We start from the raw sequence: 72,089 nt of genomic DNA on the forward strand, positions 1-72,089 counted from the left end.
AGAGGCTAGACCCCAATAACCATTATGTATGGAATGAAATAAAGAACCTTTGGACCTCAGCTGGCGAGCACTGGTGTTTGGCTTTTTAATTAGTCATTTAGCAGATGTTTGTATCGTTTGGTACCACGCCCAGAAGCATCCTGTGACAGTATCTAGACGCATGCAGCTGCTAGTGCCAACATTGATACACGCTGGTATGGGGCTTGTGACTTCTCACTATAATAAAAGGTGAGAGCACAATGTGCATGTCTGTGTCAATCCATGGTTGACATTACTCTATGTTCCACCTGGTGCAGTTCTTTTTGTGTTACTTATAGCACTATTCCATAAAGGAAGACTGCTTCCCACTTCTGGGATCTTGGCAGATTCAACTTGGACCCAATGTAAAAGGCTGATGAGGTTTTATCACCAGCCTTCGAAGTTCCTCCCTCTCCTGTTCCCAGCAGATACATAGCTGTAAAAGCAGCCTACTAAGCAAATCTGTTGCCACTTGCCTGGGAGCCGGATTCTGCAATCATCTTGTTTAGGTGCTGAGTGGTGAGTCTTTAACTAGTCTTATCTTGTCCGAGCTCATTGCGGCAGTAAATACAGCCAGGCTATATTGCTGAAAAATTAGAATTATTGCATTGTTTAATATATTTTGTTGTATTGAATATATTTGTTCACGTTCCTTAACATAGAATCAACATACCGTGCAGTCCAGTGCAGACAGTATTATTTCACCAAAATCACTTGTTGGTCCACACCTGGAATACTGTGAATAGTTATAGGTATGACAGGGGTTGCATTATCAAAAATGACCAGTTGTCCATAAGCGGTAAAATTTGAGACAATATGAAGCATCAAAATGATCACTGAGTTTATTCCCAAACTATTTAAATCTTTTAAAAGGTTTCATAAAATGTATAAAAGGGTTTTCAGATACCTATACAGTATCTTATTGATGGGGGTCCGACACCCGGGACCCTGCCGATCAGCTGTTTGAGAAGGCACTGGGGTTCGCAGTAGTGCCGGGGCCTTCTCACAACTTATCCTAGGCCATGTGACGTCAAGTTAATCTGTCACATGGCCTATGCACAGCTCAGCCCTATTGAAGTGAATGGGACAGAGCTGCGATACCAAGCACAGCCGCTATACAATGCACAGTGCTGTACTTGGTAAGCTGAGAGAAGGCCACAGCGCTGCTGCAAGTGCCAGTGCCTTTTCAAACAGCTGTTAGGCGGGAGTCCTGGGTGTCACCCACCGATCAGATACTGATGACCTATCCAGAGGATAGAAAAAACAACTTGAAAGCAGCACAAACGTACCACCTAGACTTCCTAAGGAATGCCTCAGCCAGTCAGCAACCATGGATCCTTTACGGTCACTCCTTAGATAATCCAATGCAATCGACAGCAGCATGTCCTTCAAAGATTTTAAAATCCTTGAAGGACATGCTGCCGTTGATTGCATTTGGACTATCCAGAGGATAGGTCATCAGTATAAAACTACCAGGAAAACCCCTTAGATTTTAATGAAAGAATGGTACCATCTACAGCAAAAAACATAAGAGGAACAGCCAGAAACTCATCAATGATACCTGCAATCCGTCGCTCGGCTATTTTCAGTAGTCCCATAGAAATTCATGGAGGGTGGCTGCGCATGCACGGTGCACCCTCCACCACTTTGCAGGCTCCGTTGTAAGGATAAGTGTGGGTCCCCCAATGTCCAAGATGGGATAATCCCTTTAAGTAACTGACTGGACCTCTATATAGTGTCTGGAGACAGAATACAAATGACCTGACTAAGAACAAATAGATGTAATAGGAGTACATTTCCAAAGCTTCACTATGTTCATTCAGGTTGTGGGTGGACCCTAGCATCAAACCCAATATCAGATTGTTTGTCCAACTGTCTCTTGTTTCTGCCCCAGAATTTCCAATGTAAGGGTCCATTCACACGTCTGCAAAATGGGTCCGCATCCGTTCCGCATTTTCGCGGAACAGATGCAGACCTATTTATTTTAAATGGGGCAGCAAAAGATGTAGACAGCACACTGTGTGCTGTCCGCATCTGCACTTCCGTTCTGCAGCCCCGCAAAAAAGAGAACATGTCCTATTCTTGTCCGCAGACACAGACAAGAAAAGGCATTTCTATTATAGTGCCGGTGTCCGTGTTTTGCGGATCCACAACAAAACAGTTGCGGACGTGTGAATGGACCCTTACTGTAGCTAGATGTGCTGAATTAAGAACATCTCATAGGCGATAGATATGTACAGTTGCAAGAAAAAGTATGTGAACCCTTTGGAATGATATGGATTTCTGCACAAATTGGTCATAAAATGTGATCTGATCTTCATCTAAGTCACAACAATAGACAATCACAGTCTGCTTAAACTAATAACACACAAAGAATTAAATGTTACCATGTTTTTATTGAACACACCATGTAAACATTCACAGCGCAGATGAAAAAAGTATGTGAAACCTTGGATTTAATAACTGGTTGAACCTCCTTTAACAGCAATAACTTCAACCAAAAGTTTCCTGTAGTTGCAGATCAGACGTGCACAACGGTCAGGAGTAATTCTTGACCATTCCTCTTTACAGAACTGTTTCAGTTCAGCAATATTCTTGGGATGTCTGGTGTGAATCGCTTTCTTGAGGTCATGCCACAGCATCTCAATCGGGTTGAGGTCAGGACTCTGACTGGGCCACTCCAGAAGGTGTATTTTCTTCTGTTTAAGCCATTCTGTTGTTGATTTACTTCTATGCTTTGGGTCGTTGTCCTGTTGCAACACCCATCTTCTGTTGAGCTTCAGCTGGTGGACAGATGGCCTTAAGTTCTCCTTCGATGATAGCAATCCGTCCAGGCCCTGACGCAGCAAATCAGCCCCAAACCATGATGCCCCCACCACCATACTTCACAGTTGGGATGAGGTTTTGATGTTGGTGTGCTGTGCCTCTTTTTCTCCACACATAATGTTGTGTGTTTCTTCCAAACAACTCAACTTTGGTTTCATCTTTCCACAGAATATTTTGTCATTACTGCTGTGGAACATCTGGGTGCTCTTGTGCAAACTGTAAACGTGCAGCAATGGGGGTTTTTTGGACAGAAGTGGCTTCCTCTGTGGTATCCTCCCATGAAATCCATTCTTGTTTAGTGTTTTACGTATCGTAGATTCGCTAACAGGGATGTTAGCATATGCCAGAGACTTTTGTAAGTCTTTAGCTGACACTCTAGGATTCTTCTTCACCTCATTGAGCAGTCTGCGCTGTGCTCTTGCAGTCATCTTTACAGGACGGCTACTCCTAGGGAGAGTAGCAGCAGTGCTGAACTTTCTCCATTTATAGACAATTTGTCTTACTATGGACTGATGAACAGCAAGGCTTTGGAGATACCTTTATAACCCTTTCCAGCTTTATGCAAGTCAACAATTCTTAATCGTAGGTCTTTTGAGAGCTCTTTTGTGCGAGGCATCATTCACATCAGGCAATGCTTCTTGTGAAAAGCAAACCCAGAACTGGCGTGTGTTTTTTATAGGGCAGGGCAGCTGTAACCAACACCTCCAATCTCTTCTCATTGATTGGACTCCAGTTGGCTGACACCTCACTCCAATTAGCTCTTGGAGGTGTTATTAGTCTAGGGGTTCACATACTTTTTCCACCTGCACTGTGAATGTTTACATGGTGTGTTCAATAAAAACATGGTAACATTTAATTATTTGTGTGTTATTAGTTTAAGCAGACTGTGATTATCTAGTGTTGTGACTTAGATGAAGATTAGATCACATTTTATGACCAATTTGTGCAGAAATCCATATCATTCCAAAGGGTTCACATACTTTTTCTTGCAACTGTATGTACCAATTGTTATACCTTCTTAATAACGAAGCAAGGGGCAGCGTTCTAACTGTGATTGTCCGATGCACCTATGAACCTGCCTCTATTTAGGCATTTCATAGATGCACTTAGTGACTACATCAGCCATTTCAACAAATGAACCTGTAGAAATATTCCATTGCAGCAGTGGTTGTGATAAACTTAAAGGGGTTGTCCAGGAAAAATTTACGTAGGACAAAACGCCCATTTGCCATTGGGCTTAATTTTTCTTGTACCTGTCTGCACATCATGGATTTAATTCAATATGCACTAGCTTACCATAGCTTTTTCTCTTTTTAATGGATATAATAAATTGTTGAAGTTTGAACAGAATTAGAGCTGGATTCTGGTTTTGTTGTATGGATACGTATCTAGGAAGACACTGAGGAACACGTGCGCTACTGCACTAAGCAGGATGCCAGTCCGGTATCTCAAGGACCGTTTTCCACAGATGTGTGAATTTAGCCTAATAGAGTGCCATTCATGTATATCCAAGAAAATCAACACACCCTTAAAGCCCCCAAACTTCCCCCTATATCAGCCTTTAGGCACCATTCCGTATATTTAAACCGTGTCACAATAAGGTTAATGGCCTCCCTAGACGCTATTATAAACTTATTCAGTTTTTTGAAAAAAGGGGCCATTTGGTAACCTTATGTTGCAGGGCATAAGTGCTATCATGATGCATATATAAAGACAATTTGTTGGTCACCACATGTACCGTGGGAAGTTCAGGCCTTAACCAGAACTGGAGCAACGTTCGCTTTAAACTTTAACTTTTATTGATCCATCCAGTTACAATAGAAACGGCAAGGCCAACTTTTCAGTCCCTCCCGGACCTTGATCACGGCCTCAATGCCTTTAGAATAAGACAACGTGGGAGAGGAGTTTTAACATTTTAGGCACGTGTCTGGGACATAGCGTGGGATCCTATATCATCGGCGCGCCTCTAGAATAAGGGCTGGCTGAATGTTGGTGTATGTACACAAATATGCAATGGGGTCTGTATTTATATGAATAAAATGTGACTCATACAATACAATTTATACAATATAACTTATATCATGATTTACACACAGCTACAGTATATAGGACAATTCATAGCAGTGACCTATCCTAGAACCACTGCAGATCAGCTGTTTGCGGGAGCTGCTGTGGCCATAACCAGGCACAGGAACATCATAGCTCTGTACACTATGTGGTGGCAGTGCCTGGCAATGACGGATCATGATAGGAATGTTTGAGTCGGCAGTCCCAGGCCCGAAATCTCTAGGGGCCCAACACAGCCCCAAACGCCCACATAACAAAATGCATTTATCTACATTCCTACATACAGTATCTCACAAAAGTGAGTACACCCCTCACATTTTGTAAATATTTTATTATATCCTTTCATGGGACAATACTGAAGATATGACACTTTGATACAATGTAGTCAGTGTACAGCTTGTATAAGGGTACTTTCACACTTGCGGCAGAGGATTCCGGCAGGCAGTTCCGTCGCGGATGACATATGTCAGACGGATCCGGATGCGAATCCGTCTGACAAATGCATTGAAATAACGGATCTGTCTCTCCGGTGTCATCCAGAAAAACTGATCTGGCACTAATCAGGGAACACTTAATGCGGGATCCGGCACTAATACATTTCAATGGAAATGAATGCCGGATCGGGCATTCCGGCATGTGTTCTGGATTTTTGGCTGGAGAGAAAACATGCTGCGGTATTTTCACTGGCCAAAAAACGTAAGAGGGACTGAACTGATGCATACTGAACGGAATGCTCTCCATTCAGAATGCATTAGGATACTCTGACGGAACTCAACACCGAAAAAGAAAAACGCTAGTGTGAAAGTACCCTAAGGCCCCTTGCAGACGAGCGTTCCTCCCGCAGTGAATCCGCATCGTAGCACCCGGCCTGACCTCCCATAGCATTATATTGATTTATAATGCTATATAAACCTTACAGTTCTGGAATGTACTGGATAACACTGGCAACATTATGCCAGTGTTATCCAGTACATTCCAGAACTGTAAGGCTGCGTTCACACGGGCGAGATTTCCGCGCGGGTGCAATGCGGTAGGTGAACGCATTGCACCCGCACTGAATCTGGACCCATTCATTTCAATGGGGCTGTTCAGATGAGCGATGATTTTCACGCATCACTTATGCGTTGCGTGAAAATCGCAGCATGCTCTATATTCTGCGTTTTTCACGCAACGCAGGCCCCATAGAAGTGAATGGGGTTGCGTGAAAATCGCATGCATCCGCAAGCAAGTGCGGATGCGGTGCGATTTTCACGCACGGTTGCTAGGTGACTGTCTATACACTGTATTATTTTCCCTTATAACATGGTTATAAGGGAAAATAATAGCATTCTGAATACAGAATGCTTAGTAGAAGGTCAATTGAGGGTTAAAAAATAAAAAAAATTAACTCACCTTGTCCTCTTGTTCGCGTAGTTCTCCCGGTCTTTAGTTCTTTAAAAAGATGAACTATGGGCTAAAGGACCTTTGATGACGTAAGATCACATGCTCCAATCACATGGTCCATCACCGCGGTGATGGACCATGTGATTGGAGCATGTGATCTTACGTCATCAAAGGTCCTTTAGCCCATAGTTCATCTTTTGAGAAGTAAAGAAGAGACCGGGACTTACGCGAACAAACGGAGAAGGTGAGTTAATTTTTTTTATTTTTTTTAACCCTCAACTGATCACCTACTATGCATTCTGTTTTCAGAATGCTATTATTTTCCCTTATAACCATGTTATAAGGGAAAATAATAACATCTACACAACACCTAACCCAAACCTGAACTTCTGTGAAGAAGTTCGGGTCTGGGTACCACAGTCGGTTTTTTATCACGCGCGTGCAAAACACATTGCACACGCACGATAAAAACTGAACAACGGAACGCAATCGCAGTCAAAACTGACTGCAATTGCATTCCTACTCGCGCGGGTTTGCCGCAACACAACAGGACGCATCCGGAACTAATCCGGACACGCTCGTGTGAACCCAGCCTAAGGCCTCTTTCAAGCGGGCGGCGCGTGTGAGCACCGGATAGGATGCAAGTGCGTTGCGGGAAAATCGTGCGATTTTGCCTGCGTGTGGGGTGAGTATTGTATGCGATTGCGTTGCGTTCTTCCGTTTTTTCCGCACGAGTGCAATGCATTTTGCACGCGCGTGAGAAAAAATTGAATGTGGTACCCAGACCCAAACCCGGACTTCTTCACTGAATGATGGACCATGTGATAAGCGCAGTGACGTCACCAAAGGTACTTTTCTCCCAGGTCCTCAAGGAAGAAGAAAGAAGACAAGCCGGGCTAAGTGAACAAGTGGATGAGGTGAGTTAAATATTTTTTTTTAACCCCTCCATCCCTAATTTACTTGGCATGCTATTATTTTACCTTATAACCATGTTATAAGGGAAAATAATAAAGATCAGGTCCCCATCCCAATCGTCACCTAGCAACCATGCATGAAAATTGCACCGCATCCGCACTTGCTTGCGGATGCTTGCGATTTTCACGCAGCCCTATTCACTTCTATGGGGCCTGCGTTGCGTACAACGCACGCACAATATAGAGCTTGCTGCGATTTTCACGCAACACACAAGTGATGAGTAAAAATCACCGCTCATGTGCACAGCCCCATTGAAGTGAATGGGTCCGGATTCAGTGCGGGTGCAATGCGTTCACCTCACGCATTGCACCTGCGCATAATTCTCACCCATGTGAAAGGGGCCTAAGGGTTACATAGCATCATAAATCAATATAATACTATGTGACCCCCTGCAGCGCTGGGAGTTCAGGCCGGTTGCTGTGATGCGGACTCGCTGCAAGAGGAACGCTCATCTGCAAGGAGCCTAACAGTGTAAACTTGGCGTGCCCTCAAAATAACTCAACACACAGCCAATGTCTAAACCACTGGCAACAAAAGTGAGTACACCCCCCCCAGTGAAAATTGCCAAATTGTTCCCAAAATGTCAATATTTTGTGTGCCCATCATTATTTTCCAGCACTGCCTTAACTTTCTAGGGCATGGAGTTCACTAGAGCTTCACAGGTTGCCACTGTAATCCTCTTCCACTCCTCCATGACGACATCACAGAGCTGGTGGATGTTAGAGACCTTGCGCTCCTCTACCTTCCATTTAAGGATACCCCACAGATGCTCAATAGGGTTTAGGTCTGGAGATATGCTTGGCCAGTCCAGCACTCTTTAGCAAGGCTGTGGTATTCCAGGAGGTGTGTTTGGGGAGACCATCTGAACCAAATAAGTTTATCTTGGTCTCATCAGACCACAGAACATGGTTCCAGTAATCCATGTCCTTAGTCTGCTTGTCTTCAGCAAACTGTTTGTGGGCTTTCTTGTGGATCATCTTTAGAAGAGGCTTCCTTCTGGGACTACAGCTACGCAAACCAATTAGATCTAGTGTATGGTCTAAGCACTGACAGGCTGTACCCCCCCCCCCCCCCACCACCACCTTTAACATCTGCAGTAATGCTGGCAGCAGGTGCACTCAACTTCTTTGGTCAACCATGGCCTGTTCTGAGTAGAATCGGTCTTGTTAAACCGCTGTATGGTCTTGGCCACCGTGCTGCAGCTCAGTTTCAGGGTGTTAGCAATCTTCTTATAGTCTAGGCCATCTTTATGTAACATAGTACATAAGGCCGAAAAAAGACATTTGTCCATCCAGTTCGGCCTGTTATCCTGCAAGTTGTAGAGCAGCAATTCTTTTTTTTTCAGATCCTCAGAGAGTTAAGGTGCCATGTTGAACTTCCAGTGACCAGCATGAGAGTGTGTGAGAGCGATAACACCAAATTTAACACACCTGCTCCCCATTCACTAAAGAGTCACATGACAACGGGGAGAGAAAATGGCTAATTGGGCACAATTTGGCCATTTGCACTTAGGGGTGTATTCACTTTTGTTGCCAGCGATTTAGACATTAATCGCTGTGTGATTAATTATTTTTAGAGCACACCAAATTTACACTGTTATACAAGCTATACACTGGCTACTTTACATTGTATCAAAGTGTCAGATCTTTAGATAAACAGATTTCCAGCACGAAGGAGATAAAATCTTGCACGTTCTTTATTGAATATTTCAAACGTACACACGGTGCAGTGAAAGAGGTCCCTCCATGTCCCTGAATATATGCTGATATCTCAAGAATGCTGCTACATACAAAGATAACTAAGGTATTGTTTTAATCAGCATGATCAACCCTACCAGACACTATGCCTGGTTTAATAGGGTTGTGTAAGCTGACAGAGGCTCTTTAAAAATGGTCACAGTCAGTTTAAAATGGCATCCATTTTCTGGTCGTTTATCAGTTTTTAATGGCTGTTTTGCATCAGTTTTTAACAGTCATTAAAAACTGATTAATTTCAGTGTTTTTTTTAGATAATGACTCCCATAGTGCCCCTGTCAGGATAAGGAGACTACTGCCACACACAAACAGGGATAGTGCAGCACTAAAGCTTCCCGGATCCACGATCCCTAACTTCTTGCACAGTTACCCTAAGCAGTGACCCCTACAACTGGGCGGCAGTCCCTATACCAGTGATGGCGAACCTTTTGGAGACCAAGTGCCCAAACTGCAACACAAAACCCACTTATTTATCGCAAAGTGCCAACACAGCAATTTAACCTGAATACTACAGTCCAATATGGTATATCATCCATGTACTTTATTATTTAACCTCTTGGGGACATAGAGCATACAGGTACGCCCTGATGTCCCGGTACTTAAGGACACAGGGCGTATCTATACGCCCTGTGTATTTCCGATCACCGCCGCGCGGCGGGGGGTGATGCTGAAAATGCTGAAATCATTCATTCAGCAGGCACTCTGTCACAATGCCAAGGGGGGTCCTGTGACCCCCCCCGTATCGGCGATCGCTGCAAACCGCAGGTCAATTCAGACCTGTGGTTTGCAGTGCTTTCGGAAGTTTCTGATCCGCGTGGTCCGTGACTGCGGGAATCAGAAACTTCAAAATGACAGATCTTTTAATTTTTACCAGCCCCCCTGCAGCTCTCATTGATATGTGCCGGTGGGCTGTGCGGGGGAAGGTTGGTGCGAGCGGTGCTGGCGGTGTCGGTGGGCGGGCGGCCATCACCCCCCCGCCGCGCAGCGGTGATCGGTTAAATTGTCGTGTTGGCACATAGCTGACACTCTGCTTGAAACGGCAAACATCTGTGCTGTGATGTCAGCCGTTTAACCCCTTCCATGCCATGGTCCGTAGGGACCGCTGTATGGAAGGGGTTAACAGGGAGGGAGCTCCCTCCCTCTCCCATAGGGGGCTGCTATGCCGTTTCAGCCCCCGATTCTTGACGGGATCACAGAGGGAGGGGGCCGCCCTCCCTGCCCATCACCCGCTGCTCTGTTGTGGCAGCGGGTAATAGTTACCATGGCAACCGGACGCCTTCACAGGCCATGGTAAGGCTAGGTCTGATCAGACTTCTACTAAAGGCAGAAGTCTGATCAGGCTAAGTGTAAAGTGAAAATACAGTACAGTACACTATATAGTGTACTGTATTGTATTATACAGACATCAGACCCACTGGATCTTCAAGAACCAAGTGGGTCTGGGTAAAAAAAAAAAAAGTGAAAAATAAATAACAAAACACATTTATCACTCTTAAAAAATAAAAAAATTTTATATAATAAAAAAAATATTGTTAATGCACTACACATGTTTGATATCACTTGATATTTGATATCACTGCGTCCATAATGACCTGATCTATGAAATGGTCATGTTACTTTCCCCGCACGGTGAACGCCATAAAAAAAAAACTATGATCAAATTGAAATTTTGCCCACCTTACTTCCCAAAAAAGGTAATAAAAGTGATCAAAAAAGTCGTATATACGCCAAAATGGTACCAATCAAATCGGCACCTCATCCCACAAAAATTTAGCCCCTACATGAGACAATCGCCCAAAAAGTAAAAATAAATATGGCTCTCAGACTATGGAGACACTAAAACATGATTTTAAAGTAAAATAAATAAAAAAAACTATACATATTAGGTATCGCCGGGTCCGTAAGAACCTGCTCTATAAAAATATCTCATGACCTAACCCCTCAGGTAAATACCGTAATTTTTTTTAAATAAAAACAGTATCAAAAAAGCAATTTGTGTCACCTCACATCACAAAAAGTGTAACAGCAAGCGATCAAAAAGTTATATGCCTCCCAAAATAGTACCAATAAAACCGCCATCTCATCCTGCAAAAAATGAGCCCCTACATAGAACAATCGCCCAAAAAAATAAAAAAAATATGTCTCTCAGACTATGGAGACATTAAATCATGATAATTTTTTTTTTTTTAAATGATATTATTGTGTAAAACTTAAATAAATACATAAAAGTATACATATTAGGTATCGACGCGTCCGTAAAAACCTGCCCTATAAAAATAACATGACATAACCCCTCAGGTGAACACAGAAAAAAAATTATATAAATACGGTGTCAAAAGCCATTTTTGTCACCTTACATCACAAAAAGTGTAATAGCAAGCGACCAAAATGTCATATGCACCCCAAGATAGTGCCAATCAAACCGACATCTCACCCCGCAAAAAATGAGACCCTACATAAGATAGTCGCCCAAAAAAAAATAAATAAAAATATGGCTTTCAGAATGTAGAGACACTAAAAAAGAATTTTTTTCAAAAATGCTTTATTATGTAAAACTCAAACAAAAAATCCAAAATCATATTTCATATATCAATCATATTTGGTATTGTCACATCCATAACAACCTTCTCTATAGAAATAGCACACGATCTAACCTGTCAGATCAACGATGAAAATAACAAAAAATAAAAGCAAGGGTTAACAGCCAAACAAAACTCAATATTTATTGCCCCGATTGTGTAGTTTGCAGAAACACCCCATATGTGGTCGTAAACTGCTGTATGGCCAAACGGCAGGGCACAGAAGGAAGGGAACGCCATATGGTTTTTGGAAGGCAGACTTTGCTGGACTGTTTTTTTGACACCATGTCCCATTTGAAGCCCCCCGATGTACCCCTAGAGTAGAAACTTAAAAAAGTGACTCCATCTAAGAAACTACATCCCTCAAGGTATTCAAAACTGATTTTACAAACTTTGTTAACCTTTTAGGTGTTCCATAAGAGTTATTGGCAAATGGAGATGAAATTTCTGAATTTCTATTTTTTGTTACCTTGCCTCAAAAAAAGTGTAATATAGAGCAACCAGAAATCATATTTACCCTAAAATAGTACCTACAAAACTGCCACCTTATCCCGTAGTTTCCAAAATGGGTCACTTTTTTGGAGTTTTTACTGTAGGAGTGCATAAGGGGGGCTTCAAATGGGACATGGTGTAAATAAACCAGTCCAGCAAAATCTGCCTTCCAAAAACTTAATGGCGTTCCCTTCCTTCTGTGCCCTGCCGTGTGCCCGTACAGCAGTTTACAACCACATATGGGGTGTTTCTGCAAACTTCTGAACCAGGGCAATAAATTTTGAGTTTTGTTTGGCTGTTAACCCTTGCTTTGTTACTGGAAAAAATGGATTAAAATGGAAAATTTGCCAAACAATTGAAATTCTGAAATGTTATCTCCATTTGCCATTAACTCCTGCGGAACTCCTAAAGGGTTAACAAAGTTTGTAAAATCTGTTTTGCATACCTTGAGGGGTGTAGTTTCTAGAATGGGATAATTTTTGGGTGGTTTCTGTGGCGAAACCAACCTTGCCACTGGGTTTCGGAGGGGCCTGGCTACCAGCCTCTTGCCTCAGGATTATGGCCCATACTAACTTTAAAGGAGAAGACAGACCGGCCGCACAGCTTAAATCTGTCTTTGGAATTGTATTTTATGTTATGTGAGGGTACCCAGATAGCAAATTTTATTGTATTCGTGTAGTCTGAGTGCCATTCACCCAATAATATGCACTCAGACTTGAGCTATCTGGGGATATGTTAAATGTCTGTGTTTACTGTAAGGGTTGTGACATTGCATGTTTAAATGGTGATTTCTGTCCTGTTGTCCCCACATGTGTATTGGCGATTTCCCTTTGTCTTGAGAGATAATTGAATTACTCCTCGGGTGTTTCCAGGGCAGGAGAGGAGGAAACCATGATGCATTGTGGGGATGTATTGTGTCTGTGTATCCTGAATTGCTGCATATCTGTCCTGTGTCACAGTCTTCCTTCTGGTCCCCTAGGGGCGTGTCGACCAGATGGGGACCTGCATAAATACGGGCGGGTAGCCCTCAATAAAGAGTGCCTGTTTTATCCTTCATCATGTTGAGGCTGGTGTTTGGGTAACTGATCGACACTGGGGGATTGCTATACGCTGAAGATTTGCTATACTCCCCTGGCTTTACTACTAGCTCTTGTAAGAGCTGTTCCTGCTCTCTGGTTTTAGGAGAAGTTCACCCACTGGAGCCTGGAGCCTTGTCGTAGGTCCAGGGTGGGTAGGAGACGGTGAGACCTCAACCAATGTTCGGCGGTTCGTGGGGTCTGCAGTGCGTACGGTGTCAAGTGGACTGCTTGGAATCCTCGGAAAGCACTAGGAGCAACTATCAACGGAGGTACCCGGTCGAGGTGCCAGGAGATCCGTTACATTTGGTGGCAGCGGTGGGATGGCGTCCTAGTGAGAGGAGAAGCAGCTCGGAGACACCGTTCGTGGATTTACTAAATTGGGGGCAATGCTAGTATCCGTACAGCGCCCCTGGCTACAGCAGGATGGAATCGGCTAGTCTTCGGACAGCGTTCTATGACGAGGAGGAGGAGGCAGCCGCAGACTACAGGGATGCAGACAGAAAGGAAGTCTGGTATGATGGCCTGGAAAATGCCCAGCGGCGGAGAGGTGAGAGTCTCTGTCATGGTCTTACCTTCTTGCTGTTCTCCTTCGTTTGACATGTGCTGGCGGCCATCTTGGTTTCTGGGTTCCTTGTAGCCTCCCACCCTGCGGCTCCTCCTTCCCACTGGGAGGAGCTGGATGCCTAGCTCATATATATAGGAGGTCTGTGGCTTCAGTTCCTTGCTTGGTCCTCTTGTGTTCACATGCTTCTAGACTGCTGCTGCTTCTGGTTCCTGATCCTGGTTTCGTCCGACTACCCTGCTGGTTCCTGATCCTGGTTTCGTCCGACTACCCTGCTGGTTCCTGATCCTGGCTTCGTCTGACTACCCTGCTGGTTCCTGATCCTGGCTTCGTCTGACTACCCTTCTGGTTCCTGATCTCTGGCTTCGCAAAGACTCTGCTTCGGTTTCGCCATCCGTTTGGACTTTTGCTTTACAGCTTTATTTTCAATAAAGCCTTCTTATTTTCACTTATCTCTTGTTGTACGTCTGGTTCATGGTTCCGTGACATTAGGACCAAGCATGAATTCTGACGGTACAGGGCCATCCTCGCTACCCACGCTGGTTGCCAGACTTGATCAGCAGGATCACCTGTTGGGTCGGTTCGCTGTGGCGTTGCAAACCCTGCTTGAACGCACGGCTCATTTCGCTCCCGTTGCCGATGGGTCGGTTGTCGCTCCTGGGCCCGCTCCTACTGCCGCTCCGGTTGTTGCGCCAGAGTCTACCCCGACACCTGTTGTTGCACCTGCGGTGTTTCGGGGTATGACCGGTTCTGCCCCTCTTCCACAGCGCTTTGGGGGAGAGCCAACTCAGTGCCGAGGTTTCCTTAACCAGGTGGGCATTTATTTCGAGTTGCTGCCACATGCCTTTCCTACTGAGAGATCAAAGGTGGGCTTCTTGATCTCGCTGCTCTCGGACAAGGCCTTGGCCTGGGCCAGCCCTTTATGGGAGAACAACAATCCGGTGGTTGCCGAGTTTTCCGGTTTTGTTGCTTCTCTTCGGAAGGTATTCGATGTGCCGGCTCGTGCTGCCTCTGCTGCGAAGCTCCTTATGTCCATCAGACAGGGTTCACGATCCGTAGCTGAATACGCCATTGAGTTTCGTACCCTGGCAGCAGAGGTGGGCTGGAATAATGAGGCTCTGGTCGCTGCTTTCTCTCATGGTCTCTCGGATGCCTTGAAGGATGAGGTTGCAGCTAAGGACCTACCAGTGGAGCTCGAGTCTCTTATTTCTTTCCTGATTTTGATTGACACCAGACTCAGGGAGAGACCTTCCTTTAAGGAGAGCCTGCGGAGGTTTTCTAACAGATTGGCGCCCACGTTTGCTGTCCCACCCGTGCCTCCCTCTCCTCCCACGCCTCCTGGGGATGACTTGTCTGGGGGTGAACCCATGCAGCTGGGGTTTGCTCGCCTGTCCGAGGGGTAGAGGGTACTCCGGAGACTCGAGGGCCGATGCATGTACTGTGGTCTCGGTGGGCATTTTCGGTTGGCATGTCCGAACCGTCCGGGAAACGTTCGCACCTGAGATCCTGTCGGGGGCAGATCTTGGGTGGAGTCTCCTCGTCCCCGGTTTCCCGTGTTGACAAACCACTGATCACTGTTGTCCTCTCCTGGGTCGGGGGCTCGGTGACGACCCAGGCGTTGGTGGACTCTGGTGCTGGTGGTTTGTTCATTGATAATGTGTTCGCTGCCGCCAATTCCATTCCTCTGCAGGCTCGAGGTTCCCCACTGGCTCTTGAGGCGATAGACGGCAGACCCCTTCTGCCGCCACACGTGACTCATGAGACCCTTCCAGTGGGGATAGCCATTGGTGCCGTTCACAGAGAGTCGGTCTGCCTCCAGGTTATTTCGTCTCCACACTACTCGGTGGTCTTGGGGTACCCCTGGCTCCGGAAGCATAATCCGACTTTCGATTGGAGATCGGCCGAGATCCTCTCGTGGTCACCGCAGTGTGGGGCTAGTTGCATCCATGGGTCTGTCAAGTTGCTGTGTACTTCCTCGGACTCTCTGTTGCCTCCTGAATACGAGGAGTACCGGGATGTATTCGATAAGGTGCGCGCGGTTGCCCTACCTCCGCACCGCCCATACGATTGTGCCATAGAGTTACAATCTGGTGCCGTTCCTCCTCGTGGCAAAGTCTATCCACTGTCGGTAGCGGAGAATGAGGCCATGGAGGAGTACGTGAGGGAGGCGCTTTCACGCGGACACATTCGCAAATCCTCGTCCCCGGCAGGGGCTGGATTTTTCTTTGTGAAAAAGAAGGGCGGTGAGTTGAGGCCTTGCATCGATTACAGGGGTCTCAATCGCATCACGATCAAGAACGCTTACCCGATACCCTTGATTTCCGAGCTGTTCGATCGCCTTAAAGGGGCCACGGTCTTTACCAAACTCGACCTGAGGGCGGCATATAACCTGGTAAGGATCAAGGCGGGCGATGAGTGGAAGACCGCGTTTAACACCAGGACCGGTCATTATGAATCCTTGGTTATGCCCTTTGGGTTGTGCAATGCGCCCGCAGTCTTTCAGGAATTCATCAACGATGTTTTCCGTGACCTGTTGCAGCAGTGTGTGGTGGTCTATTTGGATGACATCTTGGTATATTCTGAATCCATGGAGGCCCACATTCTGGATGTCAGACGAGTGTTGCAACGGTTACGAGTGAACAAGCTGTTCGGTAAGCTTGAGAAATGCGAATTTCACCGATCCCAGGTAACCTTCTTAGGTTACATCATTTCCGCTGAGGGGTTCTCCATGGATCCTGAGAAGGTTTCGGCTGTCTTACAGTGGCCCCAGCCCAGTGGTCTTCGTTCCCTGCAGCGCTTTTTGGGCTTCGCCAATTATTATCGGAAGTTCATCAGGGACTTTTCCATGCTAGCCAAGCCTCTCACGGATCTGACCAGGAAGGGCAGTAATTCCCAGGTCTGGCCGCTCGAGGCCATCCGAGCTTTTGAGGCTCTAAAGTCCGCCTTTGTGTCGGCTCCGATTCTGTCGCATCCCAACCCTGGGTTGCCCTTTGTCCTCGAGGTGGACGCGTCTGAGACGGGAGTAGGCGCCCTTCTGTCTCAGCGTAGAACACCAGAGGGTCCTCTGCTTCCTTGTGGGTTTTACTCCCGGAAACTGTCTTCCGCGGAGTGCAACTATCAGATTGGTGACAGGGAGTTATTGGCCATCGTGCAGGCCCTTAAAGAATGGAGGCACTTGCTCGAGGGTTCGGTGGTTCCGGTCCTCATCCTGACGGACCACAAGAATCTGACCTACCTTTCTGAGGCCAAGAGATTGACACCACGTCAGGCCAGATGGGCTCTGTTCTTGTCACGTTTTAATTACGTGGTCTCCTACCTACCCGGTTCCAAGAACATCAGGGCGGATGCCTTATCACGGCAGTACTCCGAGCTGTCCAGGGAGGAGTCGATTCCGACTTCGGTCATACCTCCGAATCAGATCTTGGCCGCCATTCTGTCGGGTATTTATTTCATATAAGATATGAAATCATAAAAATTATGATTTCATATTTTTATGAAATATGAAAAATTAAAAATTAATTTTTTTATTGGCGGACATATAAACGCCAGTTCTTTTATTGATGAGATCTAAAGTTAATTTGTGCAGATAATGAAACAGGGTGCAATTAATTATATAAAATATAATTTATTACAAATAAATACATGCAGTAAAAATGGCATACAAATGAATACAAGGATAATATCAAAATTGACCACAAAATGATGCTCCGCCGTTTACGCCGGGCTTACTTAATTTAGTACACCAAGTATAATACAATGTTATTCAAATTATTATCAAATTATTACCGATTATTAAAATATTATAATGTAACAATAACAACAAAACAATAGAAATGAATATGTGGAAAATCCCTTATGCTCAATCAAAGAATATGGCAGTAAGAGACACCTTATAAATACGCCCGTTGGCCTAACTACGGATAATAATATCCGATCAGAGATTCTACTCTGATATCAATATTACAGGAATTCTAATGATGTGCACGTTCATTAAAATTTCCCATAAAAATATTGTTTTAACACTATTGACCCACTAATAATGGGGTCTCAACTATATGCCAATTGGAGCGATTTATAATTACTGCAAATGAAATAAATTATACATTACCCCTGGCTTTGGGATAAAGAGCTTTTAGAATGGACTCAGCTTTCCAAGGTTCAGATATGTCCCGTCCTATGGTATGTTCCTGACGTGTGAAGTGATGCTGATGAATGAATCTTTGTAAAGAGTTCCGTTGTGAAGAAGTCCTTGTGAAGTTTTTCTTTTTTGTGAAGTTTGTGAAGTGTCTGTGAAGAAGTTTTTTTTTCTCTCCCAAAAACTGGATCAGATATCCCCATCCTTATCTATGCCCATCCCCTCTTGGAATAGGGATTACCAATTAGATAAGGTGGGTGTGACGTATGTTAAACATGGGGATGATGTCACTTAACTGACATTCCTCAGAAACTTCTGCCCATCTACCATTTGATGGCCCTGTTGTATCATATACAATTTTGAATACTTTAAGAATTAACATATATACAGATTGTTTTATTACTACTTAAACTTTGCCCTTTCACACCTTAAATCAATTAGGAGGGGCTCTTTCTGACACTTTGCTCAGACTGACTGGCGGTATCAGAAGTTTTCCTAATCCCTGAATTTATGGGGCAGATAGGAGTAATGATGGTTTTTCTGGTTTGTGTATCTTAACTGTCTCAGCGATTGAGTGATGATGTTTGAGATAACATCAGCTCCTCTAAAATAAACCCTATTTAAGAAATTTCCACTTAAACACATTTTATATCCCCTGGAATATACCCTCTCAGTGAGATACAGACATATAAAGAGACATTAATAATATTTGGTTATAATACATCAATATCACATAGTATATATGAATCATTAATAAGTTCAAACGCTAAATAAATGCACACACCAGATGTGTTTTATGGACGTCTCTTATCAGATCATGGTTTAGCCATGAAACACCCATTGTTCCTCAGACAGACAAGTTTAGAGAAACCACTGTAGATAAATCCATGTCTCTAAACAATAATAAAAGTATAGTCTTCTCTATATATTCACTTTTAACACATTGAACTTGCTATGAACCCATCTTGGTTTTTTTTTTCAGGTTCATGCTGATCACATGCTGTTAAAGGCAATGATCATCCATATTGAATATGGTATCATCAGATACATTGTACACTTATGAAAATGCACAACAAATCCCCCTTCATTCCAAAATATTCCATAAAATGTGAATGTATTTGGAATGCTTAAAAGGGCTTTTCATATATCTTCTTCGATGCGTAGACTTGGCTTATAATGTTCTAACCAGAGCTTGACTAAAGTTCTTCTGGAGAACCTTATCTAACGCATGACTTGGACGGTCAACAAACTCAACCATCCCATAGATCCTGCAAAACAGGATATAAGTTCGATAAAGGTTTGTTTTGATTCTCCATCTCCACGTGAATGTTTAATAGGTTCCTTTTCAATGAACCAATTTCAAGTTCCAATATCTTGATGGAGATGGAATCGGCAACTGTCATACCGGTAGTAATAACAGTGCCCACTACGCCAAAGATTATGGCGGCTACGACTGCAAAAACATGAATCACTTTGGTTTGTAGAAAACTGTTCTCTGGTCAAAGTCTTCCTTGCTTGCTCCAGGATTTGCGTAATCCGTTCTTGGGAATATCCGATGTGCATCTGGTACCAGGCTTGGATTTCCGGGGACTGGATTTCGGACACGTTGAATTGCCTTTCGACGAAAACGCGTGGATCCAGGCTGATGTAGACCTTCTGGGATAATATCCTCTTGTTCGTCAAGATGAACCCCGCTGTATCTTGTAGCATGATCCCCGATGAAGGACCTGGCACAGCAATCGGCTCAGCATGGAACTCCTTCCCCAAGATCAGGACGACGTAGATAATGGCAATCATCTTTGATGACATCTTACGCCTATAAAATATTATATGACACATATGAGTATATACATTTTTTTTTTACTTTATCCTGCAAGAAAAGAGTTACTAATACCATATACCTCTGATTGGCATAAGTTCTTTTCTTGAACAGAGTAAGTTCTGGTTTCAGAGGTGAGTTAGGAGACATTTTGTTACAGAGGAAACATACATCAGGATGGGTTAGTATGCGTTAAAGATGTAGAATAACAGATAACGTTTTTCCGTTCATACAATACCAATCCTTATTTCCGTCTTTAGCTGGAACCATAAAGTCTTTTCACCTCTTTTCATCCAACTCCTTCAATCTCTCGAAGTCGTGCACTGGGATGACAAACACGTAGCTGATTAATGTGCACCCATTTTTCAATAAATTCATCCCCCTTAGGGATTTTGATCTTGTAGACCACTGGAGATAATTTGTCAGTGATGACATAGGGACCTTTCCAGGAAGGTAGGAATTTTCTCTCCTTCACTTGATCCCGAGCGAAGTTATAGAGATATACCCGATCGGAAATTTGATACTCCTTCTGTGTAGTCTTCAGATCATAGTATGTCTTAGCACTCACTGCGGCTTTCTCTATATTTTTCTGGGCGAACGCAAAAGCATGCTTGCGTAAATTTTCCACATACTGATGCGACGTTGTAGCATTGATCAAGTTATGGTCTGTTGTCCTGTAAAGTAAATGCTGGGGTAACACCATCTTCCTTCCCGTGATCATCTCGAAGGGAGAAAGTTTAGTTGCTGCGCTTGGGGTGGCTCTGATGGCCATAAGCACCAAAGTTAACTTGACATCCCAGTCCTTACCAGATTCATTGACAAACTTTTTCAGGATGTTCACAATGGACTGGTTGTAACGTTCTACTCCACCACTAGAGGCTGGTCGATAAGCTATATGTAGCTTCCTCTTTATCCCCAGGATTTCCCACATCTTTGTCATCACCTCACTGGTGAAGTGACTTCCACGATCGGATTCGATGCGCTGGGGAAGACCAAATCTAGAAAATACATGGTTAATGAGTAGAGATGCACATGCGCTGGAACTGCATGTTTTGCACGGCAAACATTCTACCCATTTGGTGAACAAACAAGTTACGGTTAACATATACTTGTTGCCTATTGATGAAGTTGTTACTGGTCCAATGAAGTCAATTTGGATGTCTGACCATGGCATGGACATCCCCCTTTTCATCAATGGTGCCCGATGAGTGGGTCCTTGTGGCTGGAATTGAGGGCAGATTAGACATCCCTGACAATATGTTCGCACATCTTGCAGCATATGTGGCCAGTAAGCGTAGTCCCGTAGTAACTCGTACGTTATTTTCTCACCTCGATGACCAGCTGTTGGGGCATCATGTGCATGTTGTAACATCAGACCTCGGTATGCTGCAGGTACTATCCATTGCGTGATACCATTCTTGGAGGTTCTTATCAGCAGTTCATCCAGTAATGAGATTTGGGACTTACCTTTCATCAAAATTCGTAACTCCTCCTTACCCACACAGTCTTCCGTGGTTATGGGATAGTTATGTGGATCCTCAATGTGCTTATAAAAGAGACCAATAATTGGATCCCCCTTTTGGCTTGCAATGAGATCCTCACTAGGGGAATTTTGGCTCCACTGCGCCACATTGGCTTCAGCTCCCTTTTGGGCCTGACTCCTTGTCATAGCATCCACTTGGATAGTTCCCATGAGGTCATCAACGTCAAAGACTTCTCCATCAATGGTTGCTTGCTTGGCAAGGGAATCCGCTAGGTCATTCCCCTCTTTATCCATGCCTGGATATTTTGAATGACCTCTTACCTTCTTCCAATAAATGGTAAGACTGTGGGCGGTAACCATCTCATCAATTTTACAAAACATCTTTCCATGCTTTACTGGCTTGTTATTACTTCTCATCCAGTCTGATCTTTTCCATCCGGGAAAGTATTCCACAAAGCTGTTACGAATATAGTCAGAATCTGTGATGATTACAAACTCCTTAACATCATATTCGATAGCCATTTGTACGGCTTTGTACACAGCAGTTCTGCAACTTGGCTGCTTTTGGAACCAATCTTGTATCCAACGGATACATCCAGGAATGTATTATTCCATACGACTCCAATACCTGCAACCAATGTACGTTCGGATCCTTCATCGACATGGAAGGAGCAGCCGTCTACGTACACACATGGTAACAATTTGCAATACTCCTCTTCATAAGATTTATATGGTGATGATGATTGTTCCTCCAGGAAATCATTTTCCGTTGATTCACTTTTACGTTCCGTATGGGTACAGTCATGGAGTTCCGCTAATCCTTGAGCAACTGGGTTTTTATTATTTTGTTTGTACCTGATTTCCAATGGCCATCCCATTAAGGACATTGTCCAGGCGGTTATCCTGCTGTTTGACAAGTTTCCATCTCTTATACGATCACTCTGCAAGTATTGCAGTGGCTGATGTGCGGTCTCCACAATGATCCTTTCGCCTTGGATAAAACTCCTAAAATATTGCAAAGCCCACACAGTTGACAACAATGCTTTCTCACAATCATTGAATTTTACCTCAACCGGTGACAAGGACTTGCTGGCATAGGCGATGATCTTGTTTCGGTTTTCCTGTTTTTGGAAAAGAACTGCACTTATGCTTTTATTAGTGAAACCTGTTTCCACGAAGAAAGGTTTTCCCCCTTCTGGATAAGCAAGGCATGGAGCCTGGATAAGTTTGGCCTTGAGCTCGATTACAGCTTGCTCATGACGCTCACTCCATTCCCATTTTACTCCTTTCTTTAGCAACTGTAAAAGAGGTTTTGTAATTTCGGCATAATTATCTATGAACTTACGTGAGTAGTTCATCATGCCCAGGAATGATCTCAACTCCTTGAGATTTGTAGGAGATTTTGTCTGGGTCACTGCTTCCACCTTCTTTTTCTGTGGGTTAATTCCATCCGCAGTGACTTCATGACCTAGGAAATTAACCTTGGTCCGGCACCATTGAGCCTTCTGCAAAGAAAGTTTTACACCTGCTTTCCTCAGCTGGGTTAGTACATGCCTCAACTCCTGAATATGTTCCTCAAAAGTTGTACTTTTTATCAGGATGTCATCCACATAGGATAAAGTACCTCGTTCAGTGGCATCAGGCATTGCCTTATGCATGAACACTGCAAACTCATGGCCTGCATTTATGTACCCGAAGGGCAGTCGGGTCCATGCATACTGTCGTTTGCCAAATGTAAAGGCCAGTTTGTACTGATCCCTTTCATCTATCTTAATCGTCCAATATCCTTGTGCACAGTCAAGGGCAGTGAAGATTTTGGATCCTTGTATTTGTGCCAAACACTGGTCAATATATGGCACGGGCCATCCGGACATATAAACACGTTTGTTCAACTGTCTTAGGTCCGAGCAGAGACGAAATTGACCATTAGGTTTGAGGACTCCAAGTATCGGATGATTGAATGAACTGTGTACTGGACGGATGATACCTTTCTCCTCCAAGTTTTTGACGATTTCCGATAGTGACTCGTAAGCCGCCAGCGGAAGTCGGTATTGTTTGACAAAAACAGGGGGTGCATCGGGATCTGTCTGGATTCTTGTAACGTGTAGGTCTGTTTCCCCACAGTCATAAGAATCCTTTGCGAACATCTCCTGGAACTCTGCGAAGAGCTCCTTTAGCCATTGACGCTTTGACTCATCGGAGCATGCGTCAGCCATGGAGATTTGTTCTTCCACCCGCTCCTGAAATTCTGGAAAAATCTCAGGCTGACTTAACTCGTAAGCTTCTTCAAGCTCACTAGTTAAATCGTTCTGGGTGTAGCATACCTTATCCTTTCCTTGCTGGTACGATTCATACTCTTTTTCATCGATCTCATGGTTGAAAACCAATGATGATTCTTCGATGTGGCATGTACCTTCTTCAGAGCTGAAAGGATAAACAGAGTGGATGTTAAATAACCCCTCAGGGGTTGAGGAAAAATGTTGTTCCACTGTTTGTTCCTCTGTCAGGTATTCATCAGGAATTATTCCAATAACATCATTTTGGAATCCAAATGTGTAGTATTCCGAATCCATAGCCAAACCAATTACAGTGTCCTTTTGTAGGGATATGCTATGGGAAACCATGTTATGAATTACCATATGTAACGGATCCTGATGGATATTGATCAGGGGAGTAGGCTTTACCTTTAGGCCGAGTTGCTGTATTCTGTTGGATAAACAGATCAACGCGTCTGTGTTCTTCAGCTTCTGTCCCTTCTTTATTTTAATGGGTAGAAGAAATGGTTTGCATCCTTCAGGAATTTCAACTTTCTCAGCAACCATGATACTTACGGCATAGGGCATCTGTTGTCCCCATCGTAAGGCTTGTTCTATATCCTGGAATCCCTCTGGGTTTCCCGGCAATCTGGACCATAAGGTGTTATTCACCAGGTCAATCTGTACGGCAAATCGGTGCAGAAGGTCATTACCTATATACATTTGATACCGTGGTTCATTTATCACGATGAAAACGTGCTCCGTAGTTTTATTTCCTATGGAGATAGACAAAACGCATCTTGCAACCACATTATGACTTTGGGAATCTCCATCCAGATCATGAACCCATTGGTCCTGTGGAGAGAAACTTTTAATCATTTTAGGATTGGTGATCTGTTTCAAGAGTCCTAGGCTTATGTAACTTGCTTCGGATTTCAAATCCAACTTGGCAAATTTCACCCGGGCTATATTGTTTACCTGTACGGGAATCAATAAATTGTCATTGACCTTTTTAATCCGTACCATCGATTGAATGTGCCTTGTCAGGTCCGCGACTTCGTGATTCCCCCTTTCAAGAGAAATGGTTAAAATATCATCATCCAGAGTTACCTTTTTGATTTCGTCCCTCTGGATGGTAATGATGTGAGCGGCACCATTGACATCTTCCTCGGGTTTACCATTCTTCAGGATTGTGACCTCCGGTGTTTGATTGTTCCTGAAATGCACTTCAATAGAGCTAGGTTTCTCTTCAATCACATGACAACTGCGTTGTGCTTGTGCGTTGCAAGAGTATTCATAGGCAATGGGTGCCTTCAAGAGTCCATACTGCTTCATTAATGAAATCAACTATGGGACTCAATCTTTTTAATAAATCGATTCCTATGATCATCCGATCATATGGAAGATCCACAATCAATGTGGGATGTCTAATTGTTTTCTTGCCAATCTTAAATGTCAACCAGGATGTTCCTTTTACCTGTAAGGCATCTCCACCTACACTTATCAAAGAGCCATCAAATGACCTTAATCGTGGCTTCTTTGATGTTAAATTCAAAATCTTTTGGAAATAACTGATAGATAAAATGGTGGCTTGTGATCCAGTGTCTATTAATCCTTTGATTGGTCCGATAAGTTCATTTTGGAGATATATCTCCACAAAGTATCTGCCATCCACCTGGAACAAATCACAGAGAAAGTTAGGATGTTTACCCATCTGCTGTCTGAGAGGTTGACCTCTTTGCAGCTCCGTGACCTCTGCATTCCTGAGTCTCTCAGGACAAGCTGAAGGAGCAGCATCAGCCCCCGCCTTTGGGACAAGCTGTGTGACACCACAAGTCACAGCTGGCTCACGGCTAGATGCTGGAACGATGGGATTACACACTGGAACAGACATCTGGTCATATGAATTGACATCATTAGACTGCAAGACAAATGACATATTAGACATTTCCCCCCTGGCCCTAATTTCAGGGTCAGAGGTACTGCAAGGAAATATTGAATTATGAATCTTATCAGATTCTACCACAATCAACTTAAGATCCTTACAGTGGCCTGGGTTCTGACCCGGCCCAATTTGCTTTATGATGTTGAGCTGGGACCTGGAGTTGCCCCTAAAAAAGGCTCAGGCTGTTTTCCTGGAGATACCAATTTTCTCACAATGTCACTCAACTGGGCCACTTGTTCTGCCAGCTGATCAAACCTGTTTGGTCTGGGCACATTTTGGTTTTGCTGAGCACCCTGGTTATCGGTAGGTGACCTACTCCTGGGTGAATTTGAGGATTCCTGCCTATCTTCCCTCTGTTGTCTGGGTCTATTATCCCAGCGCCTGTAACCCTGGTAATTCCTATAGTTATAGGGCCCGTACCCCTGGGGGCCTCTATTGTAATAGGGACGGTAGTTAGACCTCCCATTACCTGAATTATTCCCCTCTGATCCATTAGTATTTTGGGGTTTGGTCTGTTTGGGCGGTCCTACCTGTTGTTGCTGGGCTTGTTGAGCAGGTCCTGTAGATTGAGGGAACCTTCGTGGCTGGCTTTCAAATCCCAAGCTAGGGTTTACCTTAGCTTCAGCTACCTTTTGCTCTGGGGATTTTTTAAACCTTCTCTCCTCTATTGCATGGCACTCACTGATATTATACAGCGTGGTGGCAGCAGTCACCAACCAATCCAAGGGGGCATCAATATCCAGATCTCTGGCTAAGTTAAATTTGATCTGGGTTGGCATAGCGTCATAGAATAACTGTTTGAATTCTTCAGATTCCCATTTTGGGGATCTATATGCCAACCCATAGGCATTTTTGAGGACAGAGAGGAATTCACGGGGACTCTGATTGGGTCTACACGTAAGGCTATATATGTCCCGTTTTGCAGCAGTGGTGGTTCGGTACGGTCCGAATTCCAATTTAACCTCATGCAAAACACTTGGCCAATCTTGAATGCCTCTCTCCCCAAATGAGGTAAAGTAATGACGATACTTATCATCAAATGCCCATGGAAGGAATCTGATCCTGTCAGCATCAGAGTATAATTTTAAAGAATCCATAGTGGATTCATACAGTTCCAAGTGATTGGCTATCTGAGAAGAACCTTTCTTGGCAAATTTGGATACTGTAGTATTCAAAAACTTAATTATGCTGGAGGAGCTCTGATCCTTATCTGAATATTGGGAATTTTTATTCCTAGAAACCACCTCAGCATATGTTGGTCGCCTGTGATCCTGTGGCAAGGAATAAGTCACATGCTTACCTACACCACTGTCAAACTCACATGCACTTTCACAACTTTCATGAGACTTATACGGCACAGGTGATTTAACCCTAACATCTCTTCTCAGGTGAACATGTGGAGAGGAACTTCTAGGGGCTTCCATGTTATTGGCATCTAGTAAGGCGGTTGCAGTTTGGAATGCCCGACTCAATTGGGTGAATGCCTCCCGTGTAACCATGCCAACACTTTCAGGTTGCTGAGTATCTTGGATGGGGTCTGCTTTAAGAGCATGTGATGGCATGTCTGGATAGAGGGGAGTAAGACATGGAGGGTCAGGATATCCCACAGCGTTAGATGGATCCCTTTCAGCATTGACTATATTATGGGCTGATCCATCTGTCTGTTTAATTTTAGAATACTGGAGATATAAATCCTCTAAATCGCTTTTTGCCTTTTGGTATGCATCATGGCTGTGACTAAGGTTGTACTCTAAGTCTTTGATCTTCGCTTCTGCGGATTGTAGTTCTGATTCTATCTTGGATACATATATTTTTGTACCCATTATAGACTCATACCTAACTTTTGAGAGAGTACTGACTGCCAACAATGCATACAAAACAGGTGGCAATGCACATAAGAGGTGTTGGTCCCTTTTGGTATTATCAGTTGCCAAATCCATATATGTCAGGTATCTATCAACCATGCCACCTAACTTCCATATATCTCCACGTTCTTCATAGGCTCTTGCCTGCAGTTCATTAGTCCATTCATCTATATTTTTATCTAACTTCAAACGGGAATAAACATATTTGATAACCTTACAGATTATCTTATCTGGGTCAGATGGACTATCTGCTAAAACCTGGCCATTACCTGGGTCGCTGCCTGTTACACTCATGATTTTGATCAATAATCAATAACAACAACAATTTGACTTGCCAATAAGGATTAAGGAATATTTTCACTAATTGCACAAATTGGTTATAGAAATATCTCAATCAATCTCGCTGGGGCCTCCAAAATATGTCGGGTATTTATTTCATATAAGATATGAAATCATAAAAATTATGATTTCATATTTTTATGAAATATGAAAAATTAAAAATTAAATTTTTTATTGGCGGACATATAAACGCCAGTTCTTTTATTGATGATATCTAAAGTTAATTTGTGCAGATAATGAAACAGGGTGCAATTAATTATATAAAATATAATTTATTACAAATAAATACATGCAGTAAAAATGGCATACAAATGAATACAAGGATAATATCAAAATTGACCACAAAATGATGCTCCGCCGTTTACGCCGGGCTTACTTAATTTAGTACACCAAGTATAATACAATGTTATTCAAATTATTATCAAATTATTACCGATTATTAAAATATTATAATGTAACAATAACAACAAAACAATAGAAATGAATATGTGGAAAATCCCTTATGCTCAATCAAAGAATATGGCAGTAAGAGACACCTTATAAATACGCCCGTTGGCCTAACTACGGATAATAATATCCGATCAGAGATTCTACTCTGATATCAATATTACAGGAATTCTAATGATGTGCACGTTCATTAAAATTTCCCATAAAAATATTGTTTTAACACTATTGACCCACTAATAATGGGGTCTCAACTATATGCCAATTGGAGCGATTTATAATTACTGCAAATGAAATAAATTATACATTACCCCTGGCTTTGGGATAAAGAGCTTTTAGAATGGACTCAGCTTTCCAAGGTTCAGATATGTCCCGTCCTATGGTATGTTCCTGACGTGTGAAGTGATGCTGATGAATGAATCTTTGTAAAGAGTTCCGTTGTGAAGAAGTCCTTGTGAAGTTTTTCTTTTTTGTGAAGTTTGTGAAGTGTCTGTGAAGAAGTTTTTTTTTCTCTCCCAAAAACTGGATCAGATATCCCCATCCTTATCTATGCCCATCCCCTCTTGGAATAGGGATTACCAATTAGATAAGGTGGGTGTGACGTATGTTAAACATGGGGATGATGTCACTTAACTGACATTCCTCAGAAACTTCTGCCCATCTACCATTTGATGGCCCTGTTGTATCATATACAATTTTGAATACTTTAAGAATTAACATATATACAGATTGTTTTATTACTACTTAAACTTTGCCCTTTCACACCTTAAATCAATTAGGAGGGGCTCTTTCTGACACTTTGCTCAGACTGACTGGCGGTATCAGAAGTTTTCCTAATCCCTGAATTTATGGGGCAGATAGGAGTAATGATGGTTTTTCTGGTTTGTGTATCTTAACTGTCTCAGCGATTGAGTGATGATGTTTGAGATAACATCAGCTCCTCTAAAATAAACCCTATTTAAGAAATTTCCACTTAAACACATTTTATATCCCCTGGAATATACCCTCTCAGTGAGATACAGACATATAAAGAGACATTAATAATATTTGGTTATAATACATCAATATCACATAGTATATATGAATCATTAATAAGTTCAAACGCTAAATAAATGCACACACCAGATGTGTTTTATGGACGTCTCTTATCAGATCATGGTTTAGCCATGAAACACCCATTGTTCCTCAGACAGACAAGTTTAGAGAAACCACTGTAGATAAATCCATGTCTCTAAACAATAATAAAAGTATAGTCTTCTCTATATATTCACTTTTAACACATTGAACTTGCTATGAACCCATCTTGTTTTTTTTTTTCAGGTTCATGCTGATCACATGCTGTTAAAGGCAATGATCATCCATATTGAATATGGTATCATCAGATACATTGTACACTTATGAAAATGCACAACAATTCGCACCAGCCTGACCTCTCCCCTGGGTGAGCAGATTTTGGCGGCTCAATCTGGTGCTCCCTCTGGGAGACCCAACGGCAGATGTTTTGTGCCTGAGGAGTTGCGCACTCGGTTGTTGCGAACCTACCATAACTCCAAGACCGCGGGGCATCCTGGAAAGAATCAGCTGTCCTGGGCTGTTTCACGTCTGTTCTGGTGGCCTTCCCTACGTTCCGACATCGCCGCATATGTAGCGGCATGCTCCGTTTGTGCCCAGAGTAAGTCCCCTCGGCACCTTCCGTTGGGCCTTCTGCAACCCATAGCCACCGGGGAGCGCCCATGGTCACACCTGGGGATGGATTTCATTGTGGACCTCCCTGCATCCCGAGGCCATACGGTCATTCTCATGATTGTGGATCGGTTTTCCAAAATGTGCCACTGTGTTCCTCTCAAGAAGTTACCCTCTGCACAAGAGTTGGCCATGATTTTTGCCAGGGAGGTCTTCCGGTTGCACGGTTTGCCCAAGGAGATTGTGTCGGATCGGGGGAGTCAGTTTGTGTCCAGGTTCTGGCGCGCCTTTTGTTCCCAGTTGGGGATTCATCTCTCCTTCTCCTCGGCCTACCACCCTCAGTCCAATGGGGCCGCAGAACGATCCAATCAGGCCTTGGAGCAATTCCTTCGTTGCTATGTCTCCGATCACCAAGACAATTGGGTTGACCTCCTGCCTTGGGCTGAGTTTGCCAGGAACACGGCGGTGAACTCTTCCTCTGGGACGTCTCCCTTCATGGCCAATTATGGGTTCCAACCTGCCGTGTTACCGGAGGTATTCTCTCCCCAGGATATTCCGGCTGTGGAGGATCACCTTTCCGTCCTACGTGCTTCTTGGGTACTGATCCAGAAGTCCCTTGAGGTCTCTGCGCAGCGCCAGAGACTCCAGGCTGATCGCAGACGAGCGCCTGCTCCTTCCTACCAGGTCGGAGACCGTGTATGGTTGTCCACCCGCAACCTTAACCTTCGAGTGCCCACTCCCAAGCTGGCGCCTCGCTTTGTTGGTCCCTTCCGAGTGCTTCGCAGGGTAAACCCGGTAGCCTATGCCCTTGCGCTTCCTCCTGGCATGCGGATCTCCAACGTGTTTCATGTCTCCCTGTTGAAGCCACTGGTGTGTAATCGTTTCACTTCCTCGGTTCCTCGGCCTCGTCCGGTCCAAGTGGGTAATCGTGAGGAGTATGAGGTGAGCAATATCCTGGACTCACGCCTGGTCCGCGGTCGGGTGCAGTTTTTGGTCCATTGGCGTGGTTATGGTCCAGAGGAGCGTTCCTGGGTTCCCTCCGCAGATGTCCATGCTCCTGCCTTGCTCCGAGCCTTCCACGCACGCTTCCCTCAGAAACCGTTCTTTACTCCGCGGAGGAGGGGCCCTTGAGGGGGAGGTACTGTCATGGTCTTACCTTCTTGCTGTTCTCCTTCGTTTGACATGTGCTGGCGGCCATCTTGGTTTCTGGGTTCCTTGTAGCCTCCCACCCTGCGGCTCCTCCTTCCCACTGGGAGGAGCTGGATGCCTAGCTCATATATATAGGAGGTCTGTGGCTTCAGTTCCTTGCTTGGTCCTCTTGTGTTCACATGCTTCTAGACTGCTGCTGCTTCTGGTTCCTGATCCTGGTTTCGTCCGACTACCCTGCTGGTTCCTGATCCTGGTTTCGTCCGACTACCCTGCTGGTTCCTGATCCTGGCTTCGTCTGACTACCCTGCTGGTTCCTGATCCTGGCTTCGTCTGACTACCCTTCTGGTTCCTGATCTCTGGCTTCGCAAAGACTCTGCTTCGGTTTCGCCATCCGTTTGGACTTTTGCTTTACAGCTTTATTTTCAATAAAGCCTTCTTATTTTCACTTATCTCTTGTTGTACGTCTGGTTCATGGTTCCGTGACAGTCTCCCCAGTTATGAGCAGTGGCTACAGAAGCGTGTGATGATGCGGATGGGTCTCTTGGGAGAGCAGCCCCTGGATGAGTGGCTAACAGAGCTCCAGAACCTGGTATGTAAGGAGCTTTGGCTAGAGGACGCTTACCAGGCCCTAAGGTGGCATGTCATTCAACATTCCCCCTGGATGGCTGAGCACGACAGACCCGAGGGTGAGGATTATGATGGACCTGGGTTACTATGGGATGCCTTGGAGGAGGACATTGATCTTGGCAGCATGGAGGAGTCTAGGTTTTGGGACATCTACGACTACCGGATGGGCATGCATGTTTATGCTGACGGAAGGGAGGTGAGCAAAGACATGACCCACCTGGTAACAAGGGAGTGGGAGCTGGAGCAGACCTACCAACACCTGCTCAGCTCCATTCATCCCCAACCTACTTGACAAGCAGAGCCAGATCTGCCCTCCTACAACTGGGAAGACTTGCCAGCGATACCCCCTGCTTCCCTACCAACTCCCAAAGTAGGGAACTTCATCGACGGGTTCTGGGAAGACCTCCCGATGGCAGGTGGAGATGGGACCGAGGTCTCTCCACCGGCCCTACAGAGATGCTGGGCAGTCGGCCCAATTCCCAAACGGCAGCCGGAGTTTCAGGGAGTTGAGACAGTTGGTCTGACTCCCCAGCAGCAGTGTGTTGTAAAGAGAGAAGAGACAACCGATCTCTCTCCCCAACCACAGGGGGACAGCACCCCTAACTCTGATGGTGCAGATGGGACCGCGGTCTCTGCACCAGGCCTACCTGGATGCTGGACGGCCGGTTCAGATTCCCCACCAACCCTGCAGGAATGCCAGGAGGAGGAGGTAAGCGATTCCTCCTCTCCACAGCCGATCTGCAACAAGGTCCTGGGGATAGGATTCCCTGACCACATCCCAGTGGAAGAGCTGGCATCTGGGCAGAGCGCAGTCGGCCTCTGGCCTCCCCTATCCTCTTATCCAGAGCCTGACTCCCCACAGGCTACCTCAGCAGAAGAGCTGGCATCTGGGCAGAGCGCAGTCAGCCTCTGCCCTCCCCTATCCTCTTCTCCAGAGCCGGACATCCCACAGGCTACCCCAGCGGAAGAGCTGGCATCTGGGCAGAGCGCAGTTGGCCTCTGCCCTCCTCTATCCTCTTCTCCAGAGGCTGACTTTCCACAGGCTACCCCAGCGGAAGCGCTGGCATCTGGGCAGAGCGCAGTCGGCCTCTGCCCTCCCCTATCCTCTTCTCCAGAGCCGGACTTCCCACAGGCTACCCCAGCGGAAGAGCTGGCATCGGGGCAGAGCGCAGTCGGCCTCTGCCCACCAAGTACCTACAGCTCCTGGCTAGAGAGCAACAAGGAAGCAAGGAGTAGCAGATGCCCCCTCAACAGCTGGGGACATTCCGAACAGAGCCAGGCCCCAAAATTCAACAGGTCCAGTATTGGGTTGTGGGTGGACTGCCAGACTAACTCAGATACCGACCGGCATGAGGTCAGGTATCTGGTTAGTCTTCCCTGGGAGGGGGAGATGTGTGGCGAAACCAACCTCGCCACTGGGTTTCGGAGAGGCCTGGCTACCAGCCTCTTGCCTCAGGATTATGGCCCATACTAACTTTAAAGGAGAAGACAGACCAGCCGCACAGCTTAAATCTGTCTTTGGAATTGTATTTTATGTTATGTGAGGGTACCCAGATAGCAAATTTTATTGTATTCGTGTAGTCTGAGTGCCATTCACCTAATAATATGCACTCAGACTTGAGCTATCTGGGGATATGTTAAATGTCTGTGTTTACTGTAAGGGTTGTGACATTGCATGTTTAAATGGTGATTTCTGTCCTGTTGTCCCCACATGTGTATTGGCGATTTCCCTTTGTCTTGAGAGATAATTGAATTACTCCTCGGGTGTCTCCAGGGCAGAGAGGAGGAAACCATGATGCATTGTGGGGATGTATTGTGTCTGTGTATCCTGAATTGCTGCATATCTGTCCTGTGTCACAGTCTTCCTTCTGGTCCCCTAGGGGCGTGTCCACCAGATGGGGACCTGCATAAATACGGGCGGGTAGCCCTCAATAAAGAGTGCCTGTTTTATCCTTCATCATGTTGAGGCTGGTGTTTGGGTAACTGATCGACACTGGGGGATTGCTATACGCTGAAGATTTGCTATACTCCCCTGGCTTTACTACTAGTTCTTGTAAGAGCTGTTCCTGCTCTCTGGTTTTAGGAGAGGTTCACCCACTGGAGCCTGGAGCCTTGTCGTAGGTCCAGGGTGGGTAGGAGACAGTGAGACCTCAACCAAGCTTTGGCGGTTCGTGGGGTCTGCAGTGCGTACCGTGTCAAGTGGAGTGCTTGGAGTCCTCGGAAAGCACTAGGAGCAACTATCAACGGAGGTACCTGGTCGGGGTGCCAGGAGATCAGTTACAGTTTCTATTGTGTAAACCTCACAAAGTGACTTCAGACCTGAACTGGTCCTTAAAGGGAACCTGTCACCGGGATTTTGGGTATAGAGCTGAAGACATGGGTTGCTAGATGGCTAATAGCACATCCGCAATACCCAATCCCCATAGCTCTCTGTGCTTTTATTGTGTAAAAAAAACGATTTGATACATATGCAAATTAACATAAAAGAGTCAAATCTTACTTGTGTGACCAGAGAAGAGTCATATTTTCAAGCTCTGACTCCTCTCAGGTTAATTTGCATATGTATCAAATCGGTTTTTATACACAATAAAAGCACACAGAGCTATGGGGACTGGGTATTGCAGATGTGCTAGTGGCCATCTAGCAACCCATGTCCTCAGCTCTACAGGGAGTGCAGAATTATTAGGCAAGTTGTATTTTTGAGGATTAATTTTATTTTTGAACAACAACCATGTTCTGAATGAACCCAAAAAACTCATTAATATCAAAGCTGAATATTTTTGGAAGTAGTTTTTAGTTTTAGCTATTTTAGGGGGATATCTGTGTGTGCAGGTGACTATTACTGTGCATAATTATTAGGCAACTTAACAAAAAACAAATATATACCCATTTCAATTATTTATTTTTACCAGTGAAACCAATATAACATCTTAACATTCACAAATATACATTTCTGACATTCAAAAACAAAACAAAAACAAATCAGTGACCAATATAGCCACCTTTCTTTGCAAGGACACTCAAAAGCTTGCCATCCATGGATTCTGTCAGTGTTTTGATCTGTTCACCATCAACATTGCGTGCAGCAGCAACCACAGCCTCCCAGACACTGTTCAGAGAGGTGTACTGTTTTCCCTCCTTGTAAATCTCACATTTGATGATGGACCACAGGTTCTCAATGGGGTTCAGATCAGGTGAACAAGGAGGCCATGTCATTAGATTTTCTTCTTTTATACCCTTTCTTGCCAGCCACACTGTGGAGTACTTGGACGCGTGTGATGGAGCATTGTCCTGCATGAAAATCATGTTTTTCTTGAAGGATGCAGACTTCTTCCTGTACCACTGCTTGAAGAAGGTGTCTTCCAGAAACTGGCAGTAGGACTGAGAGTTGAGCTTGACTCCATCCTCAACCCGAAAAGGCCCCACAAGCTCATCTTTGATGATACCAGCCCAAACCAGTACTCCACCTCCACCTTGCTGGCGTCTGAGTCGGACTGGAGCTCTCTGCCCTTTACCAATCCAGCCACGGGCCCATCCATCTGGCCCATCAAGACTCACTCTCATTTCATCAGTCCATAAAACCTTAGAAAAATCAGTCTTGAGATATTTCTTGGCCCAGTCTTGACGTTTCAGCTTGTGTGTCTTGTTCAGTGGTGGTCGTCATTCAGCCTTTCTTACCTTGGCCATGTCTCTGAGTATTGCACACCTTGTGCTTTTGGGCACTCCAGTGATGTTGCAGCTCTGAAATATGGCCAAACTGGTGGCAAGTGGCATCTTGGCAGCTGCACGCTTGACTTTTCTCAGTTCATGGGCAGTTATTTTGCGCCTTGGTTTTTCCACACGCTTCTTGCGACCCTGTTGACTATTTTGAATGAAACGCTTGATTGTTCGATGATCACGCTTCAGAAGCTTTGCAATTTTAAGAGTGCTGCATCCCTCTGCAAGATATCTCACTATTTTTGACTTTTCTGAGCCTGTCAAGTCCTTCTTTTGACCCATTTTGCCAAAGGAAAGGAAGTTGCCTAATAATTATGCACACCTAATATAGGGTGTTGATGTCATTAGACCACACCCCTTCTCATTACAGAGATGCACATCACCTAATATGCTTAATTGATAGTAGGCTTTCGAGCCTATACAGCTTGGAGTAAGACAACATGCATAAAGAGGATGATGTGGTCAAAATACTCATTTGCCTAATAATTCTGCACTCCCTGTATACCCAAAATTCCGGTGACAGGTTCCCTTTAAAAAGTGGATTTTGGAAAATTTCGGAAAAATTTCAAGATTTGCTTCTAAACTTCTATGTCTTGTAACGTCCCCAAAAAATAAAATGTCATTCCCAAAATGATCCAAACATGAAGTAGACATATGGGGAATGTAAATTAATAACTATTTTTGGAGGTATTACTATGTATTATAGAAGTAGAGAACTTGAAACTTGGAAATTTGCTAATTTTTCCAACTTTTTGGGTAAATTTGGTATTTTTGTATAAAAAAAAATCTAATTTTTGACTCCATTTTACCAGTGTCATGAAGTACAATATGTGAAGAAAAAACTATCTCAGAATGGCCTGGATAAGTAAAAGCGTTTTAAAGGTATTCACACATAAAGTGACACTGGTCAGATTTGCAAAAAATGGCCTGGTCATTAAAGAGGACCTTTCATCAGAATCAAGTATGTAAACTGAATATACAGACGTGTAGAGCGGCGCCCAGGGATCTCCCTGCACTTACTGTTATCCCTGGGCGCCGCTCCGTTCTCCGGTTATAGCCTCCGGTATAGTCATAGTTAGGCTCCACCCAGGGGAACCTGCCGCGGTCTCCTTCTCCTATGCTGTAGCGCTGGCCAATCGCAGCGCTCAGCTCATGGCCAACCAGCTGCATGGAAACCATGCAGCTGGTTGGCCATGCCCAATGTGTGTTCCTTACATGCTGCCAATGGGTAGGACAGAATGAAATGTATAACAGGTGATGATGACTATGAGAAGGTGTAATTGATGGCTCATGTCCACCAGACTTTGGCGGTAAAGCCCTGTACACTGGAATAGTCATTACTCACATGGTGCAGCACTGAAGCTAAGTGACCTAATATATAAGGGAGCACTGCACATATAAACGCTTTGCACATGTACACACAGTTATACACGCATCTAGCTGCACGCCCCTAGTGGCTGGACCCGGCAGACCTCCAGAACTACATTACCCAGAGTCTGCGCTGGCTATAGGAAATGACGTCGTGGAGGCCACGCCCCCTCACGTCCGGATCTTCTACCTGACGCCTAGCTGGCTGCTGTGGGAGAAGCAGAGCCCAGGTTTCGGGCACACTGGGTGCCAGTAGGTGGGGGGTGCATCATCTCTCTATATGCTCTGCTGTGTATCCTGGGACAGGAAATCCACGTCTCAGTTGTGGCTGGTTATCGCCACTCTTGGTGGTCACATGACCACCTCACAGGAGTGCAGTCAGTATTGTAATTTGAAAGTCATGCTAAGTTGAGACAGTCCTTCATCTGCTGCAGCTTTTGCACAGCTTGGAGTTGCAGTGGTGGTGAGTGTGTATCTGATCGCCCTGAAGGTGTAGTGCAGAGTTGTCAGAGTTAGAAAGTACAGGGAGGGGTTGAATAATTGGTTCTATTTACTGGTTTACACCCCATCAACTCCAGCACTGCTGCTACAGCCTGGTAGCCGGGCACTGTATGCCACGCGTGACCAGTGCAGCCAGTCACTGGCCTCAGCGGTCATGTGGGGTGTACGAGTGCATCATGGTGGCACTGGAGCGGAGGTGCTTTGAACTGGTAAGTAGAACATTTCTCTATTTTTAGCCCCCTCTCTGCCATTTAGCAGGTTTTACTTCAACTTGGATAATCTCTGTGACCAAATCCACGATCACATAACCTGTAATCGTTGATGATAGACTTCTCTCCATTTCTGTCTATAGGCTTCTGAAAGAACTCCCCATTTGCCATTAGTCGTCAAGATGGAGGACCACCCAAAATCTGGAGGTGAGCCAGTTTCTGCTTTACTTTGTACGGTAAATAGTGGTCCAGTCGGGGAACTAAACCGCTAGAATCTTCTGGCAGGCTGTCCCGACTAGGAGCAGCCTGCTGGGGTTCATTGTATCTGGCATAAGGGGTTGGAGCACCGCCAGACACCATTGACTGGAATGGGACCCAGAGGGGATCCGGCCTGTTTCCACCATTAGTGCCTGGATTTGCAAGCAGCATTTTTTTGTCCTTCCGAAACTCAACACTCATGTCGAAAACAGTTCGGCTCCCCGCCAGGTACCACGGGGAAAGGGCAGTATCTGGCGATGCAGAGTACGATGACTGGCCCACCAGAAGATTTTAGCGCTAGTGTCTGGTACAAAGCTTGGAAAGCTGCTGTTCTCGATTTGTCCGGGACACTAACATTGAAGGCTGCAGAGATTCTGTTTCTCCGCGGTATGTGAGCCTCAAGGGCAGTTGTACATGAGGAAAAGCCTTTAGGCGAGTGTTATCAAAACTGGTGTAAAGGGAAACTGGCTTAGTTGCCCATATCAACCAATTAGATTCCACCTTTGATTTTTCAGAGCTCCTCTTGCAAATGAAAGGTGGAATCTGATTGGTTGCTATGAGCAACTAAGCCAGTTTCCCTTTACACCAGTTTCATATATCTCCCCCATTATGTCTGTAGGGCAGAGCTGCCTGTAGGCACCTTTGGGTAGCCATACAATACTCATCGCTTTGTGGCTGACAGCCATAGACCTGTATCTTTTACTGGCTGCACATGTGCTGGTAAGGCTACTTTCACACTTGCGTTCGGAGCGGATCCGTCTGGTGTCTGCACAGACGGATCCGCTCTTATAATGCAAACGCTTGCATCTGTTCAGAACGGATCCGTCTGCATAACTGTTTTTTTTTTTTTCAGATCTGATTTTTCACTTCGTGAAAACTCTGATCCGACAGTATATTCTAACACAGAGGCATTCCGATGGGGACGCTTCAAGTTAGAATATACTAAAAGAACTGTGTACATGACTGCTGCCGCACCTGAGTGCCGCACCTGAGGGGTTAATTGTGCATATCATGGCCCCCTGTAAGAGATCAGTTGCTGCCAGGCATAAGGGGGCAGACCCTCCCCTCCCCCAATGATGGGAGGTCGGTAATTTTAATTAGGAAGGGGGGGAGAGGGGAGGCCGCACTGGCCACCAATGAGTTAAATACAGGGGAGGGAGGGGGGGCGGCACTGGCCACCAATGAGTTAAATACAGGGGAGGGAGGGGGGGCCGCACTGGCCACCAATGAGTTAAATACAGGGGAGGGAGGGGTGGGCGGCACTGGCCACCAATGAGTTAAATACAGGGGAGGGAGGGGTGGGCGGCACTGGCCACCAATGAGTTAAATACAGGGGAGGGAGGGAGGGGGGGGGCGCACTGGCCACCAATGAGTTAAATACAGGGGAGGGAGGGGGGTCTGCCCCCTGCTGCCAGGCAGCACCCGATCTCTTACAGGGGGCCATGATACGCACAATTAACCCCTTAGGTGCCGCACCTGAGGGGTTAATTGTGCGGATCACAGCCCCCTGTGGGAGATCGGGTGCTGCCAGGAAGCAAGGGGGCAGTCATGTACACAGTTCTTTTAGTATATTCTAACTTGAAGCGTCCCCATCACCATGGGAACGCCTCTGTGTTAGAATATACTGTCGGATCTGAGTTTCACGATCTAACTCAAATCCGATGGTATATTCTAACATAGAGGCGTTCCCATGGTGATGGGGACGCTTCAAGTTAAAATATACCATCGGATTGGAGAAAACTCCGATCTGATGGTATATTAACCACCTCAGCTCCCCTAGCTTAAACACCCTTAAAGGGCTTCTGTCACCCCTCTCAAGTCATTATTTTTTTTGTGCTGGTTAAATTCCTTATACTGCGATATATGAAAATATAATGGTCTTACTTACTTTCCCTCAGCAGTTTCTTGTAAAAACGAACTTTTATAATATGTAAATTAGGTCTCTACCAGCAAGTAGGGCGTCTACTTTCTGGTAGCCGCTGCAAAAAACCACCCCCTCGTCGTGTTGATTGACAGGGCCAGCCGCGATCTCCTCCTCCGGCCGGCCCTGTCAGCATTTCAAATATTGCGCGCCTGTGTTCATTCGGCGCAGGCGCTCTGAGATGAGGAGGCTCGCCTCCTCAGCACTCCCTCAGTGCGTCTGCGCCGATGACGTCTTCTCTTTCGGTGATGTAATCGGCGCAGGCGCACTGAGGGAGTGCTGCGGAGGCGAGCCTCCTCATCTCAGCGCCTGCGCCGAATGAACACAGGCGCGCGATATTTGAAATGCTGACAGGGCCGGCCGGAGGAGGAGATCGCGGCTGGCCCTGTCAATCAACACGACGAGGGGGTGGTTTTTTGCAGCGGCTACCAGCAAGTAGACGCCCTACTTGCTGGTAGAGACCTAATTTACACATTATAAAAGTTAGTTTTTATAAGAAACTTCTGAAGGAAAGTAAGTAAGACCATTATATTTTCATATATCGCAGTATAAGGAATTTAACTAGCCCAAAAAAAAAAATACTTTAGTGGGGTGACAGAAGCCCTTTAATGACCAGGCCACTTTTTACAATTCTGACCTACACTACTTTCACGGTTTATTGCTCGGTCATGCAACTTACCACCCAAATGAATTTTACCTCCTTTTCTTCTCACTAATAGAGCTTTCATTTGGTGGTATTTCATTGCTGCTGACATTTTAACTTTTTTTGTTATTAATCGAAATTGACCAAAATTTTGGCAAAAAAATGATATTTTTCAGTTGTAAAAATGTTCAATTAAAACTACATTTCTATATAAATTTTTCTCTAAATTTATTGTTCTACATGTCTTTGATAAAAAAATGCAATATGTGTATATTTATTGGTTTGCGCAAAGGTTATAGCGTTTACAAACTATGGTACAAAAATGTGAATTTCCGCTTTTTGAAGCCGCTCTGACTTTCTGAGCACCTGTCATGTTTCCTGAGGTTCTACAATGCCCAGACAGTACAAACACCCCACAAATGACCCCATTTCGGAAAGTAGACACCCTAAGGTATTCGCTGATGGGCATAGTGAGTTCATAGAAGTTTTTATTTTTTGTCACAAGTTAGTGGAAAATGATGATTTTTTATTTTTTTTTCTTACAAAGTCTCATATTCCACTAACTTGTGACAAAAAATAAAAACTTCCATGAACTTCCATTTGGACTACGCTAAAAATCTTCTATGAACTCGCCATGCCTCTCAAAAGTGATCTTTTTATAGCGCCGCAGCGATTTTACGGTGTTTTTGCAGTGATCAGAAAAAAAATACTTATGTCACTGCGGTGGGGCGGACTGAACGCAAGTGTGCGCACAAGATCAGGCCTGATCGGGCGAACACTGCGTTTTTTGTAGAGCCTATAGAACATGTCCTATTCTTGTCCGTAATTGCGGACAAGAAAAGGCATTTTCTATATAGTTCTGGCAATGTGCGGATTCGCAAAATGCGGAAAGCACATTGCCAGTGTCCGTGTTTTGCGGATCCGTGGATCCGCAAAACACATACGGATGCCTGAATGGAGCCTTACAGGGGGGTCATCAGGGGTTAATAAGTGACAGGGGGGGTGTAGTGTAGTGGTGTTTGTACTTTACATAGCTGCCTGTGTCCTCTGGTGGTCGATCCAAGCAAAAGGGACCACCAGAGGACCAGGTAGCAGGTATATTAGACGCTGTTATCAAAACAGCGTCTAATATACCTGTTAGGGGTTAAAAAAATTGCATCTACAGCCTGCCAGCGAACGATCGCCGCTGGCAGGCTGTAGATGTACTCATTTACCTCCGGTTTCTGTGAACTCGCGCTCCTGTGTGCGTGCGTTCACAGGAAATCTCGCCTCTCGCGAGAGGACGTGCCGGCGCGTCCCGGAGGAATAACAGGGCCGCCGCCAGGACGCAATCCTGCGTACGGCGGTCCTGGGCTGGTTAATAGGGACTCCTGACTTTAAATGTAAAGTCAATGGGGGACGGATCCGTTTGCAATTGCACCATATTGTGTCAACGTCAAACTGATCCGTCCCCATTGACTTGCATTGTAAGTCTGGACGGATCCGTTTGCCTCCGCACGGCCAGGCGGACACCTGAACGCTGCAAGCTGTGTTCGGGTGTCCTCCTGCTGAGCGGAACGGAGGCCAAACGGTGCCAGACTGAGGCATTCTGAGCGGATCCGCATCCACTCAGAATGCATTGGGGCTGTACGGATCAGTTCGGGGCCGCTTGTGAGAGCCTTCAAACTGAACTCACAAGCGGAACCCCGAACGCAAGTGTGAAAGTAGCCTCACGTCACATACATGCAGCTAGTAATAACCATTATTAAACTATCAGCACTGCCGTCTGATGGTTTAATGTGAATACCGTAATTCATTTTTACACGCAGTCTCTCTGACCTGCTTGTTGAAGCTTCACTCCGAAAATGGCCACTGATGGCGGTTTCTGTCCATCAGTGGCCTCCATTCATTTACACGGGGGACAGACTGTGCATGCGCTAGTTTCCCCATCCATTCCCAGTGCAGATGAACGGATGGAACCCTCTATCAGATGCCATGTTCCCAGCACAGGTCAGAGGATCTGCATATAAACATGAAATATTCATATTAAATTATTAAACCTCAGTGCCGATAGTTTATTAATGATTATTACTATGTGATGTTACCAGCACACGTACAGCCAGTAATAGAAACTGGCCAGCCCCTCTAATCCAAGGTTGTCCACACAACTTCCAGTTCTTAACAAGTCTATGGAGGATATTGATAATACTGATACAGGCCTAAATGTTTGTGTAAGGTGTTATAACTAGTGAAAAAAACAGCACCAGGGTCACCGTTTCCTGATCTCCACCACAAAATTAGCCTTTTGTGCCAGTTAGGCGATGGGCTGAATACTGCCGACAGACTGGTAGGTAGAGGCGCATTTTGGTAGGACAGTGCCTACTTCTGCCCTAACAGCTCCTCCATCTCGCCTGTCTACCTGCTTCCTCATTCTTTCTCTACTAAACATGTTGCCGGAGCTCCCCATAGTGGTTCGAACACCAAAATGGTGTGTTAGTCCTGTTGCTTTACTTTTCTCCAATTTTGCAGGCATCATGGAATACATGGTGTAATGTTCTGAAATGAGCTCTGGTCTGGCAGCAAAGATGGGTCCGAAAATATGGCAGAAGTCAGTCTGTCATTTCTCATCTCTGCTTGCCTTATTCAGTACAGTAGAGAGCAGACATGCCCAGCTGTAGTGGCATACAAAGCAGTATGGCATGGTTCCACATTGGATTTTCTTGTATAAGTGATAGGAGCACGAGACGTTTTCCACCCAGAAGAAGAGGTATTTGCAGCAGGTCTATTGTTATCACTCATATTGTAGGTGCTTCTATAGCAGGGATCAGCAACCTTTGGCAGTGCAGATGCAGTGAAACTACAACTCCCAGCATACACACTTACTCAGCTGTACTTGTAACTTCCATACAAGTGAAAGGAGGATTCTGGGGGTAGTAGTTTCAGAACCTCTGGAGTGCCGGAGGTTGCTGCTCCCTGTTTCATAGTTATCCCGAGGTGAAGTACTCTGTTCCGGAGTGTTATCTAGGGATAGATGGAAATGAGTTAGGACTCTTAAATAAGGGGCAAATGCAGCCTTGAAGGCATTAATAAAGTGACTTTTTCATTGCATATTCATCACAGATGAATCCTGCAGGTCGAATACACCAGAGACCTCTCCAACGTCGCCTAGCCCTCAGTCTTCAACCATTAAAGAAGAGGACTCCTGCAGTGATGAGCAGGTAGAGCACAGTGAGGTTCATGGATTGGCTTCAGGGCATCAGATCTGTATTGTTAGGCTGGAAAGTGTTAAGTACGTGACGTGTTTTGTGACCTGTAGGCAGCATGTCGGGGTGACGTGTCAACACAGACGGAGCTCATCTTAATTAAGAAGCAAGTGAAGGAGGAGGAACTTGACGAAATACCCATCAATGGCAACACAGGTGAGTAGAGACCATTTTATGCACTTCAATAACGTTTATTGGGTGATGTTGGGGAATATTCATGTGACCTAAAGTACATGCTGGTATCTGAGGCTGGCCCTCTCATTTCTACAGCACATTTGCAGTGTGTCATGATTGGATCAGCTCCATTCAATGGGGACATTTCATTTCTTGATGTAGATTTGGCATAGAATATGTGTTGAAATGTGGGCCTTGTGAGCATACCCAATATACTGTATGCAAAAACAAAAAAATCATGTGTGCAATCTACATCAGAAATGTGACTATAACCAGCACTTCATGCATTGTAGCTACTACCACCCCCATCCTGCCCTGTAAAACATAATCGTTTTTTTGTCTTTCACTGCAGGAAATAATTGGCTGGGATACCAAACTGGTAAGTGACGTTTTGTATTATTGTTTCTGTCTTCTGAAGGAAATCTAGTTTGAGACGCACATAATTAGGCTACATTTTTGCGCCTGTATTACAGGCGGAAAATCCCGGGCCAGTGGTCTGATGACCTGAACTAACAGCTTCATAGAACCGTAGTTGGGCTGGGAGTTGCTGCCATTACAGCTTTACTTACAGTTACTCGCCTTTTGTTGAAAGACTGTATGGTATGAAGATTATGACTGGTCTCACTCGTAACAAATAATTAACACCATTCTCTCCAGATTACTGCAGCAACACAGTGCCATACAGTAGCAAATGGGCGTGCAGGGGGAGATTTATCAAACTGGTGTAAAGTAGAACTGACTTGGATGTCCATAGCAACCAATCAGATTCCCCCTTTCATTTTCCAAAGGAGCTATGAAAAGTGGAATCTGCTTTCTATGGGCAGTTCTACTTTACACCAGTTTGATAAATCTCCCCCACAGTGTCTACAAAATAACTTAAAATGGGTCAGAAGGATGGTTTTTAAGTATGAATACAGAAGCTGAAAATGTACTTAAATATTGTGGCATTTCAATATGATCGCATTACTACTATGCAAGTAAACCCCCACCTCAGATATTCTGATGAACTCATGCTTCAAGGGAGTCAGTCAGCAGCTCTGACCCCCTGAAAACTGCTGACAGCACTATATAATTGCTGGGGGCAGCAAGACAAAATTATGGTGCATTAAAACTTCATGAATCATAGAAAGCATGAACCAATAAAACTTAACTTTTAATATACATCATCTTGTATATTATATTAGCTCCTTTTGGGTGCTTTTTATAAGAAAACCCAGGAATAGCGCTGCTAAGATATCAGATATACAATATAAAGCAAGGAGAATATCAAATAAACCATGGCAGGGTAACGTGAAATCTCTCCCTGAGACATCCCTATTGCTGACTCAGCCAGGTCAGGTGGTAGGTGCCCTCTGTCCCCGTACCTATGCCTGAAAATGCCCCTATTTGCCCTAGCAAAAATCTAAAGTCATACTAACGCCCTAAGTATAATCCCGACGTGTTTCCCCCCCCAAAAATTCACAAATGGTTCATCAGGGGATTAATAGAGAGCAAAATAAACATGCAGATAATGTGGTCATGGTGGTGAAGCAATAAGACACCCACAAAAAATGATAAAATCCCTTCTTAAAGCCTCATTCACATGTCCGTGCTCAAATCCATGAGCAGGTAGTCAGTGATGCATCCGTGAAGGGTCCGTGTGTCCGTTTTTTGCTGTTCATGTTGCATCCATGTTTCACTGACACTGAACAGCTGAAAAATAATTTTCAAAGCATCTCTTCTTAATGATCTGTGAAACATGGATGGCATCTGTGGTTTTCATGGACCCATAGACTATAATGGGCATGATGGATCCGTGAACACGGACAAAATAGAGCATGCATCCGTGCTAAAAACATTGACCCACGGACAGTGCTAAAACACTGATGTGTGAATTAAAATGAATGGGGACGTGTGCTGTCCGTGGAGAACACGTACAGTAGGGATCGACTGATATTGATTTTTTTCAGAGCAGATACCAATAATCTGTGAACTTTCAGGCCGATAGCCGATAATTTATACCGATATTTTATATATTATTATGTATATTAGTTGGTAGTCACTGAGGTGGTGGAAATTTGCATTTGGCACTAGTAATATTATAAATGTGCGGTAAATTATAAATTAATAAAGCCCTTTAGTTGGTAGTCAATTTAACATTTACATTTATAATATACTAGTGCCAAATGCCAATTTCCACACCACCACCCCCTCCTCACTGACTTTATTAACCCCTATCAGACCTCAAATCAGACTTTATTTAACCCCTATCAGACCTCAGATGAATAAAATAAAACAACTCCTCACCTCTCCTTCGTCGCGGCTCCTCTTCATCTCCGGGTCCAGTGGCGCGCTCCCCTGTGTTCTCTGGCCCGCGCTGCACTGTCACCTGACATCGTGCAGCGTTAGGTCATAGTGCGCGCACTACGTCCTGACGCTGTACGGGGTCAGGACAGTGCAACAGGGGCCCCATCAAAGAAGACCAGTGAGGGTGAGTATCGTAAGCGCTTGCTGCGCTTCTTACCGGCACCCGATGCGTACTAGTGAGCGCTTCCATAATGCTTGAAGCTTAGATAAATGCGCAGGACTGCAGATGTAACTAGATACGGTCCAAGGGACCACTCGCGTGCGCCAGTCGATGCAGGGAAAGGGGGTCTCCTGTTATCTTGCTCACAGGAGACGCCCTTTCCCTGCATTGACAGGCGCACGTGAGTGGTCCCTTGGACCTTATCTAGTTACATCTGTAGTCCTGCGCATTTATCTAATCTAAGCTATCACCTTAAGAAGGGATTTTATAATTTTTTTGGGTGTCCGTGTTATTGCTTCACCACCATGACCACATTATCTGCATGTTTATTTTGCCTTCTATTAATCCCCTGATGAACCATTTGTGAACTTTTTTGGGGGAAAACGCATTGGTATGACTTTATATTTTTGCTAGGGCAAATAGGGGCATTTTCAGGCATAGGTGCCCTCTGTCCCCATTCCTGCCATCAAGGTGATTCTCTAGGCTGAGTCAGCAATAGGGACGTCTTGGGGAGAGATTCCACGTTACCCTGCCATGGTTTATTTGATATTCCCCTTGCTCTATATTGTATATCTGATATCTTAGCAGCGCTATTCCTGGGTTTTCTTATATATTATATAGCTCCTTTTGGGTGTTTATAACCTGATGTATATTAAAAGTTAAAAGGGTTGTCTGAGTTATTTTTTTGTTCTTTGTATGTTTCTAACTAGGCAAATGAAAGAACTTTACAATTCACTTACTTTATCTCCAGTTGCTGCTTTCACTGAGGGTCACATGACCTGTGATGTCAGCCTCTCTCCCTGCTCTGATGATGATTCGTGCACAAGCCTGAGAGAGCAGATGTGTCTGTACACAAGATGTCACTGTGCTGGCCACGCCCTCTGCACTGCTTCTTATTACTCACTCTCTCCCTGGATTCTTGAGGAAAAACATTAACCCCTTCAGCTGCACAGACTCGGGGCTGAAGGCTTTACTGAGTAGCTGCAAGCAGTGAGGAGACAAATGCTGGGCACAGGAGCTGACAGAGGAGTTTTGCAGAGCATTGCACAAGAACAGGTAGGGGAAAGATCTTGTGTGTCTCAGCAGTGTCATTGTACAGCTGGGACTTGTAGTCCTACAAATACAACATGCTGCTGAGTCTCCCAGCAGGCAGACATGTCACTCAGGGCAGCACTTCTATTCACTTCCTTTGCAGAGCAGGGGGAGGGGCAGAGATTGTTATTGCAGGTAAACAAAGGGCCAGAAGAGAACCAGGGAAATTAGAAAATATATACAGTGCCTTGCAAAAGTATTCACCCCCTTTGACTTTTTTCGTATTTTGTTACATTACAGCCTTAAGTTCAATGTTTTGTTAATCTGAATTTTATGTGATGGATCAGAACACAATAGTCTAAGTTGGTGAAGTGAAATGAGAAAAATATATAAATAAAACTCTTGTTTAAAAATGGAAAACAGAAAATTGTCATGTGCGTATGTATTCTCACCCCCTTTGTTAGGAAGCCTATAAAAAGCTGTGGTACAACCAATTACCTTCAGAAGTCATAATTAGTGAAATGATGTCCACCTGTGTGCAATCTAGGTGTCACATGATCACACCTTTTTTTTGAAAGACCCCAGAGGCTGCAACATGTAAGCAAGAGGCATCACTAACCAAACACTGAAGACCAAGGAACTCTCCAAACAAGTAAGGGACAATGTTGAGAAGTACAAGTCAGGGTTAGGTTATAAAAACATATCCAAATCTTTGATGATCCCCAGGATCACAATCAAATCGATCATATCTAAATGGAAAGAACATGGCACAACAGCAAACCTGCCAAGAGACGGCCGCCCACCAAAACTCACTGACCGGGCAAGGAGGACATTAATCAGAGAGGCAGCGCAGAGACCTAAGGTAACCCTGGATGTGCTGCCGAGTTCCACAGCAGAGACTGGAGTATCTTTACATAGGATGACAATAAACCGTACGCTCCAAAGAGTTAGGCTTTATGGCAGAGTGGCCAGAAGAAAGCCATTAATTTCAGCTAAAAACAAAAAGGCACGTTGTGAGTTTGCGAAAAGGCACGAGGAAGAGTCTCAAAAAGGTGCTCTGGTCTGATGAGACTAAAATTAAACTTTTTGGCCATCAAAGAAACGCTATGTACAGTCAGGTCCATAAATATTGGGACATGGACACAATTGTAACATTTTTGGCTCTATACACCACCACAATGGATTTGAAATGAAACAAACAAGATGTGCTTTATCTGCAGACTGTCATCTTTAATTTGAGGTATTTACATCCAAATCAGGTGAACGGTGCAGAAAAAAAACAGTTTGCATATGTGCCTCCCACTTGTTAAGGGACCAAAAGTAATGGGACAGAATAATAATCATAAATCAAACTTTCACTTTTTAATACTTGGTTGCAAATCCTTTGCAGTCAATTACAGCCTGAAGTCTGGAACGCATAGAGCTCACCAGACGCTGGGTTTCATCCCTGGTGATGCTCTGCCAGGCCTCTACTGCAACTGTCTTCAGCTCCTGCTTGTTCTTGGGGCATTTTCCCTTCAGTTCTGTCTTCAGCAAGTGAAATGCATGCTCAATCTGATTCAGGTCCGGTGATTGACTTGGCTATTGCATAACATTCCATTTCTTTCCCTTAATAAACTCTTTGGTTGCTTTTGCAGTATGCTTTGGGTCATTGTCCATCTGCACTGTGAAGCGCCGTCCAGTGAGTTCTGAAGCATTTGGCTGAATATGAGCAGATAATATTGCCCGAAATACTTCAGAATTCATCCTGCTGCTTTTGTCAGCAGTCACATCGTCAATAAATACAAGAGAACCAGTTCCATTGGCAGTCATACATGCCCACGTCATGACACTACCACCACCATGCTTCACTGATGAGGTGGTATGCTTGGGATCATGAGCAGTTCCTTTCCTTCTCCATACTCTTCTCTTCCCATCACTCTGGTACAAGCTGGTCTCATCTGTCCATAGGATGTTGTTCCAGAACTGTGAAGGCTGTTTTAGATGTCGTTTGACACACTCCAATCTGGCCTTCCTGTTTTTGAGGCTCACAAATGGTTTCCATCTTGTGGTGAACCCTCTGTATTCACTCTGGTGAAGTCTTCTCCTGATTGTTGACTTTGACACACATACACCTACCTCCTGGAGAGTGTTTTTGATCTGGCCAACTGTTGTGAAGGGTGTTTTCTTCACCAGGGAAAGAATTCTTCGGTCATCCACCACAGTTGTTTTCCGTGGTCTTCTGGGTCTTTTGGTGTTGCTGAGCTCACCAGTGCGTTCCTTCTTTTTATGAATGTTCCAAACAGTTGTTTTGGCCAGGCCTAATGTTTTTGCTATCTCTCTGATGGGTTTGTTGTGTTTTTTCAGCCTAATGATGGCTTGCTTCACTGATAGTGACAGCTCTTTGGATCTCATCTTGAGAGTTGACAGCAAAAGATTCTAAATGCAAATAGCAGACTTGAAATGAACTCTGGACCTTTTATCTGCTCATTGTAATTGGGATAATGAGGGAAAAACACACACCTGGCCATGGAACAGCTGAGAAGCCAATTGTCCCATTACTTTTGGTCCCTTAACAAGTGGGAGGCACATATGCAAACTGTTGTAATTCCTGCACTGTTCACCTGATTTGGATGTAAATACCCTCAAATTAAAGCTGACAGTCTGCAGGTAAAGCACATCTTGTCCGTTTCATTTTAAATCCATTGTGGTGGTGTATAGAGCCAAAAATGTTACAATTGTGTCCATGTCCCAATATTTATGGACCGGACTGTGCGTGATTTGAGGCTAGGATGGAGGTTGACCTTCCAGCAGGACAATGACACCAAAACCACTGCTAAAGCAACACTTGAGTGGTTTAAGGGGAAACATGTAAATGTTTTGGAATAGCCTAGTCAAAGCACAGATCTCAATCCAATATTGTGGTCATACTTAAAGATTGCTGTTCACAAGCGCAAACCATCCAACTTGAAGGAGCTGGAGCAGTTTTGCAAGGAGGAATGGGCAAAAATCTCTGTGGTAAGATGTGGCAAGCTCATAGAGCCTTATCCAAAGCGACTTGGAGCTGTGATTGCCGCAAAAGGTGGCTCTACAAAGTATTGACTTTAGGGGGGTGAATAGTTATGCACATTGACTTTTTCTGTTATTTTGTCCTATTGGTTGTTTGCTTCACAATGGAAAAAAAGGCATCAAAGTTGTGGGCATGTTCTGTAAATTAAATGATGCAAATCCTTTAAACAATCCATGTTAATTCCAGGTTGTGAGGCACCAAAATACGAAAAAAAATCAAGGGGGGGTGAATGCTTTTGCAAGGCACTATTTTATTTTTTGCCTAAAACTTGCTTAGCTTAGTTATATATTGCTGCCCATCAGATTTACAGTGTGTGTGTGTATATAAAAAATTCATAACTCTAACAACGCCTTTAAGTTTTATTGGTTCATGCTTTGTATGATTCATATTTGCCTTTGCATGACCTTTATGATTATATCCAATATTATGGTTTATGCATTAAAACTTTAATTTCTCTGGCATGCAACCTGCATGAGCACCAAATGAGGTATGTTTACCTTCATGTCCCTGTCACCTTTATAGTGCTTTCAGAACATCTTTCCATCCTAGTATTCATGACTACTCGCATGTGACTGCTGCACCACACAGTATGTAGTACTATGTTTTTATTTTTTTATCCTTAAGCTATTTGTTTTCAAATTTTTTTGGGATTAAAACACAGGACAAACTATACATATGTGGTATTGCTGTAATAGTACTGACCCGTAGAATAAAAGCAACAGGTCAGCTTTACAGCATAGGGAACTTCCTAACAACAAACCCCATAAAGCTGTTTCGGAATTTTTGTTTGTTTCCAGTTTCACCCTATTTGGAATTTTTTAACTCCCCACTAGATTATATGCAATATTAAATGGTGCCATTAGAAAGTGCAATTTATCCTGCAAAAAACAAGCCTACAGCTATGTGACCTGAAAAATTTAAAGTGTTATTTGCCAAGGAAAGATGGAGTGAAAAACACACACAAAAAAACCCTGGGTCTTAAAGAGTTAATGAGCATGTGGACTGCAAACATTCAGTAAAATTGTGTATTTGCCCTGATATAGGATCTCTAGATAAGAATTTTCTATCACTTTCAGCACAACATGTCTGTTTCTAGATTTCTTACAATAATTGGACACCTTCCACAGGGCTTTGTATCCATGTGCCATCAGCTGTGCCAGGTCAGATGGAGACCTTTACAAACACACTATATAAAGTGCAATCATTTCAATTTTTCTCTTAAGGTATCTTACCCGATGACAAAGAAGCTGTCACCCAAAAAGTGTACCGTCCACCAGCAAAGCCCAGGGAGAAGAACTGGGAAACGGATGAATACGGACAATCTACAGCCACAGCTAAACAATTTATCTGTACAGAGTGTGGGAAAGGGTTCAGCCTCTATTCTTATCTCACCAAACATCAGAGGTCTCATTCGGGAGAGAAACCATATTCCTGCACCCTGTGTGGTAAATGTTTTGCTTACAAACCAAGTCTTGTTACTCATCAAAGGGTTCACACAGGGGAAAAGCCTTTTTCTTGTACTGAATGTGGAAAACTCTTTGTCAGTAAGTTCAACCTCAAAGCACATGAGAAGGTTCACACGGGGGAGAAGCCGGTGGAATGTCCAGCCTGCGGAAGATGTTTTAGCAATAATCCAGCCCTTGTTAAACATCTGAGGATACACACAGGGGAGAAGCCGTTCACTTGTACAGAATGTGGTAAAGTCTTTTCCAGTCGGTCTTGTCTCAATGCTCACCTGGTCCTCCACACGGGAGAAAGGCCGTATGTCTGTGAGGAATGTGGGAAAGCCTTTGCCAACCAGTCCAACCTTATATCACATCGAATAATACACACAGGACAGAAACCGTATGTATGCCCGGTGTGCGGGCGGGGTTTTGCCAACCAATCCAATCTTGCAAAACACAAGTTAACGCACACTGATGACAAGCCATTTGTGTGTATAGAATGTGGCAATGTTTTCTCCAGAAAAGATGGCCTTTCAAAACATTACGAAAGAATACACAAAAAAAAATTAGAATTTTGAAGGGAATATTTTTGCTCTGCACCATGACTTATGGGTTCAAAATGTGCTTTAAGTGAAAATGTAACAATCAGCATTGATTTAGGAGAAAACAAAAATGAATAAGAAATATATATATATATATAGATATGTATATATTTGTATTGAAATGGGACATTTTTAGACTATATCTATCTACTATGGGAGTGCATCCATGTAGGTTAGAAAATATTAATTGTAGCCATTAAGTCTTTAAAGGGTGACTGCGTTTTAAACTGCCTTATTAATTTAAGTAAAGAAATTGCAGCATATACAGTTGCAAGAAAAAGTACGTGAACCCTTTGGAATGATATGGATTTCTACACAAATTGGTCATAAAATGTGATCTGATCTTCATCTAAGTCACAACAATAGACCATCACAGTCTGCTTAAACTAATAACACACACAGAATAAAATGTTACCATGTTTTTTATTGAACACACCATGTAAACATTCACAGTGCAGGTGGAAAAAGTATGTGAACCCTTGGATTTAATAACTGGTTGAACCTCCTTTTGGCAGCAACAACCAAACGTTTCCTGTAGTTGCAGATCAGACGTGCACAACGGTCAGGAGTAATTCTTGACCATTCCTCTTTACAGAACTGTTTCAGTTCAGCAATATTCTTGGGATGTCTGGTGTGAATTGCTTTCTTGAGGTCATGCCACAGCATCTCAATCGGGTAGAGGTCAGGACTCTGACTAGGCCACTCCAGAAGGCGTATTTTCTTCTGTGTAAGCCATTCTGTTGTTTTACTTCTATGCTTTGGGTCGTTGTCCTGTTGCAACACCCATCTTCTGTTGAGCTTCAGCTGGTGGACAGATGGCCTTAAGTTCTCCTGCAAAATGTCTTGATAAACTTGGGAATTCATTTTTCCTTCGATGATGGCAATCCATCCAGGCCCTGACGCAGCAAAGCAGCCCCAAACCATGATGCCCCCACCACCATACTTCACAGTTGGGATGAGGTTTTGATGTTGGTGTGCTGTGCCTCTTTTTCTCCACACATAGTGTTGTGTGTTTCTTCCAAACAACTCCACTTTGGTCTCATCTGTCCACATAATATTTTGCCAGTACTGCTGTGGGACATCCAGGTGCTCTTGTGCAAACTGTAAACGTGCAGCAATGTTTTTTTTTTTTTTTTTGGACAGCAGTGGCTTCCTCTGTGGTATCCTCCCATGAAATTCATTCTTGTTTAGTGTTTTACGTATCGTAGATTCGCTAACAGGGATTGTAAGTCTTTAGCTGACACTCTAGGATTCTTCTACACCTCATTGAGCAGTCTGCGCTGTGCTCTTGCTGTCATCTTTACAGGACGGCCACTCCTAGGGAGAGTAGCAGCAGTGCTGAACTTTCTCCATTTATAGACAATTTGTCTTACCATGGACTGATGAACAGCAAGGCTTTTGGGGATACTTTTATAACTCTTTCCAGCTTTATGCAAGTCAACAATTAATCGTAGGTCTTCTGAGAGCTCTTTTGTGTGAGGCATCATTCACATCAGGCAATGCATTCTTTTTTTATAGGGCAGGGCAGCTGTAACCAACACCTCCAATCTCATCTCATTGATTGGACTCCAGTTGGCTGACACCTCACTCACTCCAATTAGCTCTTGGAGATGTCATTAGTCTAGGGGTTTCTATACTTTTTCCACCTGCACTGTGAATGTTTACATAGTGTGTTCAATAAAAACATGGTAACATTTAATTATTTGTCTTATTAGTTTAAGCAGACTGTGATGGTCTATTGTTGTGACTTGGATGAAGATCCGATCACATTTTACGACCAATTTGTGCAGAAATCCATATAATTCCAAAGGGTTCACATACCTTTTTCTTGCAACTGTGTGTGTATATATATAACAGACCAAAAGTTTGGACACACCTTCTCATTTAAAGAGTTTTTCTTTATTTTCATGACTATGAAGGCATCAAGACTATGAATTAACACATGTGGAATTATATACATAACAAACAAGTGTGAAACAACTGAAAATATGTCATATTCTAGGTTCTTCAAAGTAGCCACCTTTGCTTTGATTACTGCTTTGCACACTCTTGGCATTCTCTTGATGAGCTTCAAGAGGTAGTCCCCTGAAATGGTCTTCCAACAGTCTTGAAGGAGTTCCCAGAGATGCTTAGCACTTGTTGGCCCTTTTGCCTTCACTCTGCGGTCCAGCTCACCCCAAACCATCTCGATTGGGTTCAGGTCCGGTGACTGTGGAGGCCAGGTCATCTGGCGCAGCACCCCATCACTCTCCTTCATGGTCAAATAGCCCTTACTTTCAAAGTTTTCCCAATTTCTCGGCTGACTGACCTTCATTTCTTAAAGTAATGATGGCCACTCGTTTTTCTTTACTTAGCTGCTTTTTTCTTGCCATAATACAAATTCTAACAGTCTATTCCATAGGACTATCAGCTGTGTATCCACCTGACTTCTCCTCAACGCAACTGATGGTCCCAACCCCATTTATAAGGCAAGAAATCCCACTTATTAAACTTGACAGGGCACACCTGTGAGGTGAAAATCATTTCAGGGGACTACCTCTTGAAGCTCATCAAGAGAATGCCAAGAGTGTGCAAAGCAGTAATCAAAGCAAAAGGTGGCTACTTTGAAGAACCTTGAATATGACATATTTTCAGTTGTTTCACACTTGTTAGTTATGTATATAATTCCACATGTGTTAATTCATAGTTTTGATGCCTTCAGTGTGAATCTACAATTTTCAGTCATGAAAATAAAGAAAACTCTTTGAATGAGAAGGTGTGTCCAAACTTTTGGTCTGTACTGTATATATAAAATCATTAAATTCATGATTCACTAAGACCTACTGCCGCCAGGCAGATTTTCATTAGTATTGTATATAGGAAACCTATATGAAATGATACCATGAAATATTGTATGTGTTGTATGCAGTATACTTATCATTCATTAATATTGAATGGGAGGTTCCACGAAACTGTTGGAGTGGACTGATGACGTCTGAGAAATCTAAATAATGAAAATGATAGCACAGTGTCCTTGTAAACATGAACTGTTTTTTAAGCCATTGCATCATTAAAAAAAGAGAAAATTTAAATAAAAATAAAAATAAGTTTGGTTTATTCTTAAAGCTTTTCCTACTTCCCTTCGTTTTCTCTCAATAAACATTTCAGCGATCAGCCAGAATATTAAAACCACTTGCCTAAGATTGTGTAGGTTCCCCCCCCCCCCCCATGCTGCCTTAAGAGCTCTGACCCGACAAGACTCCTGAAGTTGTCATATTATATCTTGCTTAAAGACTTTGCAGTAGATGCTTTGAGTCCTGTAAGTTGCAAGGTAGGACCTCCATGAAACGGACTGACTTCAACACCTCCAACCCATTCCTGAACAATTTGTGCACTGTGGTCAGTGCTAATCTCTGTACAACCTCCTGTTGTCTAGTCATCAGAATCTGGCTCTTTTCAAAGCTCCTCAGATCCTTGAGATTGCCCATTTTTCCTGCTTCCAACACATTCATTTGAAAAACTGATTGTTCAAAGGGGTTGTTTTTTTTTAAGTCCGTGCCCAGACTTGCAAGAACTGACTTATGATGATCTGTTTCCCTTATGGGGAGTGCACTGTGCTCCTCGGTCTAATTCCGTTGTGAGCACTTCTGTGATCATGTGCCGTACATTGGGCACGTGATCCTAGCCTGGTTTCAAACCACAATGTATGGGGGTTGCGTCTGCGTAGAGAGCTCACAGCGCCCAAGGCTGTCTGACTGCGCAAGCGCAACCCCCTCCAATGAAAATGTATTGAATGTCAATACAATACAAAGCACATATCTCTAGATGGTACTAAACTAGAGATATGAGAAGATAAAGTAGCCGACCCCTCTCCCTGTCAGTCTGGAGGAGGAGAGGGAGCAGCTGACAGCCTGCAGGAGGAAAGGAAAAATAGTAAAAAGTATATAGAAATGTGGCATTATCATTGTACTGACCCACATAATAAAAGTTTGTTCCCCCCCCAAAAATAAAATAAATTTTTATATATATATATATATATATCTCCCAAAATGGTTCCTAAAAAACTACAACTAATTTCACAAAATAAATTAAAAGAAAAGATTAAAAAGTTATGACTGATAGAACAGAAAATATTAAAAAGTTATGACTGATACAATAAAAAAATAAGTGACTTTTGGGAGGATTTTTCCAATTTTAAAGTGACTGTTAAGAGGTTAAAGTGGTTTTCCATGGTTTAATATTGATCACCTATTCTCTGGATAAGTCATCAGTGTTTGACTCCTGGCCCTCCTGCTGATCAGCTGTCTTCCTCTTCATATTTACCTGCATGTAATTTCCTTTATAGAGGTGGTGCAGTGTAATTACATGTGAATGGGACAAGCATTTGTAAATTACAATCTACAAAGGAGATGACACGCAGGTAATTTTGAAGAGGAAGCAGTACTTGCATGAGCACTGCTAGTGCTTCAAACAGATGATTGGCGGGGGCGTCAAGAGCTGGACCCATGCTAATCTGGCATTGATAACCTCTTTAAGCTCCTTTCACACCACACATATAATAAGGCAAACCATTTTGGACTGGTTTTACATCGGTGTTTATCTTTTTTGCCATACACAGGACTATGTGCTGACGACAAATTTTATAATGCTGCATGAAAGATGGAGTCATCTGACAAATGCTTGTTTGTAGGGTTATTGGCAGCATGTCTACATTCTAAACTTTCATTCTCGAATATTGGCCCATGTAAAAGGACGTTTAGAACCTGATTGTGTTGCTCTTTAAAGAGGACCTTTCACCAGAATAAAACATCTAAACTAACTATACAGACATGTAGAGCGGCGCCCAGGGATCTCCCTGCACTTACTGTTATCCCTGGGCGCCGCTCCGTTCGCCCGGTATAGCCTCTGGTATCTTCATAGTTAGGCTCCACCCAGGGGAACCTGACTGCGTCTCTTTCTCCTATGCTGTAGCGCTGGCCAATCGCAGCGCTCAGCTCATAGCCTGAGAGGTTTTTTTTTTCTCTCAGGCTATGAGCTGAGCGCTGCGATTGGCCAGCGCTACAGCATGGGAGAATGAGACGCCGTCAGGTTCCCCTGGGTGGAGCCTAACTATGAAGATAACGGAGCGGCGCCCAGGTATAACAGTAAGTGCAGGGGGATCCCTGGGCGCCGCTCTACAGGTCTGTATAGTTAGTTTAGGTGTTTTTATTCTGGTGAAAGGTCCTCTTTAACTGATAGTTTTTATTGATCACAAGACTCTTCACAATGTAAAGTTTTTTTTTTTTTTAGGATTTTTATCTTTTTTTTTTGCTGGAAAATGAAGCATTCAGTGCTTTACAATTCCCGGGCAGATGACTGCACTGACTTTGGGCTTGATGTAACATAGTGGATCAACATCAGCAGATGACATAGCTCCCCAAACCTTGATGGACTGGACACTTCATACTAGACCTCAAGCAACTTGGACTGTGCACCTCTCCACTCTTTCTTCAGACTCTGGGACCTTGATTTCCAAATGAAATACAGAATTTTCTTTAATCTGAAAACAGGACTTTGGACCACTGAGCAAGAGTCTAGTCCTTTTTATCCTTAGCCCAGGTAAGACGCTTCTGATGTCTCTGGATCATAAGTGGCTTGACACAAGGAATGCGACAGTTGTAGCCCATGTTCTGGATACGTCTGTGTAGGGTGGCTCTTGAAGCACTTATTCCAGCCACAGTTCACTCCTTGTGAATCTCCCCCCAAATTCTTGAATGGCCTTTTTTCCCTTCCCCCACGACAGCACCACAGAGAGGATCCGCCCCCCAGGGACAGGAAACCTGCAGAATAAAAAGGTGGAGCCTGTCTCCCACCTCAGTGGTTTCCTGTCACTGGAGTGGGTGACCTACAGTTTATTTTACAGGTCCGTACCGCTAGTCTGGAAGTCCCAGATATGTTCTGGAGGACTAGGTTGTAGTATACCTGCTGGGGTCTATCGCCCAGAGTATGGGATTGCAGGACTCTAGGAGCCGGTGGTTGTCCCGTTAACCAGATAAAAAAGCATTTATTCCCAAAAGTTTTAAAAGAAAGAACCCTCTTATTCCTGGGATAAAGCGCCAAAGATTGACGTGGCTATATTTCTAGATTTAACATCTCTAAAAGGTCGTCCCTACCATTCGAAGATATGGGGTTCCTAAAGGACCCATTAGGTAAAAAAAAGTGTATTCTTGTCTCACAAACACCTGGGCGGCAGTGGCTTCTGCATTTAGACCAAATATTGCGACCACGGTTATGGCCAGATCCATGATTATCTGGTTGGAGCGATTAGAATCGGCTGATTTCATTGCGGATGCTTCTGTTGATTCAGTCAAACTGGTGGCACAGGCATCCTCCCTTTCCAATTCTGCTCGCAGAGCACTCTGGTTGATAAATTGGAAAGGACATTATTTGTCTTCAAAACAAAGACTGTGCAGTATTCCTTGTCAGGGAGAATTTTTATTTAAGTCTGATTTAGATTCCCTTTTAGAGAAAGCTGCGGATAGGAAAAAGAAATAACCTGGAAAAAACCCAGGAAATTCTTCAACCTCCTTTTCCAGATCCAGACATCCTTTTCGTTCCTCGTCTAGTTTTCAGGGAAGAGGTCAATATAGCGAAGAAAAACTGAAATTTAGATCCAGGGGTTTTGGGGGTAAAGGCTTCCTGTTTGGAGGTTCCTCTTCCCAGCCTAAAAAAATGCCTCAGCAATGACGCCAGGGGTGCTGTGGGAGGAAGACTGAAGTTCTTTCTTCCCGTATGGGAAAAGGTGGCAGGAAAATGGGTCCGGGGTCTCATAGAAGAAGGTTTAAAGTTAGATTTTCGTGCTGAATTCCCTCAAACATTCGTGGTCACAAAGACTCAAGGGTCGTCTCTAGGTTTGTCTGCTATGGAGGTAGAAGACCTGTTAGAGAAGCAGGTGCTAACTCCAGTTCCAGTGGCATGACAGAAAAAGAGGTTCTATTCTCCTCTGTTTCTGGTGAAGAAACCAGACAACTCTTTTCACACGATTATAAATGTAAAGCAACTAAACAAATGCCTTTAAGAAAATTCAAGATTAAGACAGTAAAATCAGCCGTTTATCTACTGTATCCCAAATGTTTTATGGCAGTCTTAGATCTGAAAGACGTGTATTATCATGTCACTATACACCCTTTGCGTCAGCAGTTCCTCAGAGTGGCAGTATCTGTCGAAGGAAGTATTCGTCACCTTCAATTTCAGGCACTTCTGTTTGACCTCTCTATGGCCCCCAGAATATTTATCAAGGTGATCGCAGAAGTAGCCTCATTTATAAGGAAAGAGGAACATTTTATTCCTGCCCTATTTGGATGACTTTCTAATTATAGCAAGCTCCCAGCGGGGCTGTATGATGACGGTGCAAAGGGTGATGGAAATTTTGGAGGATTTAGGCTGGATGATAAATCTAAAAAAAATACAGAATTTTGCCGAAAACTCAGGTGTTTTTGGGTCTTCTCTTGGATTCAGTAGTCCAGACAGTTTTTCTAACCAAAGAGAAGATATCTCGTGTCCATGCAAAGTTGCAGATGCTGAAATCATCTCAGAGCCTGACTATTCGGAAAGCAATGTCAGTCTTGGGGTCACTGACCTCCAGTATTCCAGCGGTAGAATTGGCCGAGTTTCATGCTCGGCAGCTACAGGCAGAGATTTTTCTAGTGCTAAAGAAGAATGGGGGATCTTTGGACTCAAAGATGGTAATCTCAAAGACAACGTTAGAAGATCTGTCCTGGTGGGAAGACAGCACAAATCTAAATCAAGGGATTCCTTGGAGTTGTTCCGATCCAGAGGTTTAGACGTCAGATGCCAGCCCTTGGGGATGTGGCGGCTCATTTTTTGGACCAGATCTTTCAGGGACAGTGGTCAAATGTACAGAGAACATTCTCCTCAAACAGGAAAGAGTTATTAGCTATAAGACTGGCCTTGGAGACAGCAATACCTTTTATTCATTTAAAACATGTGAGGATAATGTCAGACAGTCAGCTGTAGCTTACATAAATTATCAGGGGGAACAAAATCAGTTTTCCTCATGAAAGAAGCAGATCTGTTACGAAATCTGAAAGGGAAGGTCCGTTATATTTCTGCTCTCCACATAAGAGGCAATGAGAATTTCCAGGCAGACTTCCTGAGCAGTCATCAGCTGAGACAGGGGGAGTGGTCTCTGAACCCTTTTGTTTTTTTTGAGATAGTCGGGCTGTGGGGAGCCCCATCCATCGATCTTTTTGCCACCAGAATAAATAGAAAGGTGGAGAGGTTTTCCTCTCTCAACTCGAGAGAATTCCCAGATGGGGTGGATGCTCTTCAGAAATTGAGTTTCCCCTTAGCTTTTCCTCCCTTCCAGCTTATTCCTCTAGTTCTAAACAAAATTCGAGACGAGGGTGCAAGAATAATTATAATAGCCCCCTTCTGGCCAAGAAGGGCATGATTCTCTCTCCTGAGGTCCATGTCAGTAACAGACCCCTGGATTCTTCCGGACCATCTGATGCAGGGCCTAGTTTGTCAAACAAATGTCAGGGGCCTACACCTTACAGCCTGGAATTTGGAAGGTCATTACTGATTAGACAGGGGTTTTCGGAAGCTCTAGTGTCTACCTTACTAAAAAGTAGGAAAGCTGTGACAGTTTCAATCTATGCTAGGGTTTGGAAAACGTTCTTCGAATTTTCAGAGATCAAGGCAGGTTCTTTGCCCTCTGAGACTTCGGTCATTCAGATCCTGGAGTTTCTCCAGAGGGGGTTGTCTCGGGAGTGAGCGAAGGACACTGAAAGTTCAAGTTTCTTCCCTGTCAGCCCTCTGGGGGGAAAATTTTGCCATTGATCCCTGGGTGGTAAGGTTCTTTAAGGTAGTAGACAGAATTACTCTGGTTAAGGTGCCCAGGTTTTCCCCGTGGGATCTAAATCTAGTTTTAAATGCTTTAACTAGGCCTCCCTTTTGAGCCATTTGGCATCTTGTTCAGTGAAGCTCCTTACCTTTTTAAGTTAGTCCTTTTGGTAGCTTTAACCTCTGCGAGAAGGGTCAGCGAAATTCAGGCTCTCTCTATCAATCCTCCTTTTATGTCTATCCTGGATGATAGGGTGATTCTTAGACCAGATCCTTCCTTTTTTACCTAAGGTTCCTTCCAAATGTAACAGACTCCAGGAGATAGTACTTCCAACCTTTTTTGTTAAACCCAAGAACCAGGAGGAAAAAGTTTTTTCCACTGCCTGGATGTTAGGAGATGCCTTTTACATTACCTAGAGGTAACCAAGGATTGGTGAAAGTCCTCTGCGTTATTTGTTCTTTTTTCTGGCATTAATAAGGGTAAGGTGGCCTGAAAGAGTTCACTAGCCAGATGGATTAGGACAGTTATTTCTCTGGCTTACACCTCTTCTGGAAGTTCTCCTCTTTCTCTGAAAGCACATTCTACTTGCGCAGTCTCTACCTCTTGGGCTGAAAGAGCTAATGTTTCTATTGAGCAAATCTGTAAGGCTGCCATGTGGTCTTCTCCTTCTAACGTGACTATCTGCTTCAACTAAATTCTGCCTCTGTTTGGGAAGAAAGTTCTGCAAGTGGTGGCCCCGCCGTAAGGAAGGGGTATTCTTCTCTGTAATCTCTCTCTGTGGTGCTGTCATGGGGGAAGGGAAAAATGATGATTACACTCACCGGTAATCGGATTTTCCAGACCCTACAACAGCACCCTTCCTTATTCCCTCCCTGGTGTTTCATGGTTCTCGAAGTTGCACAAAAAAAAAAAAAAAGTATACATAATTAGATGAACTAACCTAGGTGGGAGTCACTCTCACGCTCTGCAAACCACTGAGGTGGGAGAGAGGCTTTTTATTCTGCAGGTTTCCTGTTCCTGAGGGCGGATCCTCTCTGTGTGGTGCTGTCGTGGGGTCTGGAAAATCTGATTACCGGTGAGTGTAATAATCATTTTTTGAGAATCCTTTCAAGGCTGCAGTTATCCCTGTTCACCTTTTTCTACCACACTTTTTCCTTCCACTCAATTTTCCATTAATATGCTTGGATACAGCACTCTTGGATACAGCACACTGAGTGTGTCCATGACTCCTGACTTGAAAGTTGTCCAGAAGACAGTCTTCCCCATGATTGTGTAGCCTACTGAACCATGAGGGACCATTTAAATGCTTAGGAAACCCTTGCATGTGTTTTGTGTTTATTAGCTGATTAGAAAGTGACACCATAAGGGACATTTATCAATGCCTTTACGCCACAATCGTGGCATAAAAAAGTAGTGACTTTTTGAGGTTCTCAGCACTTTTCAGAAGTGCAGATGAAAGGAGTGAGGTTTCATGCCGCCAAAAGATTTATTATAACTTTCGTCAAAGTGGTGGAAGTTTTAGCTGAGGTGTACGCCAGCCTGGAGCTGGCGTAGACCAGATTCTGGCACACGGCAGGGCGGGGATGCGCCTGATTTGTTAAGAGGCTTCTGGATCTGCCAGTCTTGATATAGCTCCTCCAATGAGTCTACAATATTGAACTTTTTCACAATATTCTAATTTTTGAGACTTTTGGGTTTTCATTCTCTGTAAGCCATAAATATCAACATTAAAGAAACGCTTTAGATGGATCACTCTGTGTATAATGAATTTATATAATACATGAGTATCACTTTTTCAATTGAATTACTGAAATAAATTACTTTTCAATGATATTCTAATTTATTGAGATGCACCTGTATACTTCATATGAGCAGTGTGGTATAAATATCAACTTATAAAAGCATAATATCAGTATAATCATATTGAATAGAGACTGGAAAGAGAATTAACCCTTCACATTGGAATCAATTTTTTTTTTTTTTTTTTTTACTCCCTGAATTCCAAAGGCCAAAACTTTTTATAGAAATAACCCAAGTGCAGTCTATTTAAATCAAGCGCTATAGAATGCAAATGAGAGAGGTCAAGTTTCAAAGTCACAAGAATAAAATATACAGGTGTAAAACACACAATGTAGATAGAGATACACCTCACTTGCAGAAATTTCCATGTAGTCCTAGAATACACAGCGTTATTCTTCTGTCAGGTCTGAACTGCAGCAGATGGTACGATACTCCTTGCTTAACAGAAAACCCTAAGGCTGCGTTCACACGGGTGAGATTTCCGCGCGGGTGCAATGCGGTAGGTGAACGCATTGCACCCGCACTGAATCTGGACCCATTCATTTCAATGGGGCTGTTCAGATGAGCGATGATTTTCACGCATCACTTATGCGTTGCGTGAAAATCGCAGCATGCTCTATATTCTGCGTTTTTCACACAACGCAGGCCCCATAGAAGTGAATGGGGTTGCGTGAAAATCGCAAGCATCCGCAAGCAAGTGCGGATGCGGTGCGATTTTCACGCATGGTTGCTAGGTGACAGTCTATAAACTGTATTATTTTCCCTTATAACATGGTTATAAGGGAAAATAATAGCATTCTGAAAACAGAATGCTTAGTAGGTGATCAATTGAGGGTTAAAAAAAATTAACTCACCTTCTCCTCTTGTTCGCGTAGTTCTCCCGGTCTTTAGTTCTTTAAAAGATGAACTATGGGCTAAAGGACCTTTGGTGACGTCAGATCACATGCTCCAATCACTTTTTTTTTTTTTTTAACCCTCAATTGATCACCTACTAAGCATTCTGTTTTCAGAATGCTATTATTTTCCCTTATAACCATGTTATAAGGGAAAATAATATCTACACAACACCGAACCCAAACCTGAACTTCTATGAAGAAGTTCGGGTCTAGGTACCACAGTTGGTTTTTTATCACGCGCGTGCAAAACACATTGCACCCGCGCGATAAAAACTGAACATCGGAACGCAATCGCAGTAAAAACTGACCGCAATTGCATTACTACTCGCGCGGGTTTGCCGCAACACACCGGGACGCATCCGGAACTAATCCGGACACGCTCGTGTGAACCCAGCCTAAATCAGAAAAGACCAGCTAGAATAGGGAAACACTGCAGGGTTCAGTAAAACAGCAATGTGATTTATTGTACTTACAAACATAAGGGACAACAAGTGTATAAAAGCGCCTAAAATCCATGCTGATTTCACAGGTCCAACTCAAGTTTCACTAACTCTGCTTCCAGGGCATGGACATCCTTTCTGTGAGCTCCATTAAGTATATTTCACTCAATAATCATCAAACTGCACACTTTTCAAAAAAATATATAAAATGTCAGCAAATAAAATAAATATACACACAAAACCTAACTACCATCTATGAAAAAACATAGATATAATTCATCTAAATCCACATATCTTTTTCACAGCATTCACAAGGAATTATCCACAAACATTTAAATTGTCCACCCAATCAGATAAAAGAGGAGTTGGTGAATGAACTGTGAGATTTCTCCATTGCGGTAATTAGAACTAGAACTCCCTAAAAGAGTTCAAGAGGGACCTGGATGTATTTCTGGAGTGTAATAATATTACAGGTTATAGTTACTAGAGTGGAGTCGATGATCCAGGGAGTTATTCTGATTGGAGTCGGGAAGGATTTCCCCTTAACCTGAGATGAGTCCAGCGTGAAGGAGCCCAGCACAGCCCCGCATCCTCAGAATCTCCTCCTTGCTCCCCGACGTCAGAAAGCTAGAGCGCTGTAATCTCGCGATGCGCGAGCTAGCGCATGGGCAGTGTTGTCATAGTGTTCCTTCCCTGTGCTGGCATCAGCCTTAGGGAACGAACTGCGCATGCGCTAGCTCGCGCATCGCGAGATTACGGCGCTCTAGCTTTCTGACGTTGAGCAAGGAGGAGATTCTGAGGATGCGGGGCGTTGCTGGACTCATCTCAGGGACAGGACTCATCTCAGGTTAATTTGCAGATCTATCAAATCGTTTTTTTTCACACAATAAAAAACACAGAGAGCTATGGGGACTGGGTATTGCGGATGTGCTAGCTGCCATCTAGCAACACATGTCCTCAGCTCTATACACAAAATCCCGGTGACAGGTTCCCTTTAAGTGGGGAAAACTGGCTTCTACCTTACAGGGTTTTTTTGTTTTGCCTTCCTCTGGATCAACTTGCAGGATAACAGGCTGAACTGGAAGGACAGCATTTTTTTTATTTATTTTTTAGTTTTTATTTAAACAATAAAGTTATATAAAATAACATTCATAATACATTTTATAATTTTTAAGATGTCTTTTTTTCAGCCTTATAAACTATGTTACCGCCACCTGTAGGAAATACAGTTCACATAGTGCACAATCTGACATCAAAATCATATTCCAATACGACTACCAATCCCTGAAACTCCAATCCTGCCGGAGAGCTCCCATGATGTTTTTTTTTTAAATGCACGGAGACACTATGAGGGCGAATTATCATGACCAGTGCTTTCTGCTCTGGTCTTGATATCCCCTGCACTGCTGGAGGATGTGCCTAAATTATGACTAGGTGCAGGCGTCATCATAATTTAGGTGCATCCTGCAGCAGTCTGTGCACCTAAACAGCAATCTACAACAGCTCAGATCTCATTGTTAGGCCTCCTGCACACGGCCGTTTTTTTTCCCGTTTACTGGCCGTTTTTTGTGTTCCGTATACGGTACCATTCATTTTAATGGTTCCGCAAAAAAACGGAATGTACTCCGTATGCATTCCGTTTCCGTTTTTCCGTTCCGTTCTAACATAGAACATGTCTTATTATTGCCCGCAAATCACGATCCGTGGCTCCATTTAAGTCAATGGGTCGGCAAAAAAAAACGGAACACTTACGGAAATGCATCCGTATGTCTTTCGTTTCCGTTCCGTTTTTTGCTGAACCATCTATTGAAAATGTTATGCCCAGCCCAATTTTATCTATGTAATTACTGTATACTGTATATGCCATACGGAAAAACGGAACAGAAACTGAAACACAACGGAAACGAACAACGGATCCGTGAAAAACGGACCGCAAAACACTGAAAAAGCCATACGGTCGTGTGCAATAGGCCTTAAAAGGTATCAGTCAGGAGAAGGGTACAAAAGAATTTCCAAGGCATTAGATATACCTTGGAACACAGTGAAGACACTCATCATCAAGTGGAGAAAATATGGTACAACAGTGACATTTACCAAGAACTGGACGTCCCTCTAAAATTGATGAAAAGACGAGAAGAAAACTGGTCTGGGAGGCCTACAGCAACATTAAAGGAACTGCAGGAATATCTGGCAAGTACTGGCTGTGTGGTACATGTGACAACAATCTCCCGTATTCTTCATATGCCTGGGCTATGGGGTAGAGTGGCAAGATGAAAGCCTTTTCTTACAAAGAAAAACATCCAAGCCAGGCTACATGATGAAACCAAGGTTGAACCTTATGGCCATAATTCCAAAAGATATGTTTGGCGCAAAAACACTGCACATCACCAAAAGAACACCATACCCATAGTGAAGCATGGTGGTGGCAGCATCATGCCTTGGGGCTGTTTTTCTTCAGCTGGCCTTAGTTAAACTAGAGGGAATTCTGAACAGATCCAAATACTGTGTACAGGAGATGCCCTCGCAATCTGACAGATTTGGAGTCTTTTTGCGAAGAAGAGTGGGCAAATCTTGCCAAGTCAAAATGTGCCATGCTGATAGACTCATTCCCAAAAATACTGAGTGCTGTAATCAAATCAAAAGGTGCTTCAACAAAGTATTAGTTTAAGGGTGTGCACACTTATGCAACCATATTATTTTTATATTTTTTCTTCCCTCTACGTAAAATATTTCAGTTTGTTTTTCAATGGAGTTGTACAGTTTATAGGTCACATTAAAGGTGGAAAAAGTTCTGAAATGATTTATCTTTGTCTCATTTTTTTGCATCACAGAAACCTGACATTTTAACAGGGGTGTGTAGACTTTTTATATCCACTGTTTCTTCTTCGTCCTACAGCAGCACAGAAGGGATATTTCCCGTCCCAGTCACTCTATCATAGGACCGCCCACCTAGAAAAATCTAACCATTAAACAATTAACAATTAACAGAATTGACAATACCCTAGGTACTCTATATAAGACGCCAAGGCACTGCATCCATTGTGTTTTTTCTAGTCCTTACTCTAGCAGGTGATGGTCTCACCTTGCTGCCCACCTAGAAAGGACTTGAGCCTTGCGTTGTTCAGGCTCCTTCGGTTTGGCTAGTGGGTTCCTAGCCCAGACCTGCTATAGTGTATTGTGGCTTTTGCCTACCAGTGCGTTTGCCTGGTAATGCCTGTAGCAGGTCGCCGGTCAGTGTCCAGTGCGTCTGCCTGGCTGACCTAGTTCTGGGTATACAGATTGTGACAGCCGGGTGAGTATTGGGCTGTCTGCCGGCGCTTGCCTGGCTCATTTCTGTTTGTTTCCGGGTAAGTTTTCAGGAAGGGTTAAACTTACCTCTTCTTCTGTTCTGCACCGCGAGCTTGTATAGGCGCGCGCGTGCACGTTCCTCTTATGCCGATGCCTTGTTCTTCGCTGGCGCATGCGCACTGCCTTTTCCTGTGCTGCGTCCAGTCCCGGTGACATCATCACGTTGGGGGCGTGTTTGAGCGGCAAATTCAAATCCTAGAACCTATTTAGAGACTCAGAGGCTGTTTGCACATGTCTGCTGTGCCAGGCAGCAGAGTTCTGAGTCTCTAAAGGTATTGCTGCCCTGTTTAGCCTCCCTTATGCACACTCTTTATGAATCTAATTAAAGTTATTTCTTTTCATAGATGTCGAGCCGGAAGAGCCACAAAAAGATAAAGCACCGTTCTTGTGCAGGTTGTAAGTTGCCGCTTCCAGATGATTTACAAGACGACATCTGTGATCTCTGTGCAGAGAGGTTACGCACGCCTGTTCTGCAGCCTGCAAGATCTAAGCTATGCATCACTTGTCTACAGCCCTTATCACCAGAAGCGGTATCTAATATCTGTATGGATTGTAGCCCACAGGATTCATTAGCAGAAGAAGCAAAAAAGTTTTTTTCCTGGTTCAAGAAAATATGCAGAATTTTCTTTCTTCTTCTGGTAGCAAAGGGGAAAAAAGTCACCATCATCATCATTCAGATGACGTGTCTCAGTCGTCAGCTATTGTTTCGCAATCTGACCTATCTGCGGATTCGGATGCAGGCAGCGAAGAATTTTTTCTATTGAAAAAGGATTCAGCAAAAAAGCTCATAAGACGCGTAAAGCGTTGTCTGGAAACTAATGAGGAAGAAGATATAGTGCAAGATAAAGGTAACCTGTATTACTTCCCTAAGAAGAAATCTAGAGTTCTTCCCGCTCATCCGGTTTTAAAGACCATTATGGAAAGGGAATGGAAGAGACCCGATAAACGCCTGGACTTAGGACCTCGCTTCAAGTCCCTATACAAATTAGATCCAGCAGCATCGGAGGAGTGGGAATTGCCGTCTAAAGTTGATCCAGCCATTGCACGTCTGTCCAAAAGATCTTTTTTTTCCATCAGATGATTCTTCTCTATTAAAAGATCCTATGGATCGGAAAGCTGACACCTTCCTAAAAAGAGCTCATTGCAACCTTGCTTCCCTGCAGAAGGCATCAATGTCCTCAGTGCCTGTGGCAAGAGCTTTAAGAGTCTGGCTCAGCGAACTAACCAGAGACATCCAAGCGGGGGTATCAAGGCATGAACTTCTGGATCAAGTATCGACCCTTAAGACGGCTGCGGAATTCCTTTGTGATTTTTCTCTTTATGTTATAAAGATCTCAGCCAAGAACATGGCTTTAGCGAATTCTACAAGAAGATCGATATGGTTAAAACCTTGGACGGGAGATGCTTCCTCTAAATCCAACTTTTGCGCTCTCCCATTTGAACCGGGAAAGTTAATAGGATCCCAGTTGGATAAGATCCTGGAAGAAAATAAAAAAGAGAAAGCTTTAGCTTTTCCGCAAACTTTCAGGCCCAGATCTACCAGATTTCGTATGCAGAGGGGAAGATCTTCTTTTCGAGGTCGTAATAGACAGGAGCAAGAGAAGAAGTTTCGCTCCCGCTACCAGGACAAGAAAAAGAAGAAACCCTCTGAAGCCCCTGCCTCCAGTTCAAAATTCTGACGTCAAGCCTGCCCTCACTGTAGGCGCAAGGTTAAGAAACTTTTATATGAAATGGGAGAGTGTCACTTCAGACAACTGGGTTCGGAATAACATCAAGAACGGTTATTCATTCGAATTCGTTCATCTTCCAAGGGAATGGTTCCTGTTAAACAACACAGAGGATCCAAGAATTATGCCTCTTCTTCAGGAGTTCCTACAGATGAATGCTCTGGAGAGCGTTCCAGAAGAAGAAGTATATTCAGGGGTCTATTCAAGAGTGTTTCCTGTTCCGAAACCAGGCGGCAGGTGGCGCCTCATCATAGATTTAAGGTTTCTAAACAACCATTTAAAGAAGGTAAAATTAATCTTGAAGCCATGTGATGTGTAGTTGGTTAGGGGGGGCAAAATGTATTTAGCATTCTATAATGATGTCTAGGATTAGACATGCCCATCTTGATATCATAAGGTTTTCTCTGAACAGAAGTAATATAAATAACTTATGTTCATATTTTGATATCCTAATTTAATAATAGCTTGTGTATAATGTGACAAGTTATTTCCACTCACATGTATTGTTAAGCTTGTAATGCTTTATATTAACGCTATATATATTCATTTGCATGTATCATTGTGTTTATTTACTTATATATGTTTATAATCTTGTAACCAATAAATCTGCATATTTTTATAATACCTGTGTATTATTGTATAATGCAGAACTACATTTTATCATTAACGTCATCTCACGTCAAAAAGAACTTATTTATCTGAGGAAATAGTCGGACTCAGATGTGAATTGTATCAATTAGGTTGTCTACAATTCACCAGGTCATGATTTTAAGAATTTATGACAAATTTTTTAAAAAAAATTTTTTTTATGGTTAATTCTTTTTATGACCATAATTAATAATTCTTAATTGAATTATTACCACCCGACAAGATGGACAACATAAGATCTGTCCTGAGCATCCTGCAACCTGGGGAGGTGATGGCCTCCATAGATCTAAAAGATGCATACCTTCATATACCTATCCACAAAGAATCAAGGAGATTTCTCAGGGTGGCGGTCAAGACTCTAGGTCAGACTTGGCACTATCAATTCAGGGCTCTTCCCTTCGGGCTATCTCCGGCACCTCGTATCTTCACGAAGGTTGTGGTCGTCCTAATTGCAGCTCTGAGGGTTCAAGGTTTAAGGATAGTGCCATATCTGGACGACTGGTTGCTTATTGCAGCTTCCGAGGAGATTCTGAAGTCGGATCTTCACACTGCCCTGAATCTACTTCAGCAAGTCGGGTTCATTGTCAGCCAAAAGAAGTCGCAGCTTGTCCCCACTACGAGAATCCAGTTCCTGGGTCTTTTGATAGACTCAGAAGTAATGAAGGTATTTCTTCCTCCTCTCAAAGTGGCTCAGATTGTTCACAGAATTCAGTTGTTGATCTCTACAACGAAGATATCCATCCGTTCGGCAATGAGCACCCTCGGGTTATTGGCAGCTGCTATAGAGGCGGTTCCATGGGCGAAGGCTCATATGAGAGACCTTCAAAGAGAAATTCTCCACTGTTGGGACAAGAATCCCAAATCTCTAACCACTATGATGAAGATATCATATGCAACACGCAGAGGGCTGCTTTGGTGGACAAGAGAAGAAAATCTGGAAAAAGGAAGAGAATTCTGAGTCGTACAAAGAGTAGTGATAACCACAGATGCTTCCCGCAAAGGTTGGGGTGTGCACATGGGAGATCGGTGGATTCAAGGGGAATGGCCCTCAACCACGATGAGGAGATCCTCAAACTTCAGGGAATTGAAAGCCATTTAACTAGCCCTGCAGCATTTCAAACCTTATCTCTACCACAGAGCAGTTCTCCTGCAGACAGACAACGCAACGGCGGCATATTATGTAAACAAACAAGGGGGAATGCGTTGTCTCTCTCTACAGTCCATTTGCGTCAGAATAATGTCTTGGGCAGAGCCAGTCCTACACAGCCTAATGGCAGTTCACATCAAGGGCTCTGAGAATATCAGAGCAGATTGACTCAGTCGACAGAAGGTGTGTCCAGGAGAATGGGAATTGAACCCGAAATATTTCGCCCAAATAGTGGAGAAATGGGGTCGTCCAGAATGGGATCTGTTCGCAATGAGGAAGAACAAGAAAGCCCTGAAGTTTTGTTCTCTCAGGAGAGCGGACAGACCCGACTGTCTGGATGCCTTCTCTCTGAATTGGAGCCACAAGTTTGTTTACCTTTTTCCTCCCATACCAATATTACCTCAGATCATACCGAAACTCCTCTCAGAAGCACCGGAAGCAATACTAATAGCTCCATATTGGCCCCGCAGGGCTTAGTTTTCTGTCGTATCTCAACTTTCGAAAAACGATCACTGGACTTTGCCTCTGTACCCGGATCTTCTTCTACAGGAGGACCTTTACCATCCTCAACTGAACAAGTTGCATTTAACCGTTTGGCACCTGAAAGGGAAAGATTAAAAGAGAAAGGCCTTTCAGATGAGGTCATTTCTACTTTACTGTCCTCCAGAAAGCAGTCTACTATTGCAGTTTACAACAGATTATGGAGAAAGTTTTCTTCCTGGTTGCAGGAAAAAGAGTTACTAGTCTCTACCAACTCCATTTTGCAATTCCTACAAGAGGGGCACGAAAAAGGCCTAAAGCCTAATACATTAAGAGTTCACATGACAGCCATTAATGCCTGGACAGATGGCCAATATGCAGGTGACGCTTTAATAGCTAGATTTTTCAGAGCATTGAAGAAGTTGAGGCCTTCTGTTAGACCGCCTATGCCCATCTGGGAATTATCACTGGTTCTAAATAGACTTATAGGTCCTCCCTTTGAACCTATTGCCGAAGTGGATCTTAACTGGTTATCATACAAGATCCTTTTTCTCATTGCCATCACATGTGCAAAGAGGCTAGGGGAGTTGCAGGCTTTGTCCTCCAGAGAGCCATATTTGAAAATTTTGCCGA

General features: G+C 43.8%; 1 protein-coding gene across 7 annotated transcripts; it reads left to right on the forward strand.

Moving 5' to 3' along the window:
* Positions 1-462: 462 nt before the first annotated feature.
* LOC121005287 (gastrula zinc finger protein XlCGF8.2DB-like) lies at positions 463-52,523 on the forward strand. Of its 7 annotated transcripts, none has more exons than XM_040437932.1 (6): positions 463-537; positions 37,418-37,481; positions 43,196-43,293; positions 43,392-43,494; positions 43,865-43,891; positions 51,323-52,523. In XM_040437932.1, exons 2-6 carry the CDS (start codon positions 37,457-37,459, stop codon positions 52,120-52,122), a joined length of 1,053 nt encoding a protein of 350 aa, XP_040293866.1. In that variant the 5' UTR covers positions 463-537; positions 37,418-37,456; the 3' UTR covers positions 52,123-52,523. The 7 variants fall into 7 exon arrangements, with proteins under 7 accessions (XP_040293866.1, XP_040293863.1, XP_040293862.1 ...); XM_040437929.1 differs by lacking the exon at positions 463-537 and adding an exon at positions 36,719-36,820; XM_040437928.1 differs by lacking the exon at positions 463-537 and adding an exon at positions 36,735-37,274.
* Positions 52,524-72,089: the final 19,566 nt, after the last annotated feature.

The sequence above is a fragment of the Bufo bufo genome, chromosome 6, assembly GCF_905171765.1.
Source record: "Bufo bufo chromosome 6, aBufBuf1.1, whole genome shotgun sequence".
NCBI classification, from domain to species: domain Eukaryota; kingdom Metazoa; phylum Chordata; class Amphibia; order Anura; family Bufonidae; genus Bufo; species Bufo bufo.

Excerpts from the sequence above, each read along its gene's own strand:
- LOC121005287 (XM_040437928.1), top strand. The coding sequence starts at position 37,176 with ATGCCACGCGTGACCAGTGCAGCCAGTCACTGGCCTCAGCGGTCATGT. Across the intron at positions 37,275-37,417 it reads AGCGGAGGTGCTTTGAACTG|GCTTCTGAAAGAACTCCCCA; the intron begins GTAAGTAGAACA and ends TTCTGTCTATAG. Across the intron at positions 43,495-43,864 it reads ACCCATCAATGGCAACACAG|GAAATAATTGGCTGGGATAC; the intron begins GTGAGTAGAGAC and ends CTTTCACTGCAG.